Source organism: Lepus europaeus, chromosome 9, assembly GCF_033115175.1.
Source record: "Lepus europaeus isolate LE1 chromosome 9, mLepTim1.pri, whole genome shotgun sequence".
Lineage (NCBI taxonomy): Eukaryota > Metazoa > Chordata > Mammalia > Lagomorpha > Leporidae > Lepus > Lepus europaeus.
The window spans coordinates 19,573,735-19,645,823 of record NC_084835.1 but is presented as its reverse complement, the minus strand read 5'-3'; positions in this window follow the sequence as shown (position 1 = coordinate 19,645,823).

Below are 72,089 nucleotides of genomic sequence, written 5' to 3'. Positions count from 1 at the left end.
GTCAGGCCTTGGGGGTGCCTTTCCTCAGGGGTGGATGATTTCTGCTGTTACTGCCCACTCTCCCATGTAAATGGCCAGGATGTTCCTACACAGTGAATAGCCAGTGGTGGCCATTGGTGGGGAGTTACAGGGGGTTGCAGGGAAAGTACCATAGCTCAAGTACTTCTGCACAGACACTTCAAATGCAGTTTGGGCAAGACCAAAGGCCATAGGCCACAGCTTCAGATGGGAATCATCTCTGTATTGAGCAAAGATCTGGTTCTCAATCTTCTCTGACCAGGCTCCTGGTTTATGCTGGGCCCCTATTATCCCTAGGTTTATCTCTTCTCATTCATCTTGATACAAAGTGGACACCTTTTATTGAGGGCTTACAGTGTGCCAGACACTGAACTCAGCCTTTATAATTTCAATCATAATTTTGAGATACACAACTTTATTGTGTTGTTGCAGAAGAACAAATAAATCAGCAATGAGACATTGACACGTGGCCCAAGACTCTGTACTTTGTGTGAGTGCGGCGGGGATTAGAATTCAGCAGGCTGAATCACTGGCCTTCTTGACTCCATGCTGACCTCCTGTCTTCTCAGTTCTTGATCTTGCCAACTTGTCTGGCTCCTGACACTGACCATAGGTATTCTTGGTTTCAACTCAGTGATGCACAGGCAGCATGGGTTCCTCAATTTCCAGCTACAGTCCTGAGTTTTTTTGAATGGATGATGTCCTTCAACTGGACACTTGTGTCCCAGGAGTTTCCAGAGGCCCACTGGAAACACTGCCCAAGTGTTCTGAGCTTAACCCTTTGGAAAGTGAGCTGACATCTTGTTAAAACAGAACTACTCCAACGTTGAAGTTCAGGATTAACTCATCCCTAGAGGCAGGCGTGCTTTGAATTGCCTGTCTAGACTATTTTTTACTTCTTAAAAGACTATTTTTTACTTCTTAAAAGACCTTATACACTTAAATGTAAGATATGGGTGTAACGGTTTAAATGATTTATGCCCCACCTCCCAAACTCATGAAGTCTTATGTTAATAGTACAAGAGGGTAGAAACTAAATCCAGTTATGGTGTTTAGAAATGGTTTCTCTTCAGATTGTATAAATCTTTTGCCTTTTACTAAAAAAAAAAAAAAAAAAAGAAATGGGGTCTTTGGGAAATTGGGTGGATTTGGATCATTAGGGTGGAGCCATGATAGAAACCTGGTGGCTTTATAAGAGATCACATAGGCACAGCCAGACATGCACACTGCCTTTTGCCATGTGATCCTCTGTGTCACTTTGGGACTCTGCCAGTAATAATGCCATCACCAGAGGCCGAACTAATGAGGCCCACTTGATCTTGTACTGTGAACCTTCAAAATTGTGCACTAAAGCCTTTTCTTTTAGTTACCTCAGGTATTTCATTATAGTAATGAAAAGCAGACTAATATGGTTTATCATGCTTTTTGTCAATCATGCATTTTATGTAGGTTTTGCTAGACTGAAGTAACAAAAATATCGAAATTGATTAATGATTCAGACAATCAAAGTGTGTGCCTGGAATCAGGTGACAGTCCTGGGCAGCTGTGCAGGTTTACTGAGCACCTCTCCCCGACACAGGAGGAGGGCCTATGATGACAGGCCTCATCATCCTTAGAGCTTTGAGGTCACCATGGCCATGCCCTCAGGCAAGTAAAAAGAGGAAGAGTAGGGAAGAAGGCACAAGGAAGGATGTTTTTAAAACAGCCAGAAGCAGCACAGCTTATTTCTGTTCATGTCCTGTTAGCTGAAATTCAAAAGGGATGCAAGAAAGAAAACCTAGGTGTGTGCACAAGAGGAAGGAGCATTGATTTGGAGAACAACATACGACTGACACCACTCTGCGCTCGCATTTGTATGTCTTGTTCAGTTTCTTCTGCTTTTTCCAGGACTGAACTTTTATGTATTTATGTTTTTATACCTCGTTGAGCATGCTTATTCTTAAATAGAAGATGATAGGAAAGGAATAGAGTAAATGGGTAATAATGCAAAGATGGTAATAGCCAATTGCAGTGTGTAAAATGACTCCTCTTCTCCATACATGGATGGAAGAGAAAGTGAGAAGACATTAGGTTGTTTTAGTTTTAAGGAAAGAGCCACACTTGAGTAGCATTCTTCAGTATTCTTTCAGGTCTTAAATTGTACCTTGGATTTACTTCCTGTCCAGATATTCCCATGATTGGAATAAGGGCAACCTGACGTTCTTCTTTTAACCTTTTAATGTTGTTCATCACTAATCGCTGTATGCCACTCCACTGTCAGAGGTGAAGAAAGATTTCTTGACTGGAATTTTGATAATGCAACTTGTCAAATTGTTGTATAGAAATTCATGTAATGAAATAATATATAATGTTTGGAAAGCAAATGAAGACTTTGCTGTTACTGAATAATCTCCAAGATATATGAATGAAAAAAGTGAGGTCCAGGGGAGCTGGGAGGAGCTGGGATGGTGGAGTAAAGAGCAAGTCCTGCTTTATATTCAGAACAATATCTGTTCATGTGCTAGGGAAGGCGAATGGGAAGCCAGGGAGGTGTGTATTATTTTTGCTTCTTTCCTAAAGATAAATCCAACTCTTTTATGTAAGCCACATAATTAGGTTTCCACTCAAGGTCTTCTGGGAGAGAAATGCACCTGTCGTTCCAATAGGGATGTGTTTGTGTGAGTCGATCAGCTTCTCTTTCTCCTCATGTGTGTCATAAGAAAGCAATACACAAGAGGAAAACATGCTAAACATCATTTTACAAAATCGGAGACAGATAAGATCCAGGTTTCAAAACATGAGAGCTGTCATAGACAATTAAACTCAGAAGCTGCTTGTGGGAAGTGAGTAGAAAGGTGTCCCCATGGCAGTGGATCTCAAGAGATGAACTTTCTGTAGCTAAAGATGTGGTCTGAATGATAACATCCCTCTCTTGTGCATATCGGGCACTGAAGGGTCTGGGAAAACAGGGAGGAGGTGGGGAAGGGAAGGCAATGACAATACACAGTGAATAGCAAGCAACAGTAAATATCAGAATATATCTCTTCACCCCACCCCCATAAAGCCCAAATCAACAAAAAATAGACATTCTATGCAAGCAGACAGGAAAAGCCAACAAAATCAATGCTGAGAAAAACGAAAAGTAGCCGATCTGGCATCAGTGGAAGAATATAATTTTGAAAGTCAGCCAGACTTATGAAATAAAACATGTCAGAAAAACTTGCAAGGCAGTAGATGAATATTTAAACTAACATTTTGTCATGGGTTGAAAAATAAAAAATTCTTAAGAAATAGATTAGTCCTATTCTTAACAAATAGTGAGGAGGAAGCTTAGCAAGGAGGAATGCAAAGACCCAATGGGGGAGATACAATGATAGGAGTTATAAACAAGAAGCACAAGAGGGACTGGCACAGCTCTGGCTGTTGCAGCCTTTTGGGGAGTGGAGAATCGGATGGAAGACCTCTCTCTCTCTCTCTCTGCCTCTCTGTATCTGTGTCTTTCAGATAAATCAATCAATCACTCATTTTTTAAAAAACAGAACAAAAAGCAATAACAGTACACAGGAGCCCCGCCACACCCTCTTTGAAGCTCATTTGTCTTCTGGTTAGCAAATTTCAGCAGCCAATATGGGTAAGAATCCTGACAAGGGTCAGAGCATCTTAGGTGTCTGCAAGGATACAAGTTACAGAGCCGCTGACTCCCCATCCTTCCCCACAAACTTCTTCTTCTCCTCCTCCTCCTCCTCCTCCTCCTCCTATTTATTTAACAGAAATTATAGGATATGGAAGGAAATAAAAGACTATAGTAGGAAGTTGTTTCAATTTACTTTTCTCGGACCATCATGGAACAAGTAGGCAAAAAGGAAACATGGATACAGAAGTCTTAATAACACAAGGAGTAAGACAGGCATAATTGACACGTATAAACCTATTATTCCTAAAGATATAGGCAAACAAGGAAGGGGAAATCAAGAAAAATGACCTTCTATGAGCCCCCTAGATAAAATCTTAATGAAGTCCATAATGCAAAACAAAAAATAAATGAGATGAATAGCAACAATAAACCCCAGAAGATAGATAATACCACCTAGATAATACCACCACCACCACCACCATTATATCTCTCTTAAGAAATTTGTTTTTGGCTAAAAAGCACATACAAAACACAATTACAACATTTGGCGAAAACAGAGAAAAAGAGAACTCTACAAGTCATAAGGGATAGGGCTAGAGTTGTTCAGAAATGAAAGGTATAGCCTTAAGCTCTTATGCAACTAAAAAGTAAAAAGTGAAAGTAACTCAGAATGTTAAAAAAAAAATAGCAAAATAATCCAAAGGAACCTACAGGAATGGAATAGTGAATATAAAGGAAGAAATTAACTAGAAAAGAGAAAATCTAATAAATCTGAAAGCTATTGATTGGTTGCCAGCCCAGCTCCTGGATTCTGTCTCTCAAAGGATCATGCTGTCCTGTTGAGGAAGGAACAAGGTGGCACAGCTCTGAGTCGGGAGCGTGTGCTGGTTTCCTTAGTGAAGATCCCCGTCTCAGCTTCCAAAGCACTGGTCAGAAAGTGGGTTAGTGGTTAGTACTCGGCCAGCACCTGGCCCAGTGTCCGCCTTCCTTTCCTGCCTTTCTCCCTCTTTTTCTCTGTTTTTTTTTTTTTTTTTTTTTAATAAGAACATATATAAAAGAAAACTGCCAACTGGTATGATGAAGAAAAAAATAAGGAGATTATGGAGGAAATAATGACAAAAATGATCATAGCATTATGTTCTTCAACTCGGAGGAAAATCTTTAAAATCTGGGTGAAATGGAAATACTTTAGAGTCCTGTCTAGAGGAGTCAGCAACACTGGAAGGAGCTGGGTGGCATTGGAAAATAAAGTTGGGAGAGAGATTTTGCTGCATATATGTGTTTTTCTACTTTTGATATTTGAATCGATAAGACAAGACACAGTCTATGAATTAACAATGAAGCAGAGAAGAGCTGTCCTGTCTTGGTGAGCCACTCAGCTACCAGTCCAAGGACTTGAGTTATTCCTTTTTATTTAATGATACTTAGTAACAGGCTGGCTCACGTTAATAAATACATAATCAGTTTAATGGGTTTCATGTCGTCTAACATTTTTTTCTACTTTCTAAATTTTAAGATCTAACAATTTTTAACCTTTTCTGCATTGACTTCACATGTAGATATTACATGCATGTATACCAGTTTTCCTTGAAAGCAGGGAAATTATTATCACAAAGTGTGGCATCCATGCCATTGATCATAAAGTGGGTAAAGAAGGGTATATTGGCTTGTACATGGTATTAACCAGTGATACAGTATTTATAGCTCTGCACCAAACACTATGACATCTGTTTAACTTTTACACTTACTCTATTAATTTTATAAATCAGAGAAAATACATAATATTTGTGTTTCTGGGTCTGCCTTATTTTACTTCACATAGTGATCTCCAGTTCTCTCAAGTCTGTTGCAAGTATCAGGATTTCATTCATTTTAATGGCTGAGTAATATTCCACCATGTATATTTGCCACATCTTTATCTTTATCAGTTGGTGGGCATCTGGGTTGCTTCTACATCCTTACTACTGTAAATGGACTTGCTGTAAACATGGGAGTTAGGGTATCTCTTTTGTATGCTGATTTCACTTAGGAACTGGGATACCTGGGGTTCATTTTTAGCTTTCTGATGAATCTCCATATTGTTTTTCATAATGGTTGTGCTAATTAGGGAGCTCTTTTCTCTACAACCTTGCCAGTGTTTGTTATATTTTTAAAAATTTTTGTATAACATCCATTCTAACTGGAGCGAGATAATACCTCATTGTGGTGTTTTTTTCTCCAAAACTTCAATGTAATATTAATATTTAATGTAATATTAATACAAAGAGAACAGATTCAATGTAGTTCATAGATACAATTCTAAGAATATGTGGTTTTTGGGGCTGGCATTGTGGTGCTGCGGGTTAAACCATCACCTGCAATGCCTGCATCTCATACAGGTGCTGGTTAAAGTCCTGGTTGAACCAGGAGTGTGGAACTCCCTGCTAATGTGCCCGGGAAAGCGGCAAAAGATGGCCCAAATGCTTGGGCCCCTGACATCCACAGGGGAGACCCAGTCACCTGGCTTTGGTCAGGTCCAGCCCTGGCCATTGTGGCCATTTGGGGAGTGAGCCAGGAGATGAAAGATCTGTCTCTCTGTCTCTCCATTTCTTTCTGTATCTCTGTCTTTGAAATAAATAAATAAACCTCCAAAAATAAAATATTGTGGTTTCTATTTGCATTTTGCTGATGGCTAGTGATCCTGAGCATTTTTTCATGTGGTTGTTGGACATTTCTATTTCTTCCTTTGAAAGATGTCTATTCGTATCCTTTGTCAATTCTTAACTGGATTGCTTGTTTGTTGTTGTTGAAGTTGTTTAGCTTTTTGTATATCCTGTATATTAGTCCTTTATTTGATGCATAGTTTGCAAATATTTTCTCCTATTCTCTCAGTTGTCTCTTCACCCTGTTAATTTTTTCCTTTGTTGTACAGAAGCTTCTTAGCTTGGTATAATCACATTTGTCTATTTTTGCTTTTATTGCCCATGCTTTTGAGATCTTACCCAAAATTTCTTTGCCTCGTTCAATATGTTGCAGCGTTTCTCATGTGTTTTCCTCTAGTGGTTGGATAGTTTCTGGTTTTAAGTTTACATCGTTGATTCATTTTGAGTTGATTTTTGTATAGGGTGTAAGGTAGGGTCTTGTTTCAAATTTCTGTATGTGGAAATCCAATTTTTTCAACACCATTATGTTGAAGAGACTGTGTTTTCTCCAGGGGATGTTTTTAGCATATTTGTCAAAGATTAGTTGTCATAGATGTGTTGACTTATTTCCTGTGTTTGTACTCTGTTCCATTTGTCTGCATGTCTATTTTTATGACAATGCCATGCTGTTTGGATGATAGTAGCTGTGTAGTAGGTCTTAAAATCTGGTATTGTAAGGCCTCTTGATTTGTTTTTAATATTTAGGATTGTTCAGGCTATTCGACACCCTTTCTGTTTTCATATTACTTTTAGGATTATTTTTATAGTTCTCTGAAGAATGTCCCTTGAATTTTGATGAGGATTGCATTGAACCTGTAAATTGTTTTGGGTAGTATGGACATGTTGAGAAAATTAATTCTTCCATGGATTTTATTTCTAAATGATGCTTTGTGGTAATTTAATGTGATTCATATTCTCTTACAATTATGAAATTACATGCTCTTATCTCTAATTTATTCATTTCATAACTTAAAATGTTGATATATGAGTATTTATAAATTGTTCATATAAATGTACTATATGTAAGTTTATTGTATATACATTTTTTATAAATGCATAAATACATTGGTTCTTATTGAGAGAAGTGTACAAGATTAATTATGGTGACTAGGATCAGTTGAATGATTCAATGAGTAGCTGACCAACTAGTGCACAGATCTGTGGGGCATAATAACAGCCCTGTAAAGGTTACTACTAAGTTTTAGGAATCACTTTACCCATATATAAAAATGACTATCGCTCTAAAAAGTCTTGTCCCTGGCCTACTCGTTTTGCTTCTTGGAAATCAAGACTATGATTATTCTTAAAGTTCCTTCTGAAAGAAAAACTTCGTGTACAAAATGAAAAATTAGAATTACCCGACTAAACAGAATCAGCCCTTAAGGCATTCGGTTCTGGCTGAAGAGCCCATGAGAGTATTGTAGGCATGGAAAGCCAAGACACTTTGGCAAACAACAACAACAACAACAACAACAACAACAACAACAAAAAACACCTAAATGAAAGATCTCTGTGAGTGAGATCCCAGTGGAAAGAACAGGCCATCAAAGAAGGAGGTACCTTTCTCTGAAGGGAAGAGAGAACTTCCACTTGACTATGACCCTGTTGGAATAAGATCGAAGTTGGTGAACTCAAAAGGCTTCCATAGCCTTGGCAACTCATGACTAGAGCCTAGGGAGATTACTGACACCATAAACTAGAGTGTCAATTTGTTAAGTCAACAACAGGAGTCACTGTGCACTTACTCCTCATGTAGGATCTCTGTCCTTAATATGTTGTTCAATGTGAATTAATGCTATAACTAGTACTGAAACAGTATTTTACACTTTATGTTCTGTGTGGGTGCAAACTGATGAAATCTTTACTTAATATATGCTAAATTGATCTTCTGTATATAAAGAGAATTGAAAATGAATCTTGATGTGAATGGAAGGGGAGAGGGAGCAGGAGATGGGAGGGTTGTGGGTGGAAGGGAAGTTATGGTGGGGGGAAAAGCCATTGTAATCCATAAGCTGTACTTTGGAAATTTATATTCATTAAATAAAAGTTAAAAAAAGAATTACCTGAGTAAAAATGATAAACACACTGTTGTATTGTGGAATATTGTAAAATTATTCACAGTGGAACACAAAATACATTGTTAAATGAAAAATAGAATACAAAATCTCTCTCCCTATCTCTCTCTCTCTCTCTCTCTCTCTCTCACACACACACACACACACACACACACACTTCTTCTTATTCACAGAGAAAGAAGTCACCAAAACTCCAACAATGACAACATCAGAGTAGTTGAATAATCGGTGTTTTTTTTCTTTTCTGTATTTACCAAATTCCTTTCAATGTGAAAATTACTTAAATAAACATTTGAAAAATTAAAACTAACGTTGTGAAGGAGACTGTAAGTTGAAGATGAATGTGATATTCCTCAGTACTTCTATAATGACTGGGCCCCAGGTCAGAAACATATTGCAAGCTATTATCAAATTGAAGAAAAAATACCAAGTTCAATCACATTGCACTTGCCAACTGGAATTCATTGCTACTTGGCAGCTTGCTGGATTATGAAGGGAATGTGTTCAGTCAGCAGTATTTATCAAGTTTGTTCCAGTGCTTTCCTAGAGCAGCAATAGAAAACCAGTAAACTGAGAAAGGAATTCATTAAAAAGTGGGACCTAAAAGCACGTATCCTGCAGTATTTTATAAGTTCTAGTCATCTGTCCACTCAATTATAAACAAATTTATTCTGTGATTGGACACTGTTGGGCAAAACAAAATGCCATACTCCATTTATGAACAATATCAGTACATATTAGCATGTTAGAAACTTTAAGGGTTCTACTTTTATTTTTAAAGATTTATCTTATTTGAGGGGCCGGTGCTGTGTTATCGTGGGTGGGGCTGCCACCTGCAGTGCTGGCATCCCCTGTGGGCGCCAGTTCGAGACCCAGCTGCTCCACTTCTGACCCTGCTCTTTGCTATGGCCTGGGAAAGCAGTAGAAGATGGCCCAAGTCCTTGGGCCCCTGCCCCCATGTAGGAGACCTGGAAGAAGCTCCTGGCTCCTGGCTTCAGATTGGCACAGCTCCGGCCATTGTGGCAGATTGGAGAGTGAACAAGTGGATGGAGGACCTCTCTCTCTCTGCCTCTCCTTCTCTCTCTCTCTCTGTAACTCTGACTTTCAAATAAATAAATAAATCTTTAAAAAAATTTATCTTATTTGAAAGGGAAGGAGAGAGAGAAAGAGAGAGAGAGAGAGAGGAAGAGAGGAAGAGAGGAAAAGAGGAAGAGGGGAAGAGAGGAAGAGGGGAAGAGGGGAAGAGGGGAAGAGGGGAAGAAGGGGAGAGGGGGAGAGGGGGAGAGGGGGAGAGAGAGAATAAATCTTCTTGCTGCTGGTTTGCTGCCCAGATGGCCAGTGATCAGAGATAGACTGTACTGAGCCAGGAGTGTGGAACTCCATGCAGGCCTCCCATGTGGGTGGCAGGGTCCCAAGTACTTGGGCCATCTTCTGCTGCTTTCCCAGGTGCATTAGCAGGGAGCTGGATCAGACGTGGGGCAGCCATGACTTGAAAGGACAATCTAATATGAATGCTGGTATCACAAGTGGCAACTTAACCTGCTGTGTCACAGTTCTAGTCCTTTTTGCCTTTTTAAACAAACATGTTTCTACAAATATTTCCCAAACAAATTTGATAGAAGACTTTTTACAAATAACACCTCTTAACACCCAATGGATCATATGGTGGGGTATGTTGTCTCACTTTACTCATTTTATAAGAGTTGACTATGAAAGATAGAAAATATTGTTTAAAAAATAATAGTGATAACTATTTGCTTAATGGCCAACTTTCTATATGTGTTAAACACTTTCTTTTAGAGTCTAAGATAATCCTGTAAAGCCTTCTTGTAAATTCTCTTCTCCAGGAAGTACAGGTCATTTTTCAGCTAATTTTTTCCTCAAGATATTGATGTGATTTTGAAGATAATGTGGACGTATTGACCTTTGCTTATGACTATAATCTTTGTAGATAAATATGATTTGGGAGGGAAATCTTAGAAATAAAAAGATCTTTTAGGAGATGAACAGTGAGGATGTTTGTAAGAATCCCTAAGTACCGCTAGATTTATTTTCAGTGAATAATTTTTAGTGATTTATTTTCTGCAGTTGTAAAAAATCACAGAAGCTGAATGTCTTGTAAGAGTTTTGAGAACAACTACCCAAAGTCATAGGCATTGTCATCAGCAGCATTCAGGCCAGGCAGGCCAGGCAGGGACAAGCAGTTAGGGAGAGGAATAGACTCTATCCTGCGTCTGGTTTTGGAACATGTGATGTTTCTACACCGAAGAGGATTTTTTTTCTTTTATTTATGTGACAGTTATAGTTAGTGAGAGAGAGAGAGTCAGAGAGAAAGGTCTTTCTTCCATTGGTTCACCCCCAAATGGCCGCCACGGCCAGCGCTGCACTGATCCAAAGCCAGGAGCCAGGTGCCTCTTCCTGGTCTCCCATGCTGGTGCAGGGGCCCAAGCACTTGGGCCATCCTCTACTGCCCTCCCGGGCCACACCAGAGAGCTGGACTGGAAGAGAAGCAACCGGGACTAGAACCCGGTGCCCATATGGGATGCCGGCGCCGCAGGCGGAGGATTAACCAAGTGAGCCACAGTGCCGGCCCCCAAAGAGAGAATATTTAATCTCCAACGCCAGCCAGAGGAGTAGCTATCCAGGGTTCTGAAACCTAATAGGCTAACTCTAGTCTCTGCCCCCGAGCTTGCTTGACCATTTCTGCAGATTACTTGCCAACATGATGCTACCAAACCATTGCCTGTGGGATACAGACTTTATGCTGTTTCTCATCAGCAGGGACCAATTCCTCAGGTGGCGCAAAGACTATCTGGCTTTAGAACCAAACAGTTGAGTGGTTGATTTCAGCACTACTGCTTTCAGTTGTGAGATATCGAGCACATAGCTTCTCTGGGACTGTTTTCTCATCCATGAAATGAAAAATAGCATCTTCTCAAGAGGATGGCTTAAAGGGTTAGAAGTAATGAAAATACAGTGCTTCATACAGGTGTTGACATCTAGTAGGTGCGCAACAAATAATAATCAGGTAATACTAATTACTACTTATGCAATCATTTGTTTATAATAATATTTACAAAGCACCTGAGGAATAGAAATGCCTGAGATCTGCCTCTTGACTTCTAGGAAGTTTCATTTTACTTGGGGAGATACAATTTAGCTGTTCCACCCAGACTGTTGCATTCCAAATTGCCTATTTGTGAGTGGTGGGGTTAGTTCATGTCTATTTGATGATGAGAGTCATTTATTTTTATTTTTATCTTTTATTTAATGAATATAAATTTCCAAAGTACAGCTTATGGATTACAATGGCTTCCCCCCCCCCAATAACTTCCCTCCCACCCGCACCCCTCCCCTTTCCCGCTCTCTCTCCCCTTCCATTCACATCAAGATTCATTTTCAATTCTCTTTATATACAGAAAATCAGTTTAGTATATATAAAGATTTCAACAGTTTGCCCTCACATAGCAACACAAAGTGAAAAAATACTGTTGGAGTACTAGTTATAGCATTAAATCACAGTGCACAGCACATTAATGACAGAGATCCTACATGATATTTTTTTAAAAAATTGATTAATTTTCTATGTAATTTCCAATTTAACACCAAGTTTTTTTTTATTTTCAATTATCTTTATATACAGAAGATCAATTCAGTATATACTAAGTAAAGATTTCATCAGTTTGCACCCACACGTAAACACAAAGTGTAAAAATACTGTTTCAGTACTAGCTATATCATTACTTCACATTGGACAACCCATTAAGGACAGATCCCACATGGGACATAAGTACACAGTGACTCTTGATGTTGATTTAACAATTTGACACTCTAGTTTATGGCGTCAGTGATCTCCCTAGGCTCTAGTCATGGGTTGCCGAGGCTATGGAAGCCTTTAGGGTTCGCCAAGAGAGTTATTTTTTTTTTAAGATTTATTCATTCATTTCAAAGGCAGAGTTACACACAGAGAGAAGGAGAGGCTGAGAGAGAGGGAGAGAGGGAGAGAGGGAGAGAGGGAGAGAGAGAGAGAGGTCCTCCATCCACTGGTTCACTCCCCAAATGGCCGCAACAGCCCGAGCCATGCCGATCTGAAGCCAGGAGCCAGGAGCTTCCTCCGGGTCTCCACACGAGTGTAGTGACCCAAGCACTTGAGCCATCCTCCACTGCTTTCCCAGGCCATAGCGGAGAGCTAGATTGGAAGTGGAGCAGCTGAGACTCAAACCGGCACCCATAGGGGATGCTGGCACTGTAGGTGGCAGCTTTACCCACTATGCCACAGTGCCGGCCCTGAGTCATTTATTCTTAACAGATATTCTATCTTTAAGACTGAAATTATCTATGTACTACTCTTGTCTGCTGAATAAAATCCAGCAGATGATAGTCATTGAGTGGCACCTTTTGAATTGAAAACCATCTATAGGCGATGCAATTAGAGAAATACCTAGACACCATCTTGTTGGATTATGGTGGAGAGTTACTCAGAGTAAATTGTGGTTGTGATGGAAAAGGCACAATATAGGAAACCAGTTTCTATTTGGGATCCAGGTTATGAATCTGCATTTTGCACTGGGTATATTTGCTCTGTCTTTCTGAATTGTGTGGGGAATCTAATCAAATGTGACAGGAAATGGGAAATGGGAAATGCGATGGGAGTAGAGTTGATATTTGAATACATTTTAATATTTTATGAGATTTTATATGGTGTTTAAGCAGCCAGTGATCACATCTCGGATTTCTTGTGTTCTTTACTGTCAGATGACTTGGCAATTAATTACTGACAGCATACATTATAAATAGGCAGAGTAAGGTTGTGCGGAGAGCTCCCTATTACTGACTGAATAACAGCAGGCTCTAAGTATGTTTTTAATTTTCATGTTTATTTTTAAGCTTCTTGAAATCAGATGTATGAGTAAGGATTCCCCAGAGTGTAGAAACAGAAGCAATGAGATGTGTGTGAATCTCTCTCTCTCCTTCTCTCTCTCTGTGTATGTGAAGAGATTTATTGAGAGGCATAGACTCACATGATAATGAACATTGAAAAGGCTGACTATCTGCAATCCACAAGATGGAGACCAGGAGAGCCATGGTGTGGTTCCCATCCTAAACGGAAGGACTGAGAACCAGGAAACCTGATGGTGTCCCTTCCAGTCTGAGAGCTGGTAGGTTTGAGATCCCTAAGGAGGTGATGTTTCCATTCAAGTCCAGGGGCCGGCGCTGTGGTGCAGAGGATTAACACCCTGGCCTGAAGCGCCAGCATCCCATATGTATGCTGGTTCGAGACCCGGCTGCTCCTCTTCTGATCCAGATCTCTGCTATGGCCTGGGAAAGCAGTGGAAGATGGCCCAAGTGCTTGGGCCTTGCTTTGGATCAGCACAGCTCCAGCTGTTGCGGCCAACTGGGGAGTGAACCATTGGATGGAAGACCTCTCTCTCTCTCTTTCTCTCTTTCTCTGCCTCTCCTCTCTTTCTGTGTAACTCTGACTTTCAAATAAATAAATTAATTAATTTAAAAAAAGTCCAAAGGTAGCAAATGTTGCAGCTCAAGACAGGCAGGCGGTGGGGGGGGAGTTTCCTCTTGTTTTTAAGGTCTGCAGCCTTTTTGTTCTGTTCAAACTTTCAGCTTCTAGATGAGGTCCACTCACACTAGGAAGGGCAACCTGCTTCGCTCAGTCGATCTCATCCGGAATGACCACACAGAAACATCCAAAACAACAATGAACCAAATGTCTGAGAACACCGTGACCCCGTCAAGTCAACAAATAAATTAAGCATTGCATCAAGGAAGTTCTGTTTTCACTCACGTTGATGTGATTCTTCAGAAGTGGAAATAAAGGTTTTCTGGTGGCTACAGCCTGCGTGGGACACAGATGGTTTAGTCGCAAAGACAAATATTGACTCATCAACAACGATGATGACTTAAAAATAGCTTTTCTCAGTTTCAGATAAACAAGATATTTCATTTCCCAAAGAAATTGCTGTCTGAAAGAAGTAGCCATTAGGGGGCGCTCTGGTTGCAGCTGAAGAATACACTTATACTCTGTTTAGATGTTAACTTGGAACTCCAAGTCCAGGGTTTCATAGAGCCACAGAAAAAATATTTTCAAAAACATAAAAACCCCTAAATATCCTTTCACCACATAATTTGTAATCTGAACTGAGCCCAAAGTTACTTTATGGACTACAAGAGCCAACTGATAGACAAAGCTGGGCAGAATGGGAAAGGCACGGGGTTAACATTTCAGCCACTGCACAAAATAGCTGTGTACCCTTGATTCTATTGCTTCCTTTCTCCTCTAGCCCATGGCTGCCCTGTACCATGAAGGTGACAGAAGTTCGTGCCCATCACATTGGAGTCTGTGGATGTTTCCTAGGGGCTGTGGACTCCTGAGAGGATTTCATTTTTTTTAAATGTCAGTTTCCAAGAGACAATTCTCTTTAAGACAGTTCTCAAGAACCATTCTTAGGATTCTTATATTCTTGGGAGGTGATGCTCTTGAGAGGACTGTTTTAACCGTATTCTCAATCATGTGGGTGATAGACTCAAACTCAACTTCTGCCATGAGGTCTCAGGATTGTGTTGGCATTTGCGCTGACAAATATGCTGGTACCCTGTGATCCCTGTCTTGAAGTGACAGCGTTGAACTTCTAATGCATCGCTGAGGCTTTCTGGCTGACATTAGTTGGCGCTGTCAAAATGACAACAATTGACTTGTAATTACTGTGGTACTCGTGTTATAAAGACAAGATTTTCTCTTCTCCGGGAATAATGTGCAAGTGAAAGCACTGTCTTGGAACAGGCTTTGGAGTCGTAAGTCATTTTGCAAACTGGGATTCTGACTTGACATAATGAAAATCACTGAGAAGAGGAATGTAACTGCCACTTTCATTTCTTGGGCTAATAAAGTGAAAACAGAACAACGACGCATAACTAATATGTCCATACAAGTAAGAATGGGGTGACGATGGGGGTCAAAATATACCGCATGCAGAGAGGAGTGTTGCATGGTTGGGAAAGAGGTTAAGTAGGAGAATTGAGTCCTCATTTAGATAGTAGACAAGATAAATCAAAAGACCTGGTTCACGGCAGGCAGAAATATCCTCATGGGAAGGAAAAGATTAGTGCAGAACCTCCAACTCCTAAGAGTTTAGAAGCATTGGCTGTGAAAACCTCAGTACATCCTCATTATCTTGGACCAAACAACTCCGTTGATTGGTTCATGATAATAATGAATCATTGTTAAATGAGAAAATGCCAATGGCTCAGCATGCTCAAAAATAAAAATAAAATAGGCTATCAAGGAGTACACAGCACAGCCAAGCAAAAACCTAGCTTGTCTATCTTTCTATTATTAAGCCAACATCCATGTTTTAGCTTCAGCAAAACAGTTTTATACATAACATTGAACTTGTTTTTTTTTTTTTTTAAATTAAAGCAGTTTTGTAGTTTGACTTCTGGGTGATTATCCTGAAAACACATCATGTTAAGGTGCGGGGCAGGGGTGTAAATAAGATACTAACATTCACTTCTAGTCTCCTTGTAGTTTATTGAGAGTCCACTTTGCATGGTCTCAGCAAGTCCCTGCTCTCTGGTATAAGAGCTCTTCCTGCTCCTACACAGCCCTAGAACCTGCTAGATAAGTGGGAAAGAGGAACTATGGGATCATCAGGAAGGTTCTGCAAAGTGGCCAATCCGGTCACAGATCACCGGGAATGGACCGTGTTATGCCGACTCTGCACTCTGAGAGTTCTTGCTATGGGACGTAATTCCATAGATGACAACCGAGGATGGTTTACTGGAAAATAAAGCTTTCAGCTCCTTTTGCTGACTTGACTTCAATCGAACAAAGTCTTGACACACAGAAAGATGTTAAGAAGAGGATATGCAGGAAGGTGCTGAGGGAAACTTGGAACTGGAGAAGGGCTTTGCCCCCTCCTCCCTCAGTCTCACAGCTGAAAGGGAGAGGACAAATGTAAGGGGCCATAGTTTACTGGGACTTCCCGTGTGCAGTGCCATTACATTTCTAGGAGAGCGGTTCACCTTGCCTTTGTTCCCCATTCTCAGCCCTATGGGGAACTTCTATATTGAACTTTTTCTAAGAGAGGCAATAAGTCTTATTAAGGGAGTGTTTCTATTTATCTCATAGAATCTCTACTCCCTCACTCCCAGGAAGAAGTTTGGATTATGTTTTATCAGCCTCACCAAGGGACTGTGGCAAGATGGAACTTAGTCTCTGTGGAGGGAACATTTGGGTAATAAAAGAAGAAGGAAATAGGGGTCTTTGGGTGCTCATTTGAGATGAATTCTGTATGGATTGAGTGTGACCAGAGGGGAATAAGTAAGACTACAGGAATGACAACAAAAACACTTAGCTCCACCTTTGGAATTCTGAGGATATTCTTGTGAAATTGAAACTCTGCGGAACATAGTGGAATAATTACGGGAATGTGGTCTTATTGAAGTTATACAACAATAATGGGGGTAGGGATTCATTTACATACCCATTGTAGAGTTGAAGAAACTGAATCTGAAAGAAGTTAGGTCATACATCTAACAAGCGACAGGTCTAGGCTGCAACCCAAACCTGACACCTGGCTGGTTGGTTCTCTTTCCACATCACCCTGCCTGCTCATTCTCTACCTCTGTCTCCCAAACTTTTCATCTTCATTCCTCACTCTCACATCTGGACCCACTCTGATTGAAAACATATAAGGGATCCAGAGTTTGGGCAAGCCCGAAACTCTGTGGCCAGGAGACACCAAGAGGGACCCATATCCGTAATTGTAGGTCTATTGCAGCATGTCTACCTGTGCCTGTTAAATCAGAATTTCCATTTCAGCAAGATCCTTAAGTGACTAGTATGAGTACTGGAGTTTGAGACACAATTGCTTGAACTTACCCAGCTAAATTACTATAGGTAATACAAATTTAGGGCTCTATCATTAACTTTTGAAAAATAGAAAAGACCACATTTTAAAGCTTTACACCTCAGTTCAGGAACTGAACAGAGGAGTCATTGCCATACAAGTTCACAAGGAGGTTGTGGATTTTAATGGACTTTCATGAAGAATGCACAGATGTTCACCGAACATTTGCAACATGGAAGGCACACATTTGCTTTCATTCATTCATCACGAAATTCCTGTGAGACCAACAAGCCTCCTTTTTGGCCAGGGAACTGATGCATAGTGGGGCCCAGCAACTTGCTCAAAGTTTCACGTTTGGTTAGTGCAAAGGTGGACACTTGAGTCATGGTTGTTAGCCTGTAGGCCAGACACGGTGAGCAACTGGGGCGTGAACCAGCAGGTGGGAGTTCCTTCTGTCTCTCTCCTTCTCTCTGCCCTGCCCCCATCTCAAACATACAAATTAAATAATTATATAACTTAATTTTTTTTAAAATTTGGAGCTCACTACCAAGTCACAGGGCCAGGGTAGCAAGCCACAGATTCTGCACTCAAGCTGAGAAAAATCCTACCAGGCAGGTGAAAATCATTCTGTCTTGTAATGAAATTTGGAGATGTCTATGCGTGGGAATAAAGTAGATTGTTCTGTCTTGAAGAAGCATACCCCATAATCAATGACACCAAATATACTGGATCTTTAAAGACTTGAGGAATTCTTAGAAGTGATAAAATATTTTTTTTCATTACTTCTGATAATATACAAGGGATCTAGAAAAATGAAGTTTTAAGTTAAATATGGTATATTTAACACACATGTTTATTTCTATTTCCCCTGTGAAGCCCCAGTGGAGTGACCATTAAGGAATGATGAGTGTAAATGCCAGAATTCCTGTGTTTAGGACAATATCTTCATGGATTCTAGGATGGTGAATGTGGACTTCTTTTTCTTGAAAGTATTTTTTTACTTACTTATTTTCATTTTATTTGAAAGGGAGAGAGTGAGTGAGACAGAGACAGACACAGAGGTCTTCCAATTGCTGGTTCACTCTCCAAATACCTGCCACAGCCAGGGACGGGCTAGGCAGAAGCCGGGAGCCAGGAACCCAATCCAAGTCTCCTGCTTGGATGGTAAGGACCCAAATACTTGGGCCATCACCTGCTGTCTCCCAGGAAGCTGGATGGAAAGTTGAGCAGCTGAAACTTGAACCAGGCACTTCTATGTGGGATGCAGGTATCCCAAGTGGCAACTTAACAGCTGATCCAAACACCCATCCCGAACTTCTTTGTTAATTACAACAGAAGGAAAATTAACTTCTCTGAAAATAAAGTGTTAGGAATTACACTCTGACTTATAAAGAGGGAGCAGGCTTGGGGTGTTCTGGGAACAAGAAAAAGTGCTGAGATAGAGAAAACCTTAGCTAGAAGGAGGCTGGTGTGTGGTACCCAAGGGAAAAGACACCTCCCAGGTGGCTGTCCGTGGTGGTGGTGTTGATGAGAGTGGGAAGAAGTAGAAAAATGTCAAATAGTGTACTTTTGGTATTTCCTGTAACCTGCCCTGCTTCTAAGCATGCTTGATTTTTCCCAGCTAACCATGAAAGTTTGCCACACCCAGTAGGTTGCTGCTGGCATTCTGGAAAATGAAGCAGAAGGGGCTGAAAATAGGTGAGCTTCCTCCCTCTGACTCCTTACCCACCACCATTTCAGAATCTTCACTGATGTGGTACAGACCTGTTATACACCAGGACAACAAACAAGGTGATGAAGGGAGGAATCTGGCATAAGTAGTATGCCCTAACTCTTAGAGTGAAAATCTGTGGCTAGAAGACCTGGGTGCACTTCTTAGACTATAGATACAAGGTCTCATTATCAAGTAAGTTTGTGAAGCTTATATTTTTTAACCTTTAAACTATTAATATAAAGGGAACACACTTCATGTATTTGATAGACACAATTCTAAGAAGATAACCATGTTTTCTTCCTCCTCTCCTTCCTTCATTCCCCCTTTTTCCTTTCTTCCTTTTTACTTTTTTTTTTTTTTTTTTGCGATAACGTACTAGAAGGACCATTGTTTCACAGGAAAATAGACAAGGGCTATAAACAATAATCAAATCATAAGATGTCAGTCTCCTTATATTTTTTTTTTTGTATTTTGTAGTAACTACCACAAAATTGTTAGCGAAAACATGATATTTGCCTTTTTTGTTACTGACTTATTTAAGCACAATAGTCTCCAGTTGCATTCCTTTTGTTAAAAAGGGGTTTTATTCCTTTTCATGGCTGAGTAGTATTCCATCGTGTATATATACCACAATTTCTTTATCTAGTGAAGGACCCCAAATCTGGGAATCCAATGCACTCAGGTGGTCGCCCAAAAACCCAACCTCCAGACCAGAAGATGGAAGAGCAAGAGGATTTTTATTAGGCGTTTGCGCAAACGGGCTCCCCAGCACCACAGGCGGTCAAGAGCGTAAGAGAGCCCCGAGCAGGGGTTACAGGCAGTTTTTAAAGACAATAGCCACCTGATTAACATGTGTATGCAGAGCATTTGGTGATTAGCTATTTTGAAGGGCAAACTCTTGTTGCGATTTTAGCGAGGGAAGGGGTAAGTTTATACAGTGGTCACAGAACCTTATTGCAACTCTTTTCCTGACTCCTGCAAGCGTTATCGGGTGAGACAGTTACACAGAGCAGTTTCCCAAGGTAATTCTGCAGGCGGGTGGAGACACAGTTATCTTAAGGAATGTCTACTGTCAGCAGCCAAACTTTTTAACCCTTACTATAATATTATTTTAATATTTACTTTTAGCAGGGGTCTTACACTAGTCATCAGTTGATGGACATCTGGGTTGATCTATATCTACGCTATTGTGAATTGAGCTGCTATAAACACGAGGGTGCAAATGACTCTTTCATATGCTGATTTCATTTCCTTTTGGTAAATTCCCATGAGTGAGATGGCTGGGTCATATGTATGGTACATTGATTTTCAGATTTCTGAGGAATCTCCATGCTGTCTTTCATAATAGTTGAACTAGTTTCCCACTAATAGCAGATTGGGGTACCTTTTTCTCTACATCCTCATTAGCATTGATTATTTTTTATTTTTGGATGATGGCCATTCTACCTGGGACGAGATGAAACCTCATGGTGATTTTCATTTGCATTTCCTTGTTGGCTAGTGATCTTGAGCACTTTTTCATGCGTCTGCTGGCCATTTGTATTTCATTCTCTGAAAATGTCTGTTTATATCCTTTACCCATTTCTTTTTTTAAATTTATTTATTTGAGAGGTAGAGTTACAGACAGTGAGAAAGAGAGAAAGGTCTTACCTCTATTGGTTTATTCCCCAAATGGCCACAATGGCTGGAGCTGCGCCGACCCAAAGCCAGGAGCCAGGTGCTTCTTCCTGGTCTCCCATGTGGGAGCAGGAGACCAAGCACTTGGGCCATCTTTTACTGCTTTCTCAGGCCACAGCAGAGAGCTGGACTGGAAGAGGACCAACCGGGACTAGAACCAGTGCCTATATGGGATGCTGGCGCCACAGGTGGAGGATTAACCTGTGCCATGGCGCCAGCCCACTTAACCCATTTCTAAACTGGATTATTTGTTTCTTGTTGTTGAGATTCTTGAGATCTTTATATATCCAGGATATTAATCCTTTATCAGATGTATTGCTTAAAAAATATTTTCTTCCATTCTGTCAGTTGCCTCTTTACTTTGTTGAGAGTTTCCTTTACAGTGTAGAAGTTTCTTTGTTTGATGTAATCTTTTTAAAAGAGAGATATTCTTTTATTTTTATTATCACTTTATAAATAGGTGCAATAGTGCATTTTAAATAGGAAAATAAATGTCAATACATATTTTTATCCAAAGAAAACTTTTATTTAATGAGTACAAATTTCATAAGTACAACTTTAGGAATATAGTGATTCTTCCCACCATACCTACCCTTCCACCTCCAGCCCTACCCCCACCCCCACCTCCTCCTCCCTCTCTCATTCCCAGTCCCATTCTCCATTAAGAAAAACAAAATTGCTCCTCAATGGTTAAGACAGGGCTGCTCAAGTCATTCCTTCTCAAAGTGTCAATTTCACTTCTACAGGTTTCCTTTTAGGTGCTCTATTAGTTATCATAGATCAGGGAGAACATATAGTATTTGTCCCTTTGGGACTGGCTTATTTCGCTAAGTCTGATGTTTTCCAGATTCATCCATTTTGTTGCAAATGACTGGATTTCATTTTTTTTTTTACCATTGTGTAGTATTCCACAGAGTACATATCTCATAATTTTTTTACCCTGTCTTCCATTGAGGACATTTAGGTTGATTCCATGTCTTAGCTATTGTGAGTTGAGCTGCATTGCTGTAGCCTAATTTGTCTATTTTTACTTTTATTGCTTGTGCCTCTGAGATCTTATCTAAGCAGTCTTTGCTTATGCCAACGTCCTGTAGAGTTTCTCTAATGTTTTCTTCTAGCAATTTGATGGTATCGGGTATAGATTTATATCCTTGATCCATTTTGAGCTGATTTTTGTGTAAAATGTTAGGTAGTAGTCTTACTTCATACTTGTGCATGCTAAGATCCAGTTTTCCCAACGCCATTTGTTGGAGAGACTGTCCTTTGTCCAGGTGGTGATTTTAGCTCATTTTTCAAATATGAGTTGGTTGTAGCTGCATGGATTAATTTGGTGTTTCTATTCTGTTCCATTGGTCTATATGCTTATTCTTGTACCAGTACCAGGTTATTTTGATTATAACAGCCTTGTAGTATGTCTTGAAATCTGACATAGTTATGCCACCAGCTTTGTTTTTGTTATTTAATATTGTTTTGGCTATTCAGGGTCTCTTGTGTTTCCACATGAGTTTTAGCATCAGTTTTTCTCTCTCTGAGAAGAATGTTTTGTTATTTGGATTGGGATTGCATTGAATCTGTAAATTGCTTTGGATAGTATGGACATTTTGATGATATTAATTCTTCCAATCCATGAACATGAAAGATTTTTTCCATTGATTGTTTTGTGTCCTCTTTTATTTCTTTCCTTAATGTTTTGTGATTTTCATTGTAGAGATCTTTAACATCCTTGGTTAAATTTATTCCATAGTATTTATTTTTTTTGGTAGCTTTTGTGATTGGTATGATGTTACAAGTTCTTTCTCAGCCATGATATTGCTTATGTATACAAATGCTATTGATTTTTAATTTTTTTTAAAGATTATTTATTTGAAAGACAGAGTTACACAGGGAGGTAGACAGAAGGAGAGAGAGGTCTTCCATCTGCTGATTCACTCCCCAGATGGCTGCAATGGCGGGAGCTGTGCTGATCCAAAGCCAGGAGCCAGGAGCTTCTTCCAGGTGTCCCACATGGGTGCAGGGGCACAAGGACTTGGGGCATCTTCTACTGCTATCCCAGAACATAGCAGAGAGCTGGATCGGAAGAGGAGCAGCCAGGACTAGAACCGGTGCCCATATGGGATGCCAGCGCTTCAGGCCAGGGTTTTCACCTGCTGCACCACAGAGCTGGCCCCGATTTTTAATTTTTTTTAAATAGTTATTTGAAAGACAGAGCTACAGAGAGGGAGAGAGAATGAGAGACAGATTTTCCATTGACTGGTTTACTCCCCAGATGGCCACAATGGCCAGTGTTGGGCTAGACTGAAGCCAGGAGCCTCGAGCTTCATCTGGGCCATCTTCCACTGCTTTTCGAAGGTCATTAGCAGGGAGCTGGATTGGAAGAGGAGCAACTGGGACTCCAGTTAGTGCCCATATGAGATGCTAGCATTGTAGGCAGTGGTTTTACCTACTACACCACTGTGCCAGCCCTAGATTCATATTTTCACCTGGCAATGTCTGGCTATTCAATGCTAGCTTGACTGAGCCTGTCAGTCCCTCTTACAGATGAACAATTTGACCAGTGGCAATTGACCTGCTGGCTTGGGTGAAACCAAAGTCCCCTTTCCTTATTTTTTCCTTATTTCAGCCAGCTGTGGCCCCTTGGCTGTAATGACATGCGCTTATGCACCTAACACTTGCCTTCTGGGTAACTCCTGAGCTGATAGGTGGCTGTCCTGCTCAGGGGTAGAGGCCCTCAGTGGGTGCATGGCCCTGACCATGGGTGTGGGATTTTGACCTTTAGTGCCAAGACACCTAGTTGGCTGGAAGGGATGAGGAAGGTTTCGAGCAATAGTGGGAGTACAGTGGGGAAGAGCAGCCGGCTCCCTGTCTCAGCGCCAACTGGGCCCTGGTGAGATGTTGGGAGTGATAGAGGTGTATGCTCTATCACCTTCACTAATACGCAACCAACACAGTGCACAGGACAAGCCCTGTCTGATTATAAAAACTGCCGGGGATGGGGTCAACTCCGAGACTGTGTCCTGTCAACAGTGACTAGCCCCAGCATGTAAGCCAGTGGACTTGTGTATAAGCACATCATTTCATAACCTTACAATGCATTTGACATCATGCAAGCAAACTCCAACAACCATGACCTCACTAAGTGGAGTGTCTTGTTCTTGCAGAGTTTCAGGATCTGACTGGGAGTCCCAAATTCAGAAGACTCAATTTATAATTCTAAATCTAAAGCATTGTCAGAGGTTCAAAACATTTGGTCAAAATAAAAATATGCTGGTAATATACATTTAACCTGAGCACTTTAACCAAAGCTGTGGGCCAGATCTAATCAGAATTAAGATAGTCACTCCATCATCAAAACAGGCAGATTAACTCCCTTAAGAGTCAGCTCCCCCAAAATCATGACTCAATATTGGCAACAGAAAAAATACATAAAATCTTCCCCAAGGCGCATAAAATTCTCATTATTTAAGTCAGTTACAACAGTACAGGAAAATTTTGATTAAAAGGGTTAACACATGACATCATTATATTTAAGCCTGGAAAACATTTAAGTATTAACCAATCATGTTTTGTTTAAGACCTAGCTCCATAAATGTCATCACGAATATTTTCAGAGTTACAACTGGGTGCCAGAACTACTTCAAATAGACGTTCACAATAACTCAGCAGTTGATAGCATGTTGGAAAGTACAGCAGGTTCAGACTTTTTACCTTTGGGGTCTCAGGACCTACCATGGAGGGCAATGGTGATCAGAGAGCTCTGGGTTTAAGAAGTTGAACAAGGCATGTATTGGCCCCAACCGAAGAGCAGAAGGATTTTTTTTTCCTTTAAAAAATATTTGTTTATTTATTTGAAAGGAAGAGTTACAGAGAGAAGGGGAGAGACAGAGACATCCGCTGATTGACTCCCCAAATGGCTGAAGCGACTGGAGCTGTGCTGATCCAAACCCAGGAGCTTCATCTGGGTCTCTCATGTGGGTGCAGGGCCCAAGCACCTGGACCATCTTCTGCTGCTTTCCCAGATGCATTAGCGGGCAGCTGGAGTGAAAGTGGAGCAGCCAGGACTTACCTGGCACCCATATGGGGTGCCGGTGTCGCAGGCGGTGGCTTTACTTGCTATGCTACGGTGCCAACTCCGAACAGAAGGATCTTAAAACAGGTGGGCAGAGAAATTTCCATAATTTAGCAAGCAAGAAAATGGGAACCCTCTGGATGAGAAGAGCCAGGCGCCCACTCCTTCAGGTCTAGACAACCTTAGGAGGGAGTTGGAACACATGGCCCCGCAAGGCTGTGGTGGTAGTTAAAAATAGCGGCTTAAAATGAACCCTGTTATCAAAATGGGGGCGAAGAAGGTAGGGGAAGAGAGGCACGTGGTAGCCTCCAGCAGGGAAGGCCCATTGAGATGAGGAAGTGGGCCTTGGCCGCCAACAGACTGAACGTTTCCCCCATTTCCTAGCATTTGAGACAAAGGCAAGGGGTAGGGAACAGATGCTGGGCTGGTCGGGCAAGACAGGTAGGGCAAAGAGGGCGGTGGCAGAAAGTTGGAAGGAGTAAATTGTTTCGGCCTTTTGCAGGGTGCCCCTCCTTCCTGAGTGTGGGAAAGAGAATGGCTGAAAGAGACAGAACAGGGTGAGGCCAAAGTGCCTAGGTTACAAGAAAGGGGCAAGACTCTGCCTCCAGAAACACTGGCAAAGAGACTTTAGTTGCCACTAGAAAGGGTAGGAGAAAGGCTGGACGTTCACCCCTCAGGTGAGGTTGCTCAGGAGGCTCCACTGGGTCTCTTGAGTGGCCCACGTCAGGTGCCACGTGTGTGTCGGGGTAGTTGGGGTGGGGTCAGTTGCAAAGGGTTCTTTGTGCAAGAAAGAATTCAGGTGTGAGAGAGTAGCTAGCAAAGCTTAATGAAGAGAAACAAGGAAGAGAGTACCAGGCAGAAGACAGACCAGAACGGCAAGTTGCAAAGGGTTCTTTGTGCAAGAAAGAATTCAGGTGTGAGAGAGTAGCTAGCAAAGCTTAATGAAGAGAAACAAGGAAGAGAGTACCAGGCAGAAGACAGACCAGAACGGCAAGTTGTAAAGGGTTCTTTGTGCAAGAAAGAATTCAGGTGTGAGAGAGTAGCTAGCAAAGCTTAATAAAGAGAAACAAGGAAGAGAGTACCAGGCAGAAGACAGACCAGAACGGCACTTCAGCTGGGAGCCCAAATGCTGCTGACTTTTGTGTGTTGATTCTATAACCTGCAGCTGTGCCAAACTCGCTTGTGCATTCCAGTGGTCTCTCAGTGGAGTCTTTTGGTTCCCCTCTCTATAGGATCATGTCGTCTGCAAACAGGGGTAGTTTGACTTCCTCCTTTCTGGTTAGTATCTTTTTGATTTCTTTTTCTTGACTATTGTCCTTGACTATAACTTCCGAACTGTATTGAGTGGTATTGGTGAACATGGGCATCTTTGTCTGGATCTAAGTGGAAATGCTTCCAGCCTGTCCGCATTCATTATGATGCTGCCTGTGGGTTTGTCCTAGATTGAGGCTTCCTTTTTTATCTTCCCCATTGCATAGATAATGAAACTGGGGTTGGTGGGCTTCAGTTACTTGTTCAGGTTCATAGGATGAAGAAAAATTTGAACCCAAAGATTCAGGCCTCAAAAGCTGTCACAAGTTTGTATTCTAATTTTACTTACTTAAAACATTTGCATCTGAAGGAGGGGCCTTTTCAACATCACAAAATTACATATTTTAAAGGAAGTATCAGGAGCCGATGCTGTGGCATAGGAGGTTAAGCCTCTGCCTGCAGCGCTGGCATCCCATATGGATGCCTGTTTGAGTCCCAGGTGCTCCACTTCCCATCCAGCTCTCTGCTAAAGGCCTGGGAAAGCAGTAGAAGATGGTTCAAGTGTTTGGGCCCCTGCAGCCGAGAGGGATACCTGGAAGAGGCTCCTGGCTTCAGATTGGCTCAGCTCTGGCCATTGCAGCCATTTGGGATGTAATCTAGCACAAGGAAGACCTCTCTCTCTGTGTCTCCCTCTCTCTGTAACTCTTTCTCTCAAATAAGTAAAATCTTAAAAAAAAAACAAAAACAAACAAACAAACAAAAAACAAAGGAAGTACGGGTGGGTTCCAAGTCCCTCTTCATTTCTGGTTCCTGTGGGCTCATCCAGCTTGGCAGATGGGGAGTGGTGTCAGGAGTTTCAAATGAATGCATGATCCTATCAACAGTTTCTGTCTTTAGTTTTCCCCCACACCTGTTCAATAAGGGGGACTGAGCTAGTGCAAGGAGGAAGCTGAGACAGTTGCCTTGTCTGTGTCTTAAATAATTGTTCTGAGTTGAGCTTCTAGGCCCCTTGGTCAAGTAGCTGAACTACTCTGTGTGTTCCTCTCTCCCCATTTAGACTTAGTCCTAGGAGGGAGGTCAAGGGTTACATGGAGTTCTTTTCTTAGTTTCCCACAGAGCCCAGCACACAGATGTGTAATTCTGTGTTAACATGCACCTGTTGAATTTGATTGGGATTGCTTGCTGCTTTCTCCTAGGAATATCTAATTGCTATGTCCCCAGAGCTTGCTAAGAAATGGATGGGAAGTAGGACACCAGCTCATGGAAGCTTGAAAGGAAGGCAGAAGTCGTCAGAAGTCAAGTTGGAGTCTTTTGTGTCAACTTGAACAACAACAACAAAAAAATACAGCCAGGAAGTTATGGAGGAAGGGCTTCTAACACAGGATTGCCTGAGGCAAACTGTCACACAGGACTGCATGGGAACCACAGGGTTGTACAAAGGCCACTGCAACCTTAACAAAAAGGACTCTTGCCAAGGATCTTCCAGTTGTAGCTTGCTTCCCGAGTCACAGGGACAGCTAGAGACTGACGCAGTACCTCTACGAATGAACTATCAACTCCTATGGTAAGTTTCTGCTACTAGTGTTCTCTGTGTCCAAACAACTTATACATACTTTTTTTTTTTTTAAAAGGATTATTTATTTGAATGGTAGAGTTTTAGAGAGAGACAGAGACAGAGACATCTTCCATTTGCTAGTTTACTCTGTGACTGATCTCAGTGGTAGGGCTCAGCCAGGCACAAGCAGGAGCCTGGAACTCCATCTGGGTCTGTCACGTGGATGACAGAGGCTCAGGTGCTTGGACCATCCTCTGCTGCTTTCCTAGGCACATTAGCAGGGAGCTGGATTGGAAGTGGATCAGCCAGGACTTGAACTGGTGCTCATATGGGATGGTGGTATTGCAGGCAGCGACTTAACTGGCTGTGTCGCAATGCTGGCCTCTACTTTTCATTTTACTTCTAAAAACCTTTGTTTCCTTTAGACCTTCTGAATGTCTGTGGTTTTCTATGGCATGCACATTCCCATTGGAATGCTCTCCCCTTCTCCCCCTCCTCCCTCTTCTTCCCCTTCTACCTCCTTTCTCCCTTCTCCCTCTCCCCTTCTCCCTCCTCTGTCTCCTCTCTGCTGGATTGACAGAAGGCTTCATAACAATTCTTTCCATAAACTTAACAAAGGTCCCAAACCTTTCATATGAGGACACCTGGACACACTGAGCTCTTTGCACAGAATAAACTGATCTCTGCTTTGCTGCAGCACTGTTTATCCATAGCAGTGAGATCTTGCTGGTGGGCAAGGTGAGTTTCACATAACTGCATGCTACACTGGCCTGGCTCAGGTCATCCAGGTGAAGTGTAATCCCTCACCTGTCACTGTGTTCTCACTTTGTGCTCCTCTACAGGATTATATCAAGGTAATTAAGGAGTGCCTTGCTCCTGCAATGAGGAACAGTCCATTCTCATGATAACCCTGAAGCTCACCATGTGTAAGGGATTTGCTTATCCATGCACAACCGGTTTTGGCCTCTGTTTTAGGCTTAGTTCGGATTTTCCTTCCAAGTTTTACATTTGATTGTGGTTTGCTTTGGCCAAGTCTAACTCAGGCAAGACAATCTCCTGTGAGATTTTCAAGAATCAGCAACAGGAATCTTTCCACTAAAATATTAGAGCACACAACTCAGATGGTTTTTATTTCCAGGAGTGATGATTACATATAGATGATTTCATTGTCCAATAAACATGTCTCAAGTATTATCTAAATTCTGGTGTTAACAGGACAAAATGAAAGACACAGGGTATCTCATGAGAATTTAAAAGGAGTGCTTTATTTGTGTCGCTGGGATTTGGTTACCTTGTCTTCAAACTGGACAGTTTGCACTGAAAACCTGCAAAGGCAGAAATGTCAGTCAAAACCTTTAGTGCAACAAATAAAACATTAATGTCCACAAAGGAAAAAGCAAAACTGTTAAGAGGAAAATCCAAAGGGAGAAGAGTAGGAGAGAAAAAGTATTCCCTGAGGCTTCACTGATGCCATTTAATTGAAAGGCAGAGATACAGAGAGCAGAGGCAGAGAGAAAGAGAGAGGTCTTCCATCCGCTGGTTCACTCCCCAAATGGCTGCAATGGCCAAAGCTGAGCTGATCTGAAGCCAGGAGCCAGGAATTTATTCCAGTTTTCCCACGTGAGTATAGGGGCCCAAAGACTTGGGCCATCTTCCACTGCTTTTCTAGGTCATAGCAGAGAGCTGGATCACAAGTGGAGCAGCTGGGACTTGAACCAGTGCCTATATGGGATGCTGGCACTGCAAGGCAGTGGCTTTACATGCTATGCCACAGTGCTGGCCCCTTTTTAAGCTTACACCCTAGTGAAGTTGACTTCCACCTACCATCACCAGTTGGAAGTTCATGGGGTAGATCTAGTGTATGCTGATCACTTTGTCCTCAGAAACAAATTCTATTCTCTACCCCAAAGACAGACATTCACCCAAGTTTTTGTAATGAAAGGTGCATGTTCAGGTCACCTCCATTTTTTTTAAAGTTTTATTTATTTATTGGAAAGGTAGAGTGAACCATCCACTGGTTCACTTCCCAGGCAGCCACAGTGGCTGGAGCTGTGCCAATCCGAAGCCAAGGAGCTTCCTCTGGGTCTCCCACATGGCTGCAGGGGCCCAAGCACTTGGGCCGTCTTTCACTGCTTTCCCAGGTCACAGCAGAGAGCTGGATCTGAAGTGGAGCAGCCAGGAGTCAAACCAGTGCCCATATGGGATGCCGGCACTACAGGTGGCTTTTGCCTGCTACGCCACAGCGCCGACCCCTAGAGATTTCTTAAAACTAGAAATGGACTTGCCATCAAATGATACAGCAATCCTGCTACTGGGTAACTACCCAAAAGAAATGAGGTACTTGCTCTGCTGTGTTTATAGCAGCACTGTTCACAATAGCCAAAATAGGGAATCAACGCAGGTGTCCCTCAACAGATGGGTAGAGCAAATGGAATATTATTAAACTATAAGAAGAATTCAGCTATGAAAAAGAGCACGGGCCCATTCTTCCCATTTTGCTAGTTTTGCTGTTTATTGCCACTTTGCTCTCTCCAGTACGGGGCTGTTTTGCCTCATGACAAAGCTGCTGCTTCCACTTGTGTCGTTATGGGCTCTTATTTCTCTTCATCATTTCAGAGACAAAACCCAGCACCTGTTGGTGGTCCAATTCACGTTCAAGCTCTCTGGCCCCCCACAGTACTAACTACCTTGAAATGTCCCCTGTGTGCCACCTGTGTTGTCATGCTTTCTTCCTCAAAGTAAACATTTTTGCCACATCAACAACTTAAACTATTTAGAGGTCAAAGAAAAACAGACTCCCAAAACAATTATAAGATTCAAAAACCCGTATGTGACTCCTTTGTTAGAAATAATATCTGTAAGAACAATTTCGTGGAGTAGCGTGGATCACTTTTCAGCAGTGTTGAGATAAAAGAACATTTTCTCCTGATGTTATTGAGACATTTTTCTGTTAGCATTTGGTAGAAAAGGTGGTGACTATTAAGGCTAAATGCTAGAATTACATTAGTTTGTACCAAGAAAGAAGAGAAAAAGAGGTCAGAAGTTTAAAGTATGGAAAGAAAATAGACTAAGGTTATTAAAAAGTTAGATGTGAGTTATGAAATGTTTTCCATCTGTAATATTAGACTGATGCCTTTAGGCTAGAGTCTAATTTCATCATTATTAGTTTTGGGTATACTGTTAACTGAGAGTATTTTTCTATCCTTCTCCCTTGATTGACAACTGCTAATATTTGCTGATTTGGTTCAGCCACTTTCTTACTGTATTCTGCTCTGTGGGAGGTTGCAGTGCTAGGAAATCTAATTGTAACGTGGTTTTAAAATGAGCGAGAACTGAATGCAAATCTTGACTCATCAGTCATTGGGCACATTACGTAACCTCCTGTGTTAGGGCAAAATGGCCCTAGTATGCCATCTTTCGCAGGCCCAGCCCAATCCAAGGCTTCAACCAGAAGCAGAGGTCCTTTTCCTGACCATATTTGACCCCAAAGATTTATTTTACTTAACCCACATAGACTTATTTTAAAGGACAGTTTTGGGGGCTGGCGCTGTGGCGTAGCGGATAAAGCCGCTGCCTGCAGTGCCGGCATCCCATATGGATAAAGATTTGTTTATTTATTTGAAAGGCAGAGTCAGAGAGAGGCAGAGTCAGAGATCTTCTGTCTACTGGTTCACTCCCTAAATGGCTGCTACGGCTGGAGCTGAGCTGATCCCACGCCAGGAGCCTCTTCTGGGTCTCCCACGTGGGTGCAGGGGCCCCAGGACTAGGGCCATGTTCTACTACTCTCCCAGGCTCATTAGCAGTGGATTAGCAGTGGATTCCAGTGGAGCAGCTGGAACTGGAATTGGCACCCGTATGGGATGCCAGCACTGCAGGTCGGGGCCTAAACCCACTGTGCCACAGTGCCAGCCCCAATAAATAAATCTTTTTTTAAAAAAATAGTTACGTCAGTTATGCCCATCTGTAAAAACTGGATGATTCTATACAAAGGATGGAGTTTTCAGCTTCTCTTGAATAATTAGAAGGAAGCAGTGAGACAGGTCTACTAGCAACCACAGGAAAGATCCCTGGGTTTGAGGAGTAGCAGCCACTTTGCGCATTGTGGGCCAAGTTGATTACAGCCTGCCCCAGCCTACTGCTCTCGTGGACTTTATCTACCAAACATTTTACTTTGTCACTCTGAGAAAGACAAATGGCTGGGCTGCACTGCCTCTGGGGGTGTTGTCATGCAAAAATAGTTATTTTCACATCTAGACTTGAGAAGCTGGGACAGCAGTGAGCCCTTTGTTCTGTCCTGTGTGAAGCTGTAAGGTGGTACTACTGCAGGGCTGGGGTGGAGGTAACATTTTGGGCATCCGGCCAGAGGGCAGCCCCTGTTGGCCTGAAGGGTTCGTGAGGGCATTTGCTCCCTCAAAGAAGGGGCCAGGGCCACATGCGTGGAAGTTTTCTCCAGTTTGTAAAATGCTGTTGAACACCTGCTCTTCTAACATCTTGGGTGCCAGGCCATGCATCCCTTTAATTTCACTTCTTCCTCCGCGGCACACTTCCCTACTCCTGATGGAGCCGCCCAGCTCACTGGCAGTCGAAGGGAGCATGGTCAGCGAGAGGAGTCCGTGGTAACTTCAGGGATAAAATGGAAATGGGCATGTTGCACACCTCACTTAGATGAAAAAACTGCATCTTCTTCCCAGAGCAAGGGATTTGATGGATCAGTACACAGCAGGAAAACTGGAAAACAGGGCAGATTTTCACCCTAGGAATGCAATGGGGGAAGGAGCCCTACGAAATTATTAGACATTCACTAAACTAATCAAGATCCCAACCATGGAGACCTATTTAATAGCCACTTAGAGTATAAAAGAGAGAAAGGCATCATTTTGAGAAAGTAGTTTTTGATTGGTATATTGACCCATCTTCTTCCGATGCTACAGTTGGTAGTGTTGAAAGTTTTGCTCAGGGTTGAAGTTTGGCTCTTTGAGGTCCAATTTCATTACCCTATTTCAGAATGCTTATTTAGGCAGACAGAAAACTTCCCATCTTTTCATTCACTCCCCAAATGCCCTCTACAGCTCTGGGGTTCAGGTAGGTTGAAGATAAGAGCTTAGAACCCAGTCTGGGTCTCCCATATGGGTGGGAGGGGCCCAAGAACTTGATCTATCTTCTGTCTCCCAGGGTGCATTAGCAAGAAACTGGATTGGAAGCAGAGTAGCAGGATCTTGAACTGGCATTCTGATATAGGATGTGGGTGACATGAGATGGCTTACTCCTTGTCCTGTTTTCTGCTTTGCCAAGTTATGTGACTTGTAGGTAATATTTCATATACTTGGAATAGAGTCAAGTCTCAGATATTAACTTTATGTTTTTTTTTAAAGAATGATGAGGACAAATATTGTTGTCTTGTTCCTCATTTTTTTAAAAGACTAATTTATTTATTTCAAAGTCAGAGTTACACACACAGTGAAGGAGAGGCAGAGAGAGAGAGAGAGAGAGGTCTTCCATCCGCTGGTTCACCACCCAATAGGCCTCAACTGCCAGAGCTGCACCAATCTGAAGCCAGGAGCCAAGAGCTTCTTCCGGGTCTCCCACTTGGGTACAGGGGCCCAAGCACTTGGGCCATCTTCTACTGCTTTCCCAGGCTATAGCAGAGAGCTGGATTGGAAGTGGAGCAGCCAGGACTTGAACCTGAGCCCATATGGGATGCTGGCATAGCAGGCGGTGGCTTTACCCCGTACCCCACAGCGCCGGCCCCGATATTAACTTTATGTTAACACATGACCTTTGCTGTTCCCCCAGCTGCATTTTTGTTTGCTAAGATATACATGAGGTGGCCTTTTGATGGTGGAAGGGTGAAAGGCAATTTCTACAAGAAGTTTCCACAAAGGGAGGATTTAATTAGAAAATCAGCGTATTTTCTAGTTCCATAAAAAATATTCCCAGGAAAAGTTATGCTTGGAAAGACACGTAGCCTTCCACTGTGCTCGTCATGCCTAGTCCATTATTAAACAAGTTGAGTTAATGAATTTATCACGAAGTAAGTAAGGCCATGCACAGTCCAGAGCTTTAGTGTCCAACACAGTGACCCGTGGCTAAGTGTGGCCGTCAAACATCTGAAATGTGCCTTGTCCACATTGAGATGTGCTGTCAATGCAAAATAGACACTAGGTTTCAAAGATTTAGTAATGTATTTTACTTTTTTTTTTGCACTAACAATTTAAAAATATCAGTTGCATATCAGGTGATGTATTCTGGTTGTACTATAATACATGAAATCATTAACATTAATTTCAACCTTTTTTCATTTACTTTAAAACATGTGACTACTTAGAGATTAAATGTCCATCTGTGACTTGCGTTATATTTCTGTTGGACAGCATTGTTCTAGAAGTTGAGAAGAGCCGTGGCTCAATAGGCTAATCCTCTGCCTGTGGCGCCGGCACCCTGGATTCTAGTCCCGGCTGGGGCGCCGGATTCTATCCCGGTTGCCCCTCTTCCAGGCCAGCTCTCTGCTGTGGCCTGGGAAGGCAGTGGAGGATGGCCCAAGTGCTTGGGCCCTGCACCCCATGGGAGACCAGAAGAAGCACCTGGCTCCTGCCTTTGGATCAGCGCGGTGTGCCAGTCGCAGCACACCGGCTGCGGCGGCCATTGGAGGGTGAACTTTTCTCTCTGTCTCTCTCTCTCACTGTCCACTCTGCCTGTCAAAAAAAAAAAAAAAAAAAAAAAAAAAAAAAAAAAAGAAGTCGGGAGAGAAGATTCCTTTTCATGTTGCGTCACCTTCCAGCTCCTGTGAAGTCCATCTAGGATGCACTCAGGAATCCACAAGTATCCGCTCTTGTCTCCTCCATCCCCTGTCCCTGAGTCTTTTCTAACCTGAGCACCCCAACTACCTTCCATACATCTGTCATTCCTGCTGATATTCTTAAAGTGATCATGTTTTTTTCACTCTTTGCTGGAAAGGGACAGCCAGATCCACAGTCTGTCTCATGGGTGAACTGACTTAGATATTTCAAAATCTTCAAGTCGGTACACCTGTTACACAAGCAATCATCATCTGGCTGATTTTGTTGACATTCTACGGCCAAACTTTGGAGAGTTTTTGTGCTAATGGGGTCTCTGCCTCTTGACGTGGATCTCCTGAAGACCCCACCATCCAACCACGCATACACAATAAAGCCTCCTGAAAACTTTTCAATGTGTTTCATGTATCTTATTACTATATCCTCAGAGTACATAACGAAGGTAGGGCTTTTCTGAAATCTGTTTCACAGCTCCCAAATGTAAATGCTCACAGAGATTCAGTATGGTTAAGGATACAATTAGATCACAATCCTTAGCTCTCTCTTCAAGCCCTGATTCTTTACAGAAGGTGAAGAACTCAATGAAAAATGTACCATGCTCTCACACAAAATCTCCGATCAATTTCCCCCTCAATCCAGTTTCCACAGAGTTGCCAGGGGAACCCTTTAAAAATGCAGACTTGGTGGTGTTTATTCCCCACAAAACCAACAGAAGCAAACAAAGAAAATCTCCAATGGCCACAGAATTAGTACCATTCCCCTTCCTGGGTGTGGTTGAGCATTAACATGTCTTCCTGCCCAGCCTGTGACCTCCCCTCGCCCTCTGCCCCAGTACCTGTACAAATGCCCCCACTCTGTATTTCCTGGGTCTTTCGTGGTTCCTCTCCTCTGTTTCTTTCCAGCACTTCTAATCCCCCAGACCCTTCATCTCCTGGCTGACTATTTGGGCCCAGAGCAAATGGCAGTTTTATGGGGCGCTTTCTCTGGCCTTCCCAGTCAAAATTAGCACTTCCTTCTTTGGGTTTCCGCAATCCTTTGTACATTGTTTCTGCATTAATTGTTACTATTATCATATCGAGTCAACTCTTGTGTCTGTCTTGTTTTTTAGACTGAATTTCCTGAGGGGAGACTATCCATCTCTTTATTTCTCTGCGCAGTATATGCCCAGTGGATGATCCCATCCATTATCTACATGTGGGTGTTTCCCAAATCCATCTGCTGAACCCGACTATCTTCCTCAACTTTAGACCCAGTTGTTGAACACATCTCTCATTTGCAGTGCCATGAAGACCTCAAACTCCTTTATGACTCAATGTGAACTCACCATCTTCCCTTCCCTACCTACCCTTCACCTCTGTGTTTGGCATCACTGTCTATCCAGTTGCTGAATCCAGAAAGTGAGTTATCCTAGACTCCATCGCCTCTTTCGCCAATAGTCCTTCTCATCCTGTCAGTCTTAGCCATTAACTGCTGCCTTCAAAATATCGATTAAACCTGCGTACTTCTCCTCACTTCTCTTGCTACTCTCCCAGGGCATCGTTATCTCTTGTCCGCATTCTAAGAATTATAACCTCTGTAATCTCCCTGCCTTCAGATTGGCCACCAGCACCTGGAAAAATATCTTGAATAAATCAAGCTCTCAGTAAATGTATATTGAATAAATAATCTATGAATGTACATATATGAATTCATGTCTGGCTTGGTCGTGTTCAGAAGAACCACATCTATTTGAATATACCTGCCCTCTTCCTGGTTAGAAGACTCATAATATGACTTTGAGGCTGTTTCTTTCTGAACTGCAAATTGGAACAATATTCTTAACCTGTGCAGCACCCAGGAGCTTTCTAAACATTTGTGTATCAGTCTTGTCTGTTGAGTCCCACATTGCCCTGTGAGATACGAGACCTCAGTTGGTAGCTGAGACTATTTCTAAACAGGCTGGAGAGGCCAGGTGATTATCCCAAGGTTACTAATGTAGTAAGTAGCAGAGGCAGAGCTCGATCAAAGCATATGGACTCCAAAGCCTTGCTCAGTTTGTCTAAATCTGGCTGCATGCTCAGTGGAGCGGATGTGATTCTCTTGCTCGGTGGCAAGTTTGCTCCTTGGAGAGGAGCTCTGGAAGGCCCTGGGGAGCTGTGTGAAAACTTCTGAACTCCTACTGGTCACAGCCCTAACACCTCTTTCTCCTAGCCAGGGGGAAGTCAGGAAAAGGGCGAGTCAAGAAAAGCCTGGAACTTGAGGGCTTGTGGCTCTTTCTTGCCTTCCTGCTGTCAGGAGTCGTGTCGCCTGCCCTAGATTGCTGCTGGAGATGTTAGCGAGATGAAGCTGTCTTTTTTAGCTCTGTCCTCAGTTTACTTTCTGGAAGCCAAAACTGCTAAAAATGCAGAAACACAGTCGATGAGATCTACTTGGTCAGGGCAGAAATTTCAGAATTACGAGTAATCACAGGAAGCGAGATGGAGAATTGCTGCAGTCAGCTTTGATGCCAAGAAATAGGCTGCGGGTGGGCACAGATGGGAGAAGAAAAGGAGAGCTAGCCCCAGTGGCAGCGCAGGTGGCCTGAGTTTTGCAGGTAGTCCACAGGTTCCCTAGTTGACCCAGTGTGATGGTGCTCATGGGAGCAGGCAGACTTCACTCCATGGTGTCTTAATCCATTTTCTGCTGTTGCCAGGGCATAACGGAGACTGGGCAATTTCTAAAGAACAGAGATTATTTCTCACTGTTCTGGAGGCTTCACAGGGGCCAAGGACTGGCATCTGTTAGGGGTCTTCTTGCTGCATCAGAACATGGCAGAGGGCATTGCGTGGCAAGAGAGCATGTGCCCAAGAGCGTGAGACACAGAAAACAATCAGGTGGAACTCATGCATTTATTGGGATAAACGAACCCGTGATAACTAACCCACTCCCTCAGTAGCAGCCTGAATACATCCCTGGAGTTTGGGGTATGCCATCATGACCCCCTCACGTCTTAAAGATCCTGCCTTTTAATAGTGTTACAGTGACAATTAAACTTCGACATGAGTTTTGGTGGGAACAGTCAAACCTCAGCAGCTGACTTGCAGCTGGGGCTTACTGAGGCTGACTCTGTGAAAGACTTTGTGCTATTGCAGCACAGCCCTGCTCTCTGGCATCACAGTGTAGCTGAGCAGGTAAGACCTGGATATCAATAGCACAATGCAAAATACAGAGAGAGCGGCAGTGGGATAGATAATATCAAATCAAACCACACTTTAAAATATTTAGGAGGATTGGAAAAATGCAATGTATGTTTTTAATGTATGTTTTTTTAAAAGATTATTTGAAAGGCAAAGTGAGAGAGAGAGAGAGAGAGAGAGAACGGACTTCCATCTGCTAGTTCACTCCCCAAAGGTTGTAATGGCCAGAGCTGAACTGATCTGGAGCCAGGAGCTTCTTCCAGGTCTCCCACGCAGTTGCAAGGGGCCAAGAACTTGGGCCATCTTCTACTGTTTTCCCAGACCATAGCAGAGAGCTGGATAGGAGGTGGAACAGCCGAGTTTTGAAGCAGAGCCCATATGGGATACCAGCGTTGCAGGCGGCAGCTTTACCCACTATGCCACAGCACAGGCCCCGAAAGATGAGATGCTTGCCTCTTTAGTTTTGGAGTAAGGCAAACATGCCTGTTCTTATAATGCTATTTTTTAAAAGATTTATTTATTTATTTGAAAATCAGAATTACACATAGAGAGAAGGAAGGAGGGAGGGTGGGGGGAGGGGAAGCGTCGGTCTTCCATCTGTTGGTTCACTCTCCAACTGGCTGCAACGGCTGGAGCTGTACTTATCTGAAGCCAGGAGCCAGGAGCTTCCTCCAGGTCTCCTATGTGGGTACAGGGGCCCAAGGACTTGGGCCGTCCTCCACTGCCTTCCCAGGCCATAGCAGAGAGCTGGCTTGGAAGTGGAGCAACCGGGTACTGAACCGGTGTCCATATGGGATGCTGGCGCCCCAGGCCAGGGTGTTAACCCACTGTGCCACAGCGCCGTCCCCTTGTTACTGCTATTAAATGAACATGGCACTTGAAGTTCTAACCAGAGCGTGAAGGCTAGAAAAATAAGTGAAAGTTGTATAGACTGGACAGGAAGAATAAAAATGCTCTGTATTTGCAAATGGCATGGTTGTATTTGTAGACTATCCCAAGAAAACAGCAGAAAAACACTTCTGAAACACAAATTTAACAGCTTTTCAGGATCCAAAGTCAATATACAAAAATCACTCTTATTTCTAAATATTAGCAATGAACAACTGTAAACAGATTTAAGAAGAAATCATTTACAATGGTTGCAAAAGAATGAAACACTGAAATATAAATGCAAACATTATTATGAGATATGCATGGGGCAATCTACAAAATTGTGAAGAAATCAAAGGAGATCCAAGTGTTACTATAAGACTGAACACAAAAAAAGATGTCAATTTTTGCAGATATACAGATTTATTAGCATTTAAATTAAAATTCTGGTGGAATTTTTATGGATAAAACCAAGTTGATTCTATATGGAAAGGCAAAGGATCTTAAATAGACAAAATAATTTGTAAAGTTGAAGAAATTGTACTATTCAATTTTAGAGTTACTTACCATGAAGCTATACTTATCAAAACAGTGCTTATTGACAAAGCAATAAACATAGATCAATAGGACAGAACAGAGTCTAGAAATGTACCCACCCAGACTTGGCCAATTGATTTCTGACAAAAGTGCAAAGGCAAATCAACGTTGTTATGTTGGTGTTTTCAATAAACAGCATTGGATGGATGGGGCATCCACTTGCACAATAATGAACCTGGACTTAAATTTCACACTTATTAGAAAAACTAACCTAAAATGTAATAGAAAGCTAAAGGTATAATAGAAAAGTTAAGCTTTTTTGGGGCCAGCGCTGTGGCTTATTTGGTTAATTCTCTGCCTGCAGAACTGGTGTCCCATATGGGCATCGGGTTCTAGTCCTGGTTGCTCCTCTTCCTGTCCAGCTCTCTGCTGTGGCCTGGGAGGGCAGTGGAGGATGGCCCAAGTGCTTGGGCCCCTGTGCCCGCATGGAAGACCAGGAAGAAGCGCCTGGCTCCTGGCTTCGGATTGGCACAGTGCCGGCTGTATTGGCCATTTGGGGAGTGAACCAACGGAAGGAAGACCTTTCTCTGTCTCTCTCTCACACTGTTCGTAACTCTACCTGTCAAATAAATTTAAAAAAAATTAAGTTTTTTTTTTTTTTTTTTTTTTTTTTTTAGATTAAGGCATTGGAAAAAAATCTTCCTGATCTGAGGTTAAGCGAAAAATTCTGGCCGGCGCCATGGCTCACTAGGCTAATCCTCCACCTGTGGTGCAGGCACCTCAGGTTCTAGTCCCAGTTGGGGCACCAAATTCTGTCCCGGTTGCTCCTCTTCCAGTCCAGCTCTCTGCTGTGGTCCGGGAGTGCAGTGGAGGATGGCCCAAGTGCTTGGGCCCTGCACCCGCATGGGAGACCAGGAGGAAGCACCTGGTTCCTGGCTTCGGATTGGCGCAGCACGCCAGCTGTAGTGGCCATTTGGCGGGTGAACCAACAGAAAAAAGGAAAACCTTTCTCTCTGTCTTTCTCTCTTTCTCACTGTCTAATTCTTCCTATCAAAAAAAAAGTTCTTAGACACATCACCAAAAGCATGATCTATTTTTTAAAAAATGGGTAAATTAGACTTTGTTGATCTAAAGCAAGTGTGATCTGTGGAAGACATCATTAAAAGAATGAAAAAAACTGAGAATGTAAACACTGGCAAAGATGTGGTGCCTCCAAATTATTCCTTGCTAATGGGAGTAAAAAGCGGTATAATAACTTGGGAAAATGTTTTTGAAGTGTCATAAATTTACATATACCATAACTCTAGGAGCCAGCAATTTCATGCCTAGGAATTTGCTCAGAAGAAATGAAACTACGTCACCCCAAAAAGACTTGGACGGAAATGTTCATAACAAACTTGCTCATAACAGCCAAAACCTTAAAACAAACCAAATACTCAGCAATGGGACAATGCAAAACACATTATTCAATGTACTTGCTGTTTAAGATCAGGAAAGCTAATTCGTGGTGATAGAGCGTTAGTGGCTTTGGGGAGGTGGTGGCTGAGGGGAAGATTCTAGTAGGTAATTTCTAGGATGACAGATACAATGGTGTGGTGAGTGTTTTAAGCTGTTCATAGTGAACCCTCCCTGTGAACCCTCCCAGTGAACACGTATATGCTGTGTCCTTGGGTGACTTTGCCTAATGTGGTGGTATTTTGTGACCGACCCAATGGAGAAGTGATGGGTAAGGGTCAAGGCCGGTCCTTAGCAGAGTTGCAGTTCCCATCTTTGACTCTTGGAACCCCCCTCCTTGTAGGCCAGCTGCCCACAGTACTGCTTAGAGAGTGCTCCATCGACCAAGAGCCAAGGTCTGGTTAGTAGTGTTGACTAGTTAGTGGTGTTGACTAATTGCCAGTCCCAGCTGGTAGTCTTTTGGGGTCTTCCAGCAATTGTAGTCACCAGCTGATATGGGAAACAGTGTATCTTGAGAATGTCCAGGCTAGAGAAGGACAGAAATAAAATCTTGAGTGATAATAAGTTCTTATTTCAAGTTACTTGGTTTTAGGGAAATTTGTTATGCAGTAGTAACTAACCAGATCTTCTGGACTATTACTTACACGGACTTACACATTTGACAAAGCTTATAGCATTGTACTGTGTTCTAGTCTCAATAAAATGTTCAGAATATTATCTGATGATGAAAAACCAAGAACTAGAAAGTGGTATGATATAAATCAAAACTGCCTTGAAGATTTTAGCTAGCTCAGTGTACAGGAAATTAAAACTGCAAGTTTTGGAAAAGAGAAAAACATTTTTATTAGCTGGTGATAAATCACATACCTAAAAATCTCCAGAGATTCTATGTGTATTTGATGAGAGCTAATAAAAATATAGGGAAGCAGATTAATTAACTGTAAATATACAAACATCAATGGCTTTCTACAGATAAACAATACTCAGAAATGAAAAAGAAGCTCGATTTTTAAAAATAACAAAAATAACTTTAAAAGCTACAAAAACTATAAGGAGAAAGCCACAAAACACTGATGAAAAGAAAATCTAGATTGACGTATGCTGTATACCTGATTAGGAAAATGCAGTATTATAAAAATGTTAATAGGGGTGGGTGTGTGACTTAGTGGCTAAGACACTGCATCCCATATCAGGATGTCTGGGTTTGATCCCAGCTCCTAGTCTGACTCCAACTTTCTGCTAATGCGGACGCTGGGGAGAACCATGTGATGCTCAAGTAGCTGGGTCCTTGCCACCCATGTGGGCTGGATTGGGCCCTGAGATGGGAGTGTGTGTGTGTGCGCTCTCTCTCTCTGTGTGTGTGTGTGTGTCTATCTTTATTTCTGTGTCTAGTTCTCAAGTGAATTTAAAAGTGAAAAGCTAAAAATATTAATCTTCCATACACATACACACTTAATACCCTTTCTTTCTTTTTTTTTTAAAGATTTATTTATCTAAAAAGCAGAGTTACAGAGAGGCAGAGGCAGAGGCAGAGGCAGAGGCGGGGGGGGGGAGAGAGAGAGAGAGAGAGAGAGAGAGAGAGAGAGAGAAAGGTCTTCATTCTGCTGGTTCACTCCCCAAGTGGCTACAACAGCCAGAGCTGGACTGATCTGAAGCCAGGAGCTTCCGCCAGATCTCCCAAGAGAGCGCAGGGGACCAAGGACTTGGGCCATCTTCTGCTGCTTTCCCAGGCCATAGCAGAGTCCTGGATCAGAAGTGGGGCAGCCGGGACATGAACTGGTGCCCATATGAGATGCTGGCACTGCAGGCAGTGGCTTTACCCCTTGTGCCATAGCACCGGCCCCTTAATATAGCTTCTGTTATTTCTGGTTGAAATTACTGTTCACATGAAAGAATATCTAAGATGTTTTCGAAAAGTAAATTGATGATTACACATTTGCTTTGTTGGCTATTGATATTTACTATAGAAAACACTGAAGGGAGAGGCATTTGATGCTGTCAGGGTGTTTTTGGGCCTGACACCTTGCCATACAGGAGTGCCTGGTTTGAGTCTTGGCTACTCTGTGATCCAGCTTCCTGCCCCTGTGCACTCTGGGAAGCAGCAGATTTTGGCCTAAGCACCTGGGTTCCTGCCACCCACGTGGGAGACCCAGATGGAGTCCTGGGCTCCTGGCTTTGAATGGGCCCAGCGCTGGCTGTTGCGGGCATTTGGGGAGCGAAGCAGCAGGTGAGAGTTCACACCCACCCTCCCACACCCACATCTGCTCCTTTTCTTTTGCCATATAAAATTTGCACCTCCTTGAGACTCTGCCAGCAGGAAGACCATTACCAGCCCTTGACCTTGCACCTCCAAGACCGTAAGCCAAAATCAAACTCGCTTCTTTATAACTTACCCAGTATGTGGTTTGTGTTATTAACAACAAAATCCAGACTGACAAAACCACTTACAGAATCTCAATATGTAATCAAGATGATGGGGCTGAGAAGAATAAAAGGTATTATGGATACTATTTTCCTTGTAGCACGTTATTCTAATTTTCATGAAAATTAGGATTTTTTTCACTAATTTAAAGAAATGGAAGTGAAAATATCCTGTACGTGAATGAAAATGAGTTTTTTCCCCCTGACTTTATATAAGAGCAACACAGAGGCTCACTGGACCCTTGGACAACTTTTTTTTTTTCTATAACAAACAAGGCCTCTAAGGTACTTGATGGCGCCTGACCAAGGTTGTTAGAGCCTCCATCTGGAATTCTGCAAAGGAAAAATAAGATGGATGTGGAGGAAAACTTCTATGGATAATTGTGCATTGGTCTGTGGGTAGATAGGTAGGTATACTTTACAGTGGAATATTTTTTTTTTATTTGACAGAGTTAGACAGTGAGAGAGAGACAAAGAAAAAGGTCTTCCTTCCCTTGGTTCACTCCCCAAATGGCCGCTACAGCCGGCACTGCACCACTCCGAAGCCAGGAGCCAGGTGCTTCTTCCTGGTCTCCCATGCAGGTGCAGGGCCCAAGTACTTGGGCCATCCTCCACTGCCTTCCCGGGCCACAGCAGAGAGCTGGACTGGAAGAGGAGCAACCGAGAATAGAACCCGGTGCCCATATGGGATGCCAGCACCGCAGGCGGAGGATTAACCAAGCGAGCCGCGGCGTTGGCCCCCTACAGTGAAATATTTCTTTTTACAGATTTATCAGTTTCTCCAGATGAGCACATTTGTAGAGTGAATCATGTCACCCACTGTAGCCCTTGTATAGCCTGGAGGCAGGTGTCCCTGTAGGGCAAATAGGATGCCAGCTTGCCAAAAGGAAGTGATGTCTATCACACCAATGGGCTGTCCTTGGTGAGCGCCCTGGATAGATCCGCATTTCCCACTCTCCTTCCACAAAATGCTGAGTGCATTGTGGCTTCCAGCCCAGCTGGCAGAAGAATGGTGCTGGGGGGGAAAGGGGGGTGCACGTACTACTGCGAGTGCTGTTCAAATATGTCTTGGCTGAGAGCCCTGCCCAGTATAGAATTTCTGCCTTAGGTGCCCAAGGCTTTCTCTGACCCAGGACTGTTTTGTACTGACAGCACACTCTGCTGCTGGCAGAAGCAGAAGAAACCAGGCAAGCTCGCTCGCTCTCTCTCTCTTTTTTTTTTTTTTTTTGGCTCAACAGACCTAACAGACAACCCATGTGTTCGCTGCAGATACTTATCCCAGGGAAGCACCAAATTGGTATTCAACTTCCAGATGTTCACCAGCTGGGATAATTTGATTAGAACTCTAGAGGTAGCTAGCCACAGATAGACCTTCCAACACCCATGGCCATGAGTTTCTGGGTCCAGAGGGAACTGTGGAGTCCCCTGTTCTGGGCAGGTTCCTCCTAGCTGAGCCACTGGGGAACAAATGGCAGAATTTCCGGCAAGTGACTGGATTCATCGTGAGCTGTTTCTTCCGATGCTGGAGAATTCTGGGCTTAGGCCCTTCTGGCTTTCCAAGGCAGAAGGGGGAGTTTGACTTGAGAGTATGTGGGGGTCAAGGGAAACTCCTCCTCTCACTTATTCTACACCTGATCTTGTAGAATAAAAAGAAAAAAAAACCCACCAATTTTTTCAAAGAAGAAAAAAATGGAAGAGACTCAGAGCATTGGAAGATAGCAACAGGAGGAAAGTGTGACATCTGTGAGCACTGCCCCGGATGCTGTGGAGATCGCAAGGAGAACATGGATGCTGCCTCCCCTGGCACCAGGCACTGGCAGAGGGCGCATCTGAGCTGCTGCTGGGCTCGGTGCTCTCCTTGCAATTTTCAGATATTCAGGCTGTTCTCATGTCCCTGCGCCCCCACGGGTGGAGTGGACTTCTGCCTACCTCCTGAAGAAGGTGTCCTTCGCTGAGCTTCCCGAATAAAGGGTTAGAGAGTTAGAGGCTGCCCCGGATTCGGAGCTGTAGAGACCTCATTGGGCATGGTGAACAGGAATGCTGTCCCAAGCAGTCTTCCTTCTCTGACAGGGACATGGCTGCTGGTGTCACAGGGCTGAGAAAAGCAATGAGGTGTCCCTGTGATCCAGCTGCCAACTCCCCCAAGGACAGAGAGCGAAGGTCGAACTCTACTAGCGTCAGTGTGTATGGGCGTTAACCAAGTGGCTAGGACACTTGTGTCCCATAGAGGTGTGCTTGAGTTCAATCCCAGGCTCTAGTTCCGGACTCCAGGTCCCCATCAGTGCAGACCTGGGTTGCAACAGCAATGGCTCAAGTGACTGGGTTCCCACCAACCATATGGGAGACCTGGACTGTGCTCCTGGCTCATGGCTTTGGCCTTGGCCCAAGCCTGGCCACTGTGGGCATTTGCAAAGTGAACTAGCAGATGGGAACTTTCTGTCAGCCTTTCCATCTCTCAGTTAAATAAATAAAAATAAGCTGTCGTGACTTCCATAACAAACATTCTTAGAGGAGTGACATGGACTTCGAGGAACCCACTTGGTTTCATGCAGCGGGACATCATGTGTTGCATCATCTCCTTGAGGGTAGAGCATGGTTCTCTAGAACAGTTCTAGGGAAAGCCACGTTCCCAGAGATCTGGCAAGGGTTTTTGGTGAGAACTGAGCCAGTAGCACTCACATTTCATTTTCCCTCATGAAGGAGGCCGTTGGGGATGGGGCCAAGAGTCTTCAACAAGGAAACGTTTATCTGATAGCTTTCTCGGGTCCTGGCTAACTCTTTTATCAGCTGTTCCTTCTGTGGGGTTGCGGCACTGACCCTGTAGGGGATGGGATCCCAGGAAGGGCCTGCAGTAGGGTGACAGGCTGTGGAGGCAGTGGAGGACAGAGTGAAGGCTCAGTAGCCTTCTCTGGAGATGACTAGGGTGTGCAAATGCAGAAATTGTAACGATTCTGCAATGGGAGCTAAATTAGAGAAAGGCTGAATTCTCATATCTTCAAAGAAGTGAGTGGGATTTATGGAAATGCCTTAAACAGATAAGGCTGATTTATAATTAGCATTACATTTTTAAAATGCATACTTTAAGAGTGCTTAGATGGAATTGTTATGTTGAATAGATTAAACCACTTCTCTATAATCTCATTTGCACTATTGGTCAGCAAAAAATATTGTCTTATTTAAGGGCATTTGCTGGGTGCTATGGGGGGGATATTGGACAAGAATGTGTCATGGCCCTGCTGTTCAGGTAAACTTCACCTTGGGGCATTTTTGAATGCCTAAGAGGCAGGCATTTACCCTAGAAATTAAGATGCCTTGTCCACATCACAATGCCATGATTCAGTACCAGGCTCTGGCACCAACTTCCTGCTAACGCAGACCCTGGGAGACAGCCGTGATGGCTCAAGTCACTGAGTTCCTGCCTTCTCTGTAGGAGACCTGGATCAAGTTCTGCTCCTGGTGTGCAGTCATTTGGGGAGCGAACCAGTAGATGGGAGTCCTCTCTCTCTATCCTTCCCTCCCTCTCAAATGAATAAAAAAAATGATGCCTTATAGGCTCAAAATTAGTATTGCTTGGTTGCTCTGTTTTGAATGATGATAGAACACTTAGTCCTTTTCCTATCTCTAGGAATCAAACCAGATCCACTTGAGTCTGCACAAATCAATAGAAAAGAAAAACGAGCATATTTCATGTACATGTGTGCAGGCTTGTGTGTGTGTGGTTCACTGCAACACACACGCTGTGAACATTTGCTGGATAAATGAACATTGAATATGAACAGGAATTTTTCTGTCTCCAGGAACAAACTACAGTGGCTATGGGGGGTATTCAGAAATTCATGGAAAATGTGTATTGTGAAAATACCATACATGTATGTGAAAAACTCTTTTGGCACCAAAATAGACTTTTTTACAAAAAGATTTAGTTTATTTATTTGAAAGTCAGAGTTACAGAGAGAGGTAGAGTCAGAGAGAAAGAGAGAGAGAGAGAGAGAGAGGTCTTCCAGCCAATGGTTCACTCCCCAAATGACCACAATGGCCAGAGCTGAACTGATTCGAAGCCAGGAGCCAGGAGCCTCCCCCAGGTCTCCCACAAGGGTGCAGAGACCCTAGGACCTGGGCTGTCTTCCACTGCTTTTCCAGGCCATAGCAGAGAGCTAGATCAGAAGTAGGCAGCTGGGACTCAAACTGGCGCCCATATGGGATGCTGGTGCTGCGGGCCACGGCCTCAACTCACTACACCACAGCACCGGCCCCCAAAATAAACCTTCAATTCTGTTTTCTGTGAACTTTTGAAGTTATGTGCAAGCTCAGGATCATCTTCCAGTGATAACTTCCCGTCTCTATGGCCGGGAAATTTCTTTCTGCTTTCTTCCCTGGTTTCACAGGTTGTGACTTTGCAGGAATTCTACCGAAAGCCTTTCAGCCTCTTCGACTGGTATTTGGATCACATTTAGATATACTTCTATGGATTTCTTGGGATGCGTAGTGCCTACCTCTATGCTTCTAGTTAAGTGAATGTCAACTCAGCGGTTCCTATGGGCTAGTGGATTTACCTTCCAAAAACTGCTTTGGCCCATTGTCATTAATCATGTGACTTTGTGCAAGGGGGGCAGGCTCTGGAGCAGGGACCGCGTGCACCACGCACCTGGGCGCTGTGGGTATTGCTGGAGCTGACCTGCACTGTAGCATGGGCCAGTAGGGCACCTGTTAGGGATGTGTGAGGGCAAATGCAAAGACGAAAGGGAGGAAATTTGTATAAACTGGGAGGTTTTTTTTTTTTTTTTTTTTTTTTTTTTTTTTTTTTTAACAACCCAGGAAGTCCATGAACCTACCAAATAACAAAGTGTGTGTTGGTGTTGTTTTTGGAATATGCTTTAAGGAAGTCTCTTCTGGACATTATTCTATTGGTCTGGAGTCCTTCCCTGAGCCACTTGTCTCCATGGGCCTGGGAAATCAGGCATCCATTAAGGGTTGTGTGTGTCACACAGCTGTCCTCGGCAGACATCTCTGACTGCTCTTTGTCTCTGACTCCTGCCACTGTTTTCCCCAAACTGAGTTGTTTGAGCGTTCAGACTTTTTTTTCCACCTGTCTTTTAAAAGAAATTATTATTGTTTATCTTCAATTGAGATAAACTGTATTTAACATAAAATTTACCATCTTAACTGTTTTATTTCATTTGAAGGTTTATTGTTTGAAAGGCAGAGTGATAGAGAAAGAGGGAAATAGAGCCACGGCCAGCCTGCTGAAGTCCGGAGCCTCGAACTGCGTCTGGGTCTCTCACATGTGTGGCAAGGCCACTTTTCATTGCTTTCCCGGGCTTATTAGCAGGCAGCTGAATAGGAAATGGAGCAGTTGGGACTTGAAATGGTGTTCTGATGTGGGATACCAGCATCGCAAGTGGAGACAAACTGTTGCACCATGCTGTCGGCCCTGTCTTAACCAATTTTAAGTCAAGACATCAGTGGCATTAACTCTAGGCACATTGTGGTGCAATGACACCAGCACCCATCCCCAGAACTATTCATCTTGCCAAACTGAAGCTCTGCACCCATGATACAGCAACTCCCAGCTGCTCTGCCCTCAGTCCCTGGTAATACATCTCTATAAATTTGCCCTAGGTACCTTATATATGTGGAATCATACAATATTTGTCTTTTTGTGACTACCTTTTTGTCACTTAGCATGACATTGTCAAAGTTCACCTGCATTGCTGTACGTAATGATTCTTTTTAATGCTGAATCATCTTCCATTGTGTGCTCATGTATCAGACTTTGTGTGTCAGTGGACTCTTGAGTTACTTCTACCTTTTAGCTGTTGTGAGTAGTGTTGCTAAGAACATGAGTGTACAAACATCTTTTTGACATCCTGCTTTTAATTCTTTTGCGTATACACCTGAGGTAGAACTGCTGGATCATATGTAATTCTATTTTAATTTTTAAATAATTTCCTTTTGTTAAAAATTTATTTATATATCTGAAAGGCAGAGTTACAGAGATAGACAGAGAGAGGGAGGGAGGGAGAGAGGGGGAGGGAGATGGAGGTCTTCCATCCCTTGGTTCACTCCCCAGATGGCCCCAAGAGGCCGGAGCTGTGCCAATTCAAAGCCAGGAGCCAGGAGCTTCTTCTGGGTCTCCCACGTGGGTGCAGAGGCCCAAGAGATTGGGCCATCTTCCACTGCTTTCCCAGGCCATAGCAGAGAGCTGGATCAGAAGTGGAGCAGCCAGGACTTGAACTGATGCCCATATGGGATGCTGGCACTGCAGGTGGTGGCTTTACCTGCTCTGTCACAGCGCTGGCCCACCCTCCCTCCCTCCCTCCCTTCCTTCCTTCCTCCTGCTCGCTCGCTCTCTCTCTCCCTCTCTCTCTCCATTTCTTCATTTCTTTCTATTTGAAAGACAGAGAGACACAGATCGATCTTCCATTAACTGGTTCTTTCCCCAAATGCCTGCAGCAGCTGGGGCTGGGGCAGGCTGAAGGCAGGAGCCAGGAATTCAATCCAGGTCTCCCATATAGGTGACAGGGGTTCAAGTTCATGAGCCATCATCTGCTGCTTCTCAGGGTGAACCTGGGATTGGCAATGGAACCAGGACTCAGTCCCAGGCACTCTGGTATGGGAAGCAGACATTTCAAGTGGTGCTGTGCCAAATGCCCACTTTTATTTTTAATGTTTTGATGATTTTTCTTGCTGCTTCCCATAGCAGTTGCTCCATTTCAAATTCCTACCAAGAAAGCACAAGAGTTCTCCTTTTTCCACATCTTAACCAGCACTTACTATTTCCCATTTTTTTTCTTTTTTCTTTTGATAGTAGCTGTTTTACTGGATTCTTACTCATCTTTGTATCTTCCACAACAGTACATGACAAAGTATATGGCCCAAGGCAAGACAACGATGAGTAGCTTTTAAATAGAATGCCCTTTGGTTTCAATAACATGTTGAAACCTAACCAACCTCACCGAAGCCATCTTAACAATGCATTAAGGTGATCAATATCAGGGCTGAGAAATCTGTCCCTGAAGACTCCCTCCTGACACAGGAAAGACTCAGCATTGTAAAGATATAGACCCTCTCCCAAACAGTCTTTAACATCAGTGTTAAATATACACAATACAGAATTTTGTCTAAAAAAGATTATGAGAACAGGCATAGAGATTTCTGGAAGGGAAGAAGAGCGAGGCACAGAAAAATGATACTGCCCTGCCATTTAACCTATTCAGACAATGTGCATCTGCTTTTGGCTGGGAGCCAGAGGGTTGCTGCTGGCTTGGTCTTGGTACACAGGTTTTTGTTCCGTCCCCCTTCCTTGCTGCGGCTGAAGGTTCAACATGACCATTGTGGATCGCAGAGCTGCTGTTAGCGTTTTCCCTTGAGGCATCCTCTTTGCCTCAGCTGATTCACTCCTTCGCTGCCCTGGTTCTGGGTCCTGGCTTGGTGCTCTTGCTTCAGGAGTGAGGAGCAAGCATGGCAATCCAAAAAGTAGTTTCCTGTATGGTCTAGTTATTTTGAAATGGACAGTGGCACCCTGCAAAGCGTCAAGTATGTCGTTGCACTCAAAAGTTGGTCATTTAAGGACTTCAACTACTATTTTGAACATGATCACTGTTCTGTCCCATAGTGAAACCAAGAGGGATGGAGCTAATTGTTGGACAGTGGCAATGCCCTGACCACACCTTAAGCCCACAGTGCCCAGCGTATCCCTGTCTAGATGATGGCTTTTTGCATTCCTCTGTTGAGTGGTTCATGGAGGGCACATGTTTTGTGATTTCTGGAAGTTGTTTAAGTCCATGAACCTATTGGGAATCAAGAATGGTCTTGTGCTGTCATCCTATCATGGTCCCTTTCCTCTGCCTTGCCATTACTGGGCCAATCACGTATTTTGTTTTCTTTCTTTTTTCTTCCATGAAAGACCCCTTCTAGGCATTTGGACAAGCTAGAATTACTGTGTTGGGCATGCCGAAATCCAAATAGTTTCAGCGAGAGAGCAAAATCGAAAAATGTAAGACCTTTCCCCTATATCACGTGGTCTAGCCTACCATATACCACCTCTAGGTCACATCTTGGGGATTTACAAAGAGTTTATGGGCTAGGGAGGACTGGGCAGATGTCAGAGACTCCTTGGAGATCTGGAAAGTTTATATCTACATTTCTTCCTATTGTTCCACAATGCAGAGCTACTGGCACAAGGCAAACTAAGAAGAAGAATGGCTTGAGTTTGCTAAATGCTCTCAGTTCTTCTCTATCAGGCTTAATCCTCTGCTTGCTTGTTCCAAGCTTTTCAGGCAGATTTCTTGCCTAGAAGCTAATCAAGCCTTAATTGGCAACAGAAATGCTGCTTTTGCCTGAGTCACAGGATGATAACAAACAGGGATAGATTAGTGTTCAGCTTGCATGAGCCTGGTCTTCTCCTGCTAATGAGGCAAGCGCAAGCTAAAAACTGCAGCTGAGTGGAAGAAATGGTCCCTGTCTTGGTGTGTAGGAAGTAAGGTCACTTGCTTTTATATTTGTGGCGTTTCAAGCTCCTAAGTGTCTATTTGAAATTTCTCATCACATCTTTGAGCCATGTGTCTAAGAATACTCTTAGGCACAACAAACACGTCCCATGTCATATCATGCAGAATACAAAGAGGCAGCCCTGCAAATTCAACACACTAGTCATTTAGGATGATAAGAAGATACGACAGGTAGGCTGGATTGAATTTGTTCCTAAATCTCCAGACTCATTTTAGACCATGAAATGAACTTCATTTCGTTTCTCTTCTGCGCATGGCCCCCAAATTGGCCAGAGATGAGGGAATAGGAGAAGACAGGCACAGCTATGTGGAAAAGACTGGTAGTTCTCCAAAATCCACTCCTCTGCCTGTAAAAAATATTAAATCTTTTAGCTGAGCATCTGGTTTCTGTTTTTCCTACTCTATGCTGTGTCTAGCTATGTTCATGATTAAATCCGGGCTGATGAGATGCAAAGTGTCCTGTGGCAGCATCCAGGAATCTTCCTTAGCAGGACTCCGGCACGTGTCCTTGGCTGTTTTGCTTCAATTCATCTTCTATCCCAGTGGTAGACATCTACAAGCAGGCATACATTCTTTGTAGCTCGTTCCGTTGCACAGTGGAGTCTATCTCTCTACCCCATCATTTTAGTCTTGGTATATCACATGTTCTGGCCAATGGGACATTAGCAAATTTGACACGAATAGGGCTTGAAAATACTTGCAAGATTGGCCTTGCCCTTTCTTGCTACAGGAATCTGAAATGATTGTGAGAAAAACTGTGAGTCAGTCTTTTTGGTGATGGGTGACCACAAAGATAGAAGGACTCTAACTTTCTCAGTCTGGTCCAATAAGACCTTAGATTATGTGTCCATTGTAGGCCAGTTAGCCCTGCCAAGCTGGCCTAGGCAATAAACACTACCTTGGTTAAACCAAAAAACTCATGGGGAAAATATATATCATTATTACTTTAATCAGATTAGATGCAGAAGAAGGAGGCAGTGAGTAAAAAAATAAGACAGTAGAAAAGACTAAGACTGAAACAAAGAGAAAACAGACTTAAAACTCAGAAGAGGGAGTAAGGCTCATTGGGAACACCGAGAAGTATTTCAACACAAGAACACTTGGAGGCTCAGCAAGAGAAAATGAGACATAAACAGTATTTGAAAAGATGTGACTGATGATTTGCCAAACATGGTGAAAGACTGATCATTCATAGATCCAAGAAGTTCTGTAATCTTAAACAGAATGACTGCAGAGAAAACCATACCTTGGCATATCATAGAGTATTAATTGGGCTGTGTTGTGGTTTGGGTACTGCATGTCCCCCCAAAGGCCCAGGTGTTAAAAAACTTGGTCCCCAGGCCGGCGCCACGGCTCAATAGGTTAATCCTCCGCCTGTGGCGCCGGCACTCCGGGTTCTAGTCTGGGTCAGGGCGCCGGATTCTGTCCTGGTTGCCCCTCTTCCAGGCCAGCTCTCTGCTGTGGCCCAGGAGTGCAGTGGAGGATGGCCCAAGTCCTTGGGCCCTGCACCCGCATGGGAGACCAGGAGAAGCACCTGGCTCCTGCCATTGGATCAGCGCGGTGCGCCGGCCGCAGCGCGCCTACCGCGGCGGCCATTGGAGGGTGAACCAACGGCAAAAAAAAAAAAAAAAAAACAAACAAACTTGGTCCCCAGGGTGGAGCCCTTAGAGCTATTGGAATCTCTAGGAGGTGGGGCCTAGTGGGACATCCGTAGCTCATTGATGGTGTGGGGTTTGCCCTTGGCAGATCCTTCTATCCTTCTTCTGTGACTTGGTGAGCTCTCCGCAGAAGGCTGATATAAAAGCCCGAGTTTGGCTCCGCCCCCTCGCCCCCTGCTTCCTGCTTCCCCATGTGATCTTTCCTCTGTACTCTGGCCAGCCACCACCGTGGGCCTGTGCCAAAGTTAGCCTCATGCTATTTGGACATTCAACCTCCAAAACGGAGTGCAGGAAGCCTTGTAGAAGGCATAGCACTGTAGTGTTGCAAAGCTGACCAGGACGGACTGCTGTGAGGGAATACCATAGACTAAGTGGATTCCATGGCAGAAGTTACTTCTCAAAGTTCTAGAGACAGAAGTCCAGGGAGAAGGTGCTGGTGGACTGGGTTCCTGGTGTGGCCCACTCTCCGGCTTTCAGGGTTCTCACACGATGGGGAGAACAGAGGAGATGGAAGTAGGGCACGAGTAAAGCAAGCTGTCTGGTCTCTTTTGATGACAACTCATCACCCTCATGGCCTGGACTAAATCCCACTACTTCCCAGTATCACATTAGGGCTTCAAATATCACATTAGGGCTTCAGTATGTGAATCTGGGTGGGGGAGGGATACAGTTCAGTCCATATCACAGCGCAAACCTGCTGAAAACCAAACAAAACCAGAAAAATTTAAAGCATCCAGAAAACCAAGGCACATTATATTCCAAAGATCTACAATTGGGCTGATAGCTAGGTTTTCAATAGTAACAATGAAAGCAGGAACACAGTGCAATGTTATCTTTAAAGCTCTGAGGTAATAACTGCTAATGTAGACTTATATACTCAGTGATAATATTCTTCAAAAATAAAATAAAGTAGGGGTAGGCATTTGGCATAGAGGTTAGGATGTTAGTTTGGGATTGCTTGCATCCCACACTGGAGTGCCTGAGCTGAATCCTGGCTCTAGTTTCCAGATCCAGCTTCCTGTTAGCACTCACCTAGGAGACAGCAGATGATGGCTCAAGTGATTGAGTCCCTGTCACCCAGGTGGTTCTCATCCCTTTGAGCCCTGGCCCAGCCTTGGTCATTGCAGACATTTGGAGAGTGAACCAGTACATGGGAGGTCTCATTTCTCTGCCTCTCAAATAAACATTAATCAATCAAGCCAAAATGAAAACAGTTTTTGGTCAAAAGTAGAAAATTTGTCACCCATGAGCTTACAGTAAAACAAATAATAAAGGGAGGATTTGTGGTAGAAAGAAAATTGTCCCAGAAGGAAACACTGAAATGCAATGAGATAAAGGGGAAATAAGTATATTAACACAAATGAATCTCGACTGCCAAAACAAATAGTGCCCTGAGAATAACAACATCTGTAGAATTAAAAATGCCTAACAGGGGCCAGCGCTGTGGGGCAGTGGGTTAATGCTCTGGCCTGAGGCGCCAGCATCCCATATGGGTGCTGGTTCTAGTCCTGGCTGCTCCTCTTCTGATCTAGCTCTCTGCTGTGGCCTGGGAAAGCAGTGGAAGATGGCTCAAGTCCTTGGGCCCCTGCACCCATGTGGGAGACCCAGAAGAAGCTCCTAGCTCCTGGTTTCAGATTGGTGCAGCTCTAGCCATTGTGGCCAATTGGGGAGTGAACCATTGTATGGAAGACTTCTCTCTCTCTGCCTTTCCTCTCTCTGTGTAGCTCTGACTTTCAAATAAATAAAAAATAAATATTAAAAAAAATGCATAGCAACAATATAGGACAGTGGTAAATGGACTTAAACTGTTATAATTGCATGGCATTGTCAGGGGAATAGTAAAAGCAATCATTTGAGAATTAGATGAGTCAAGAACAAATGTCAAAGTGTCTAGCATATAATTAAAATTAAAATAAAAATTTGTAACTAATAAGCTGAGTGAAGGAAAAGGAGAATAAAAAGTTTTACTCAAACAGAAGGCAAGGGAGAAAAAAAATCTGAAAGAAGTAGTTCAAAGAATAGATACCAATCCCCAAAGGACAAATATGGTCTGATTCTACTTGGCTTAGGAACCTACAGTAGTCTAATATAGGGACAGAAAGTTGTGTTGCTGGTGGCTGAGAGAGGAATATAGGAAGCAACTGTTTAATGAACAGGGATTTTCAGTTATTCAAGATGAAAAAACTTCTGAGGGTGGATGTTGGTGATGGCTGCACAGTGTGAATGTACTTCATACCAATGAATTATACACTTAAAAAGGATTACACGTATAAATTTTATGTATATCACTAGGTAAAAAAAAAAAAAAAAGACAAAAAACCCTGGTAAGAAAATTCAAGTCTAATCAAAAACATACAAAAGATTGGTTTGTCTTTTTACAACTCTGTATCCTGATTTTTTTAAAAAAAGATTCAACCTTATTTAGTAAAAAAAAGTAGTTAATTTTTTAAAAAAGTATTTATATACTCATTTTATATTGAAATGCAAAAGCATTAAGTTAGCTACATGAGAGAATTAGACTGAGAGTTGGTAAAAAATTAGAAGCTAACTATATGTTGTTCACAAGAGATTTACTTTATTTAAGGACACAGAAATATTGGAAGGGAAAAGAGACAGGAGTGGGTAGAGATATACCATGGAAATACCAACCAAAAAAGCCCAGATGGCTTCATTGCTGAATCCTCCTAAACTTCAAAGAAAGAAATAGAACTGATATTTCACGGATTTTTCCTGAGAATAGGAAAAAAGGTAAAGGTAATATTTCACTTTCTGACAATTGATTAGGCAAAGCTTAATATAGATAAAAAACCTGGCATCATGGAAGGAAAATTAGTATCTCAAAAACCCTATATAAAAGACTGATAACTTAAATCTCCCCAGATATACAAAATAATAATTTTAAATTGAATATATTCTAAATATTCAACACTGGCTTACAATTAAAAACTCAATCAACATAATTGAACATTAACAGCATAAATAACAATAGATTATCTTAATAACTAAAGAAAAATAGTAAAATTCAATACCAACTTATAATAAAACTCTAGAAAACTACAAATATGAAGAGGCTTTCTTAATATTTTAGAGTAGATTCCAAAATCTACCATAAAGGGAGGAGGAAGAAGAGGGGAACATCGGCAGGAGGGAGGGTAGGGTGGGAAGTATCACTCTGTTCCTGAACGTACATACATGAAATCTGAATAACTTAAAAAAAAAAAGAGAAAAAAATTGCACTAAAGGCTCCAAACACTGTGATAAGAAAAGCTGAATGCGTTAGAAAGAAAGCAAGACAATTGTTATTATTTATCATTATTGGCTGATGATATCACTGTGTATCAATCAGCTCCAAAGAATCTACATACATTTAAAATTAATTATAAGTACTTCAATTTTAAGATCTTTGAGCTATAAGATCAATATATTAATAGCGACTATATTTATGTTAGGAATAAATAACACAGGAAATAAAAACTTTATTTTATAAATGCAATTTATAATTGAATATAATGTATCAAGCATCTAGGAATACATATAGTGAAAGGTGTACAAGACCTCTACATTGAAAACCCAAAACCCTGGGCTGGTGCTGCGGCTCAATAGGCTAATCTTCCACTTGTGGCGCCGGCACCCCAGGTTCTAGTCCCGGTTGGGGCGCTGGATACTGTCCTGGTTGCTTCTCTTCCAGTCCAGCTCTCTGCTGTGGCCCAGGACTGCAGTGGAGGGTGGCCCAAGTGCTTGGGCTCCTGCACCCGCATGGGAGACCAGGAGGAAGCACCTGGCTCCTGGCTTCAGATCAGCATAGCGCACCAGCTGCAGCAGCCATTACGGGGTGAACCAATGGAAAAGGAAGACCTTTCTCTCTCTCTCTCTCTCTCACTGTCCTCTCTGCCTGTCAAGAAAAAAAAAAAAAAAAAAAAAAAAAAAAAAAAAAAGAAAACCAAAAACCCCAACAGGAGGACTTCAAAGAGTAGCCATATAAATGGGAAGAGTATACAATATTCATGAAAGCAATCAATATGATAAAGATGTCACTTCTCCACAAACCAATCTGTAGACTCAATGCAAGTGGAGCCAAATCCCAAAAGGATGCTTCCTGGGAAACCTGACAAGTTGATTTTAAGTGTTGTAAGCAAATACATGCAAAAGGAAAAGAATAGCCAATTAGCCAAGGCGATATTGAAGACAAAGTTGGAGGAGACTTACACAGTTAAATTTTTTAAAAAGATTTATTTATTTAAAAGTTAGAGTTACACAGTTACACAGAAGGAGAAGGAGAGGCAGAGAGTGAGAGAGAGAGAGAGAGAGAGAGAGAGAGACAGAAAGAGAGAGGTCTTCCATGCGATGATTCATCCCCAATTGGCTGCAACCACCGGAGTTGCGCCGATCTGAAGCCAGGAGCTTCTTCCGGGTCTCCCACGCGGGTGTAGGGGCCCAATGCCTTGGGCCATCTTCTACTGAGAACTGGATCAAAAGTAGAGCAGCCAGGACTAGAACAGGCACCCATATGCGATGCCGGTACTGCAGGCCAGGGCGTTAACCCACTGTGCCACAGTGCTGGCCCCTACACAGTTAAATTAATTAATACCGGTTTGGACAAATGCATCTATAGAGCAGAATGGGAGTTCTGCTATAGACCCACATAGACCCATCACCTGACTGCCACAAAGGTAATGCTGCATTTCCGTGGAGACAAGAAAGCCATCTCAACATGTCGTGCTGACCCCTGTGTTGTACTACGCACACAACCCAGTTCCAGATAAATTATTGATCTAAATCTGAGCTGTAAACCTTTAAGCTTCTACAAGACAGTGTAAGAGAATATCTTCATGACTTTAAGGAGGCAGAATTTTGTTACATTGGACTCAGAAAATGTGAATACTTAAAATTGATAAAATTGGAATTCGGTAAAATTGAGAACATTTTTCATCATCCACATTGCATTAAGGGAGTGGAAAGTACTAAGTTCAAGACTCCTATCAATGACAAAGAACTTGAATGTATCAATACAAAAAGACAATTCAGTAGAAAAATGGACACTTTATGTAAAGGGATCCAAAACATCAAATATGCTCGACATCAGGGAAATGAAAATTAATGCCACAAGAAGAGCCAAAACGGCATGAAGCAATAATTCCACTGCCTGATAAACATTTCACCCAAATGCTCTCTACTTCCCAGAATCTCCCACACATTCTCCAGCTCCCACAGGCCCCTTTACCTGGTTTCTCTGGCCAGAGAGACATTCCCCTGTGATGCAGGCTACATTCTCTCTCTCTCCCTCCCTCCCTCCCTCCCTCCCTCCTCTCTTTTTCTTAAGTTTTTATTTAATGAATGCATTTTTCATATATACAACTTTAGGAATACAGTGGTTCTTTCCCCCATACCCACTCCCCCCCAACTCCCATCCCACCTCCCTCTCCCTCTCCCATCTCCTTCTTCATTATGGTTCATTTTTAGTTTGATTTTATACACAGAGGACCAAATCAATGCTAAGCATAGAATTCAACAATTTGCACCACGCACACACACAACATTTAGAGTACAGTTTGGGAAAAAAATTTGCAGTCAATTCTCATAGTACAACTCATAAATGATGGAGATCCTACATGGGAAATAAGTGCACAATAACTTCTGTTGTTCCTTTAACAATTAACACTCTTATTTATGATGTCAGTGATCACCCAAGGCTCTTGCCATAGGCTGCCAAGGCTATGGAAGCCTTCTGTGACTATAGACTCCTTTGATATCTAGACATGGCCATAAGCAAAGTGGGTGTTCTCCTCCTTTCAGAAAAGAGTGTCTCCTTCTTTGATGACCCTTTCTTTCCTCTGAGGTCTCACAGAGATCCTCCATGCAGGATATTTTTTGCCACAGAGTCTTGGCTTTCCATGGCAGGCTACATTCTGAGCAAAGCTGTGAAAGAAGGAGTAGAGTAGAAAAGGTAAAAGGCATCTTCTCACTGTCCAGCCCTCTGCAGAGAGACAGGTGTTCTTGCAGGGCAAGGCTTGGAGAGAGGGTATACACTTAGTAATATTACTAAAAGTGTAGGTTAGTGGATTCTCCCATTCCTCACATATGTTCAACTCAGTACTAGAGATGTTGGCCCAGGTGAAATTTAACATCGTAACTACCGGAACACATACTGGCATCAAAGTGGTATGGAGCTCTTCCGTGAAATGCACACAAGGGGCTTCCCAACAAGAGTCCCTCCTTTGCACAGAGTTCCTGTCCACCTCCTACTGCAGGCTCTCAGTGCTGTTCAGCTCCCGCTTCACATTGCCACTGAAGCTCTCCTTGGCAGTGCATCATTTTTGTTATTTTCCCATCTTCTCTTCACTCCTACTGAAAGCCTCCTGCTGAGAATTTCTGTGGAGTCACGGAAAAAACCCACAGAAACAATCAACTGGAAAGCACTCATGTATTTCCTTTCTGATCCCTTGTGTATCTACCCTACTCCTAAGTGGGAAGTGGACCTGGTGACAATTATACCAAACACGGAAGACTTCAGGCAATTTAGATGGAGTACCGGGGTTAAAATGATAGACCTTCTCCTTAAAGATGTCACCAGCCTGCAGCCCAGTCACAGGCAGTCATTATCCTTGTCACACTGACCAGCAAGTGGACCTGCAAGTAGCTTAGAGATTTCACTACAGCCACATACCCTCGTGAATGACTTAGGGGAAGCTCCACCACTACCTACCAAGTCCAATCCACAGAAGCAGAATAAGCCTACTTTGGGGTATCTTTCACTGTATCCACACACTAAGAAGCAAAGGGTGTGCTTTCAGACCAGGCAGATTTGGGTAGACATTGAATCTTGCTACTCATCAGCTGTGTGAAGAGGGACAAATTAATCAACATCTCTGAGCTCACATTTCCACAGATGTAAAACGAGGACTACCCACATCTGTGTTTGCATCTGCAGTGTTTGGCAAAGTTCTTGAGTTAGGGTAGGTGCTGAATGAAGCTGACAAAAGGTTGAGACTCAGGATCTGGGAGCTCCTACTGATGCTGGGTCGGATGGGAGTGGTAAGAGTGTATTTGAAGAAAGTGATTCACAAGTGGAGGATGGTGTGAAGTAATAATGCCTGGTATTCCATAAAAATGTGTAAGAATTACACGTTAGTCAAAAATTTGAACAATTTTAAGTAGAGGAAAGACAAATGTGAAAGAATCCACTGTTGCGTGGAAATCTGCTTCCTCGTACATTCGTTCTTCTTGTCCTCCTCTTCCTCCCCAGAGGCTGTGACACTGTTTTCTCCAAGCCTCGAATGTCCCCTTTGCGATGCCCTTTCTGCTACTGCTGAGCAGCCGCCATCACACTGTCACATGGCCATATTGATTTTTCCTTCCTTTACCAACAAAATCCTCCCGGCTCTGTGGGCAGAGCACAGCACCCGCTCTGCTCCTTCCGGGCTCTCTCCACATGCAGTCACTGGGCCAGGCCTCACGCCTTGGGCTGGGCAGAAAGCAGCTCACACTGCCTGTGTGCTCCTGGCTGGCGCGAGCCAATCAGCATGGTGCAAGTCGGGGACACGCAGATGCCTTCAAGTCAGTCCAGAGAGATTCCTAAGCTGCCCTTTTCACACGGGAGAAAGAAGGTGGGTGCAACTCCAGAGCTCTGGCTCACTCCTCTTCATCCTGCCGACACGGGCGCTGTCTCCCACTCGCTCTGGCTGGTGAGGGCAGGGGACTGCTGGTAGCCTTCGTGGAGAGAATGCCTGGGAAGCCAGAAGCTGAGCCCTCACCTCCTGTGCCTGTGGCTCAGACAGAGCCCAGAGATGTCGCCCACATGGTCAAGTGACAGATACTGAGAGCCAACCCCGGAGGTCTGACTTGATGCCTCTCGCTGTGTGTTTGCTCAGAACACCTGCCCATCGAGTGATGCTCCTCTGGAGGGGATGCAGGGAAAGGGGCCACCCCAGGGCCCTCAGAGCTGCAGAGGGTCCTCCCCTGAGCCCGCGGTCAGCAGCGTCTATGCAGACCAGCGTGGCAGCTTTTCAAGCCCTTGAGACAAAGGAGGGGAGGCAGGGAATGGGAAGACACAACACAGCAAGGCATACGGTGGCGAGATCCTTGGCTGGCCTTTCCTTGTTGGAATAGAGTTATCAGGAAAACCTGGGACACAGCCTTTTCTAAGACTGTGAGAACCAGCAGAAGCTGGCCTTTCGCAAAGGATTAGGGGAGCAGGGCAGGAGCTATGAGTAAAAAGAGAGGCTGAGGGGGCATCATTCTGAGCAGGTGAAGTTACTCTGGCTCCCTGTTCCCTCTCCCTGGGGGAGCCAGTCTGAGAAGTCCCATACGTGCCCCCCAGATCTGCTGCACCTGCTCAAGCCAGAGCTGATTTTCTGTTTAAAACATCACAGCCTGCGGTCATTACTCTCTGGAGACCTACTAAAGCGCTATGAGGTTCCAGGCCAAGGAGTGGGGACCAGGGAAAAGCACAGTTGACAAAGCAAAGCAACATCTCAGACATTTCTCAAATGAGCACACTGGGCTCAGGCGCTTATAAATCTCTCTTTTGTGGCCCATTTCTTTTGGATTCACATGTTCTTCAGTCTGTTCATGCCTCTCAGCTGCTTGCCCAAATCTTTTCTCAGCTCAGATTTGCTAGAGCTGAGAACAGCATCTCCTATTTGAAGAGCCCAACATTCGCCTGCATTTTGCAAAGCAGAGGTTGGCTCAGAGCCATGCAAGGCCAATAGAGGGAAGCAATATGTAAGAAGTAGGGACTGAGAGTTGAAAACAGCTAACTGGACCAGTGTGAACTTCTGAGCTTTCAAAATATTTCCCCTTAGGATTACTATTAAACAATCTGTGAGAGAAATCACTTAATTCAACAAAGTTAATTGGGATTCAGTTTCCTTTCAGGTTCTGTACTCAGTGCTGAGGCTATAGTGGGGGAATGAAGTGGATAACTTCTCTCTTTGAAAAGACTCTACATTGTAGTGAGGAAGATGAAAGTAAACAATAGCCCTGCCTGTCTGTAAATATAAATAGAGGTGAATATTTCCCATATACACACACATGCATGCAGGTGGAGTAATATGGATATTTAGTATGAAGAAAAAATTCTAAATTTAGTCTGTCTGGTGTGGTAGCCACTTGTCACATGCAGCTATTTAAATATACATTAAATTCACTAACGTAAATGTTCTAGGAACTTAGTTCCTCAGTCTCTTTGCCATTTTGGTTGATCAGTAGCCATAGTGGTTACCATGCTGGGCTGGGCAGACATGTAATGTTACTGTCATCACAGAAAGTTCTACCCCAGCTTATCTGTCTGCTTGGCTAATTAATTCTTGTCTAATTTTAAGCCTCTCTGACTATATTGACTAAATACAACACACACACACACACACTTGCCTATGGGTACTTTAGAAAGTTCATGGGGAAAAAAGTTCGTGGAAAATGGAATTAAAATAAGTTTATGTTGGTGCAAGACACGTTAAACTTTGAATTTCATGTATGATTTTTTTGTAATATGCATTTTATGAACCTTTTGATGATTGTGTGTGTGTGCACACATGTGTGTGCATTGCACTGTGAAGAATTGGCTCATGTGATTTTGGAGGCTGGCATGTCCCGGGATCCCTGAGTGAGTTGGCAAACTGGAGACCCAGGAGCGTGGATGCTGGGGTTCCAGCCCGAGGCTGAAGGCCCACGAGAGTTCATGGTGTGGTTGTGGTCCAGAGGCTGGCAGGCTTGAGGACCAGGAAGAGCTGGTGTTTCAGTTCGAAGGCAGGAAAAAGCTGACGGCCCTGCCTGCGGGCTGTCAGGCAGGAAGAATTCTTTCTTTTTCAGGAGAGGTCAGGCCTCCAACGGATCAGATGAGACCTATTCCTAACAGGGAGGGCGATCTGCCTTAGTCTCTTCTTCAAACATCATCCAAAACCATGGTCACAGAAATGCCCAGAAGGCTTGACCAAATATCCGGGTGTCCTGTGGCCTACCCAAGTGGACACATGGAACCAACCATCCCAGCAACCTTAATTCACACCAGTATCAGTGATGGTACCATTCTGGACTGGTGTCTTTCCACACCTAACAAGTCTGCCCACTAGCATCTCCCCTCTGACTTCATTTCACTTCCAAGGAGATAAATTTTGAAGTCAAAAGGAAGGAGCAGCCTCCTCTTCAGCTTGGATCAAATACAATTTTAGAGCATTTTCTTGGGACAATATGGAGTGTAAGAAGGTAAAAAGCGTTTGGATGTATGGCGACATGGCTCAGGTTAAAATCCCAGCCCTGATGCTTGCTAGCTGCACCCCATGGAGCAAATGATTTAATGTCTCTGATTCTCAGTTTTCTCACTGGTCAAACAGAATGACAGCACTTTCCCCACTGTTGCTGTAAAAAAATAAAATAATACCAAATAGTATTAAAAAGGTGATGGGACGTTCTAGCTCTTCTATAATTGGCTTTGAAATGGGGCACATTTCATGGTGAGCCTGCTGAGAGCACGGGACATATTCTCTCCATCTTTTTACTTTGTTTTATTTATTTATTTTATTGATTTATCTGAGAGACAGAATTACAGACAGAGAGAATGGTCTTCCCCCTGCTGGTTCACTCGACAAATGGATGCAATGGCCTGAACTGGGCCAATCCAAAGTCAGGAGCCAGGGGCTTCTCCACGTGGGTCTCCCACGTGGTTGCAGGGACCCACGGACTTGGGTCATCTTCCACTGCTTTCTCAGGCCAAAGCCGAGAGCTGGCTCAGAAGTAGAGCACCCAGGACACTCCAGGACACGAACCAGCACCCCTGTGGGATTCCTACACTGCAGGTGCAGGCTTAGCCCACTACACCATAGTGCTGGTTCATCTCTGTCTTGATTTACCTCAGTGCACCTGCAATGTGATAGACACTAAGGAACATGTATATGGTGACTATGTACATGAATTGTGGGCCCAGCTAATTGTGAGCTTTTGAACAGCAGTTACAAATTCTTTCTCACCCTGTTTAACACAGCCCTGTGTTCATATATTAAGCTTCTCTGGGAAGAGACACTGTTTCTTGACACGGGTAACATTTCTGACACCAGATGTTTTTTTTTTTTTTTTTTCCACATGGAGCAACTCTCCAACTCATAGCTGAGTGCCCTATAATTTAACTCAATTCTGACACTGTCTACCTGGAGCTGGCATCAGACCCCACAAGTTCAGGGCTCGTCCCTTGTCAGATGCCAGACGTATGTTTGGGCTTCCAGTACTTCTGACTAAGCAGCTACACATTGGGGGTTCCCAGGACGTGGCTCTCAGTTTTGATCATTTGCTGGAATGGCTCACAGAACTCAGGGGAACATTTCATTCATGTTTTCTGGTTTCTTAGGAAGAACAGCCAGATGGAACCAGATGGAAGAGATGCATAGGGCAGGATATGGGACTTTGGGGTGCAGAGCTCCTCTGCCCTTTTGGGGGGGCACACCACCTCATGTTCAGCAACCTGGGAACTTATCTTATTGTTCAAGAGTTTTTTTTTTCTTTTTCTTTTTTTGACAGGCAGAGTGGACAGGGAGAGACAGAGAAAGGTCTTCCTTCCGTTGGTTCACCCCCCTAATGGCTGCTACGGCCGGCACACTGTGCCGATCTGAAACCAGGATCCAGGTGCTTCCTCTTGGTCTCCCATGCAGTGCAGGGCCCAAGGACTTGGGCCATCCTCCACTGCCTTTCTGGGCCACAGCAGAGAGCTGGACTGGAAGAGGAGCAACCCAGACAGAACCAGCGCCCCATCCGGGACTAGAACCACGTGTGCCGGCGCCGCAGGTGTAGGATTAGCCTAGTGAGCCACGGCACCGGCCTGTTCAAGAGTTTTTATAGAATTTAATCTCCAGGCCTTCCCGCTTCTTCCCAGATGTAGTGGATGGGGCTGAACAATCCAGCCCCCTCTTGGGTCCGGCATTGTGGCATAATGGGTTAAGCTACCACCTGCAATGCCAGTATCCCATATTGAATGCTGGTTCGAGTCCTGCCTGCTGCTTCTGATCTAGCTCTCTGCTAGTGTACCTGGGAAGGCAGCAAAGGATGGCCCAAGTCCTTGGATCCCAGCACCCACCTGGGAGACCCAGGTGAAGCTTCTGTCTCCTGATTTTAGCCTGGCCTAATCCTGGTGGTTGCAGCCTTTTGGGGAGTGAACCAGTGGATGGGAGTTCTCTATTTCTCCCTTTCTCTCTCTGTAACTCTTCCAAATAATAAAATAAATAATAAAGAAAGTTTCTACCCTCTAATTGGTTGGTTTTTCCAGCATCTAGCCCCATCCTGAGACTAGGGACCTATTGAGGGACCTTACTGCATGTCACCTTGTTGGTATAAACTCAGGAGTGATCAAAAAGGACTCCTTATGAATAGTAAGAGACACTTCACTCACTCGGAAAATTCTAAGCGTTTTGGGAACCTTGTGCTAGAATCTGGGACAAATACCAAATATATGACATGTTACCCTGCAGCTTCAGGAAGCTGTTTTTAAATAGATTATCCTAGTTCGAAGTTAGAGAGTTTTGTCATTAGCAATTCAAGTCTAGGAGATTGACTACTTTATAAAAATATGCAACTGTTAGATCCTTACTTTTGTTGTGTCATTCCTCTTAGTGCGTCAAAGATTAAAATCACATTGAATAACCTTTTGTTATTTTCACCCCATCCAGCCGCAGTTTGAGTTGGTAATTCACCTACTATCGCAATCATTACATGTCTCTTGGAGAAAGAGAATAATTTGGTTTTACCCAAAAATGACACATCGGTCTATTTTCCTCCTTCCAATATCACCTGTGAAGTAGTTTCTGATTTTCCATTTTTCAGTTTCCTGTGACCTTTCTGTGTAATGAATAAAAATGTGTTCATCAACTGATTTTAGTCAGTTTCCTTTGTGAAAATGAATGCCGTGACCCTCTGAAGAGACTTTCTCATTACATTAACAGAAAAATAAAAGATTGAGTCAGCAGTGGCTTCTGAGTCATTGGCTTAGCCAGACAGTTGGTTGGACCTTGACAAGTGATTGGAAGTATAACACGGGGAACAGCTCCTCTTGCCAGAATGCAACAGGTGGACGGGTCAACTAATGGCACCAGAGAAGGAGGCTCCATAGATGAGGGAGACAGCGGAACCTCCTGGAACAGCCAGAGAAAGCAAAGGGCTTTGACTAGGACCGCAAAAAGCTAAAGCGATGAGAGAATGAGTCAAGTTTTGCAGATACAGTAAAAGTATGAATTAGCAGCTGGCGCCACGGCTCACTAGGCTAATCCTCCACCTGCGGCACTGGCACCCCGGGTTCTAGTCCCGGTCGGGGCGCCGGATTCTGTCCCGGTTGTCCCTCTTCCAGTCCAGCTCTCTGCTGTGGCCAGGGAAGGCAGTGGAGGATGGCCCAAGTCCTTGGGCCCTGCACCCACATGGGAGACCAGGAGGAAGCACCTGGCTCCCTGCTTTGGATCAGTGGGGTGCACCAGCCGCAGTGCGCCAGCCGTGGCAGCCATTGCAGGGTGAACCAACGGAAAAAGGAAGACCTTTATCTTTCTCTCACTGTCCACTCTGCCTGTCAAAAAACCAAAAAAACCCAAAAAAGATGAATTAGCTATGTGTGGGCTTGTCTGTGAAATCTAGACACAGAGCAGCTCATACCTTGGTTCAATAAGAACAGTCCTTTCCAACTAAGTGCCTAGTGAAAATGGAAACACTCATTCCTAAGAGACTGTAAGGCAAGAGATACTACTGAATTCCGTAAAACTACTGGGCATGGGAAATGTGTAGTCAGCACTTTCTATGTTGGGTACTGCATATGTCATTCTATTCAGTCTACAACATTCCTGGGGATTATGATGAAGCATAAGTCCTAAATTCATAAATGCGCAGAGAATGCACATTCTGAAAAAAACTATGCCTGCATTTCAAAATTGTTTTGGTGACAAAATGAACAGATCTTGTAATTGTAATTTTCCACAAACTTTTTGCGGTACCCTTGTATGTTTTGGGCAGGAAGTGACAGAGTGGTATCAACCTGTTTAGTGATAGTGCCCAGGAAGTTGCCCTACAATTGTGCAAATGGGAAACCTGTTTTGAATCAGAAAGGGATTCTTGTTACTTTCCATACACTTCTAGAGGGAGTGCAAACAGACAAAGATTTCCTGGAGCACAGTTCAGCAATATTACTCAAATTTTCCTTTGCCACTTGCACAACATGAACATCTACAAAAAAATCATAAAGGATCCCCTTTAGGATGCTATCGATAATATAGAAAATGTAGAAAAGACTATTACATAATAAGAAAAAAATTAGGTGGGTAATTGTCCAGGGAGTATAATAAATATACATACTATTTTTTAAAAGACATACTTTTTTTAAAAGATTTATTTTTTTGAAAGGCAGAGTTACAGAGAGAGAGGGAAGAGACCCAGCGATCTTCCATCCACTAGTTCACTCCCCAGCCGGAACTGTACCAGGGCAAACCCAGCTGAGAGATTCTTCTGGGTCTCCCATGTGGTGTCAGGGGCCCCAGGACTTGGACCATCCTCTGCTGCTTTCCCAGGTGCATCAGCAGGGAGCTGGATCAGAAGTGGAGCAGCCCGGTTAAACTGGCGCCTATATGGCATGCTGGTGTTGCAGATGGCAGCTTAACCTGCTATGTCACAACACTGGCTCTGTTTCTTATTTCTAACTAAAATTTACACAGGTAGTACTGTTCTGTCATTTGCTTGACCTTTGATTTTATCTTAGTTCTACAAATAAAACATACGTAATTATCTTGTCTTTTCTCCAGATTTCTCCAGTAACTTGTTCACTGAATGAACTCTGTTCTCGAGAAGAGCTCATGAGTGCAGAATTTCTAAGTTCCTGTTTGAAAATGTGATATTCACAGGACAGCCTGGCTGGCTATAAAATCTTTGGTTCATACTCTTTCCTCAAGTTTCTTGAAAATGTTACCCCACTGTCTCCGCTTGACTTCTATGTTGCTGAGGTTTATGCCAACCTAATTTTATAAACCGTCATGAATTACTTAGTTTTTTGGGGCTGGTAATCTGGAAAACAATGTTGTTATTTTTAAAATTTAGTAAGATTTATCTTGAATATAATCATTATAGATCGATTTTCAATATTTAAAGTCAAGATTTCTTTTGCATTTGAAAATATTTTCAGATTGCAATTTAATACATTAAGTTGAAGTTTGAAAAAGAATTCTTAGAGGCTTCAATAATATGTAGGTTTGTGCCTTCTTGTCTGTTTTTCATCTCTGTCACTTTCCTTTTAGCTCATTTTACCTCATTATTTTGCTTTTGTTCTTTAGGCTATTTTTATTCCTCTCCTCAAAACATCACAATACAGTTTTGGATAAATCTATTTTCTCTTGTGTTTCATATAACTTAATTCATCTTTGAGATGAATTTGCCTTTTTATATAACTTTTTCCTTGAGTTTGGTCAACTCCCATTTTCAATATCCTGTCTTGTCCATTTCTTTTATAAGTTTAAAATTTCTGAGTAGGATGACTTTCATGTTTATGAATAAATTTATCATTATTTTACTTAGGTTGGGAGTCATATAATTGTTTGCTTTTTGGATAGTTTATAGGAAAAATATTATCAGGCACTGTTCTAGTTCCATTTAAATGTATTTCTTTAGATTGATGTGTATAGATATTGTATATAATTTCCTGTTCATTTAAAAAATGCTTATGTAAGTATTTTTCTGGACCAGAGAGGGCATGCAGGCCTAAGGAGTCTGGATAACCAGCTTAGTTCATGTCCATACTATTTGTCGGTATGCTGAAATACAGTTTCTATAATGGGTGGCCGCTGGGTTAGTGGAGGGAAGAACTCATAATTTTGTGCGTGCTGTGTTTCCCTGAGATCCTTAATTGCCACCTGTCATCTCCTCTCCATTTGTCATGAGGATCCCAAGGGCGATCTTCCCTTCTGGTTTGTCTCCCATTCCCCAGCAGCAGTGCCTTCCACTTCTGATCCCATGCGCTTTCACGGTGCTTCCCATAGCCACCCCTAGCCCAGCCACAGCCCGTGCTCTGGTTTACCAGGTTGGACGTCAGTTGTGGGTTTTCTGCCCATAGGGGAGACTCTTTCTTTCTTTTGTGTTTCGTTCAAGCCCGGCTTTGCAGCCTCCTTTCTCCTGCAGTTCCTGCCCAGAGCTCTGTGTGGATGTGAGTTCTGGAGCTGGCACAGGCCCCGCTGTTTTGAGGATTTCTTCCTCCACTTATAGTCAAGTTGATGTTAGTTATCTTTATCTCCCAGTTATGCTATGGTATGTGTTAAGGTACATTTGCTTATTTAATGGTTTGTATGTTTATGAAGGATGAATAGATTCTAATTTAGATGCTGACATTATCCCACAAAGACATGTAAGCTCTGTTTATGTAACTTCTTAAGATATCAGTGTCTTCCAGAGAAGCTCAAGTGTTTATCAGACACAATGCAGAACTTCTCTGGCACCAGGTTGGGAACATAGTAGGTTGGGGGCCTCAGCACCATGTCTTGGGTCAGCTCTGGCAGGGGAGCCATGAACCCTCACCAGGGAGCATTACGAAGCTCCTCAGACTTGTCGTCTACTGAGACCCTTCCAAGGCCTCATCCTCAATGATCGAGTAAATCTGGAACTTTCCATTAATGCGTATTTATCAAGAAGATCCAGTGAACTGGAAGAGTGTCACAGGGAACCTGTAAGATTGTTATTTCTTGGATTTTCTCCCTCTTGTTTGTGTTCTATATTTTCTCGTAAGCAACAGTTAGGAACACAAGGAGTGGGGTATAGAAAGAAATTCATTATTGTATGCTCTATTTGTGGGCAAAGCTAAAATCCCTAATGGGCATGGACAGCTTCCGTCCTGCTGGATAAATCCTCTCCCCCTAACAGCACTTCGTAAGTGCCTGCCCTTCAGAATCATCGTTTTCTGAAGCCGCAGTGCCAGACTTGCTAAAAACAGCCCCATCAAGTCCCTCCTACCTCTTACTAATTGGCGCCCCAAGCTTCTGTCTACATTAACGAGTTTAAAATCCCCGTCTGTGTGTCTGATCTGATGCTCTTAACACACAAATCACAAAACTCGTCTAATCATAGTGCCTCTTAGTACAAATACAATGCTTTCACTTTTTCCCCTGAAATCCTTTCAAATCATGTTCTCATCAAAGCCATTGTTACTGAGCTAAGCTGGGCAGTCATTGCCCAAAGTGTTTTATTTTCACAGCGTAAAACTAAGGCTGACAGAAGTGAAGTGACTTGCTCAAGATCTTTGAGAAAGTTAGATTTATTATTTATGGGTTTTCATTCTCACAGGCACGTTGTCCACTAGATTTCTCCAAATCCTGTAATGAATGCATATGAACTTTTATTTCATTTTAAATCAGTGGTGATAGCAAGTTGCTTGGGACTCTTAGGGATTATAGTTGCTTAATCGATGCCTTTGCATCGAGCTCACCTCTGCTGTAGCGGGTCCTGACCCTTTCTGGTCACCGATGACCTGAGTTTTGACCTAATTAACAGAGATTCCTGCCACATTTGGATCATGAGGTCATATGACAAAGAGGTTCATGAAGGAAGAGGAACTGATTGAAAGCCCTGAGACATGGCATGGTCTCTCTAAGACATCTGAAAAACGAACCCTACCCTCTGGTCTCTGTAAAGCGTATGGGTAAATGATAGTGCTCAACACACAGTGGGTGGCCATGGTGCTGGACCTGATTCTAAGAAGTTCCCCTTTTTGCCTCCATGCCTGGATGTAGAGAGATGGATGGTATTCTATACTTAGGGCTTCCTCAGCACTTGCCCGGCCTCTTGGAAGGACAGCTTGCATTGAGCTGTGTTACTCCAGATATTTGCCTGAGTACAGTGCATTGCAGTTCAGTTAGAATAACATTGGTTGGTCAGTAGATAATTGGATGAGTTAATTAAAAGCTATCCATGCATGACAAATTGAGTTTCAGCTAGAGGACCCAGAGCTAGGCTGGTGGCCAGCTTTTTGCCTCTGTTATTGTTGGTGGGGATGTTTCACCAGATGGCAGGTGACTGGCAGCCAGCCCCCTGACTGTTGTGAATGCTCAGGGTCTTTGGGGTTTAAAACAAAGCTTATTCTTGATCTCAGGGCTCTGTGTCCTCGGAGCAGGCTGATCTCCGGGGAAGCTCAATCTGGCAGCTACTCAAGTCCCATTTTTACAAAAAAGCCAATAATGTACACTCTTTATTTTTAGCTTGGACACCTCTCTGGCAAGATCCAAGTCTCATGATAGAGTGGGGCTGGCTTTGTTTTCCTCTCTCCCAGCTGCTGTCTGTACTGCAACCCTGGGATTGTGAAGTTCCTCTCTGGATCTCTGCCTGTCTTCTCCATGCCCGTCAGCCTGCACTTCTTAACCACTTCATGCCATAGCCCACTATGAACCCATCTCCCTCCAATACTCAAGAGAGAGATGCTGTTATCTCTTCTCTGATCTCAAAAACAGTTTTCCTGAAACTCTATCACCTTCTTCCTCAGCCAATCAATTCTCCGCATCACAAGCAATATAATCTATCCAAATGCAGTGTCACTCCTACTGTAGGCGCCTCGTCACCCTAAGAATGCAGTCCAGGGGCTGGTTTTGTGGGGCAGCAGGTTAAGTGGTTGCTTACGATGCTAATGCTGGCATTGTATATCAGAGTGTCAGTTCAAGTCTAGCTTTCTACTAATGTGCCTGGGAAGGCAGAGGAAGATGGCGCAAGTACTTGGGCTCTGCCAACCACATAGGAGACCTGGATAGAATTCCTGGCTCTTGGTTTCAATCTGGCCCAGCCCTGGCTGTTGTGGCCACGTGGGAAAGCAACCAGATGGAGGGAGACTGCTCACTCTCTCTTTGCCTGTGCCTTTCAAATAAACACATAAATAAGTTAATTCTGAGACTGGATCTAATTGCAAAGCATGAATCCGTAAAGCTTTAGAAGATAAGAGAACTTTTTGACCTCAGAGGAGAGGAAATTGCTAATAAATATAATATTAAAATAACTAATCATATCTAAAAGATTAAGAAATTGCACAACGTTAATATTAAAACTGTTTACCAGGGGGATACCATTAAATAGATCAGATTTTAAAAATCATAACATAAAACATAAAATGTACTTCAAATGATGTAAAATGTATAGTAATAAACATAACAAAATATGTGCAAGAAGTCTAAGTGGAAAAAATAGGTTTGAGAAGAACATAA